The following is a 70,280-nucleotide window of genomic DNA, read 5'->3' on the forward strand; positions in this document are numbered from 1 at the left end:
GGGCATTTATCACGTGTGGATTGTTATGGCCCCCAAATTATATATTGCAGGTAATTGAAATGATTGGCTTTGACTACCTTAGAAGTCACTTTGTGGTCACGTGCCATAAAAGTTGTGATCTTTTTAGAGATACGGACTGGTGGAGGGGGCGTATCAACACCAGCTTGCGCCGGGTGTCACGGCGTGTTACGGGCGGGTAAAACCTACACAGGGTACGCTGGGACAGTTTCAGCCGATTCATTATTTTTTCCTGGTGTGAGGCGAGCTCGTCTCAAAAACGGAACAGGAATAATCATGAAGTTTCGTAACTCTATTTTGTCTACGTTCGTAGGATTGGTGCTGGTTCTTCACGGTGAGTAATTTTTGTTTCCCGCCTTTTTCACTTTTATTTGAAGGTGTATTGCTTTAAGTAAAACAAAACAAGAAGTAGTTGTGTGTGTACTTTTGAGCGAAACTTGTTTATGCTTCACCGTTTTTGCTTGGGTTCCGAGATAATCCCAATTGAAAAGGTAAAGGCATTGTATCCTTTGTTTTTTTTAAACCGTTCGATTGTTTTAATAATAATGTTCAAAGGTAGTTGCGTATTTGAGATATCACCGAAAAACTCCGAGCGATGTCCACGCAGACAAAATAATCCCTATAAAAGGAATCTTTGGTGATCAAATGCAATATCCATTTCCAAACCACAGTGCAGTGAATGTTTTTCAAAATGCATTCAAACATCCAAAGTTGCCGTATTTTATATTGCATAAATTTTCAGAGTCATTACCAAACGTACACAGACCTTTGACGACCTTGCAACGTCTAAGAAAAGATCGTTTATGGCTTTAGGAATTTACATTTCGCCATCCTTTTGAAATTCGAAAAGACTGTAAAAATATTATTATGCCCATTTAGGGGCCGAATAATAATTTTAAAAAACAACTTAATCTGCGCTCAAGGCGCTTAAACACCAAGAAGACATAAAACCAACCTACGGCTCCTAAAAACACACACAAAAGGTACAAGAAAATAAAATTGTAACTCTAGGGTCTGCTGTATTTTCTTCCTCCTTCGGTTATTGTGCCTTTTCGCCTCATATCAAGCAGTGGTCAGATAGAGGTGACCGTTGTTTATATTAGTAATTGTTTACAGCCCCAAGCCTCACAACGACTGAGTTATTACATTGGGGTATAAGATGCCACCTGTTTTAACATTCTTTCTTAGAAGGGGGTAAGATAAGTGTAAATAAAGCGACCATAAGTTAGGCTAAATTTGATTGATTTATCAGATGCGAAGTGCCTGCATAAATTATTATAAGTAAAACAATATCCAGCTGTTTTTTTTTTGGTTATCGTATACGTTGTGTCTTCATTATGCTACCTTGACTTTGACTTTCTTAGATGGACATATTTATTATTTTATTAATACATATAGTTGTGGCATGGGGCTATGGACAATTATCATACTGCCACGATCTTGTTCGTGTACCTCGTTTTAAGTAGCAGTAACATTTCTCCTTCCAGCCTCGGTTTGGTCACATTGATTTGAATGGGAAAAAAATCAAGATGGCTGCACCACGATAAAGGTCTATAAGTGAGCCTAATCACTGTAGCTCGAAAGCCTGAAGAAAATAAAAGGGTGCTTGCAAGTTGCAATGAACCAGAAACAACGGGGTCAGCCCCTATACTTCCATTCCACGGTGTGTGTGTTCTGCTTTTACACTAACAAGACACGGGTTACAGCTTTGGTATGTCCAATCAGAAGAACAAACAAACACAAAGACCTCCCTTCATGCTTTCACTTCCTTAGATGAACATTTGTTTGTGTCATTAAAGTTCTTGTAATGAAACAATGATGTCTCATAAGTGAGCTTAATCACTGTAACTTGGAAGCCTGAAGAAACCTGCCACGGTGTGTGTTCTGCTTTGCACTACCAATCCCAGTACAAAAAGTAGACAAAATAAATCCGCTTAAAACTTTTCACAAGACTATGTTTCAGCCCAAATACAATTTGCCGCATGTACAATGTGACTGCCATGGTGTCCTGCTCAATTTGATTCAGCAGCAATATAGCAATAATTTACTGCTTAAAGCAGTATGGTCAGCTGGACAAAAGCTGAGACCACATGAGGACCAGTGAAAACTCACTCTAAGTGGTCCAGCTGCATGGCTAGTTCAAAGTTGAAAAGCATTATAAAGTATGGACATGTGAAAAAGCTGCAGTAAGACCAGTGAAATGACGAGAAAACTGGTCCTGCTGGTCAGTCATAACGTAAAGGGTAAACCATGAAACAGCTCTATGAAATTTGCCCCCACTAGAGCTCCGCTCGGCCAAGACACATTGATCCGGTTCATGATTGCGTGATTGATTAAAGCATGGAGGTAGGATTAGTTAAAGCCAGTGGACACTATCTTCTCACTATATGCGTAAAATAACAACCCTGTGAAAATTTGAGCTCGATTGGTCGTCTGAGTTGCGAGACAAGAAAACAACACCCTTGTCACACGAATTTGTTTGCATTCAGATGTTTGATTTCGAGACCTCAAATTCTAAACTTGAGGTCTCGACATCAGATTCGTGGAAAATTACCAAGTAAGGATTTATGCCAATAATTATTTTGAGTAATTACCAATAATGTCCACTGCCTTTAATTGAAACTATATCCCCAACCCTGATTATATACTCATTATTTTTTTCTTCGAAATATTTTAGGAGTACAAGCCCAGATAATATACTGCGACTTTGAGGACGATGCTGATCCGATGTGTGGGTTTTACAATGTAGCTACCGATGATGCTGACTACAAGAGATCAACGGGCTTGGAGTCAGGGGTAAACGACGCCTCGCCCCTCTTTGACCACACCTATATGAACGAGACAGGTAAATGTATAGGCCTCTCTTATATAAATCCTTAGGGCGTCTGCCGTTCCGTGGTAGTCTGAGAAACGAACACCATCTAAGCCTCCCTGTCAAGTGCTGTTGTCGTTTAGCTCATTATGCATGCTACTTCTTTTAAGTGCACGAATGTTGTCAGGCCTCACATAAATTCAGAAGCAATGACTGTGCAGGCATGAAGTTTCATCTATGAGAGGGCAAGGCCATTTTCATTTTTAAAAGGGCACATCTATTGGAAAAAAACACCTTTAAGTCTATGGGAAACTTTTGAAGGACACCAAGAAAAAGCTTTCAGATAAAGACAGTTTTCCCGAATATGACTTCATTTTAGAGGGAAATATTTCACCGAATAAAGTTGTTCTAGATGAACTTTATAATTTTACAATGGCGCTTGGATTACTTTCTCTTTCTGGTATAAAACAATAAAAAAAAAAAACCAAATCATTAAAAAACAAAAACTCGAATGATTTCCAATTTAAAAAACAAACAAAACATTTTTTACGTAAAAATACGATCTGATAACGAGGAATTTATTACACGTCTTTTCTGGGTGTGCTTTTTAGTGTTATCAAAGTTTTCGACTCCAGCAATTTAAAGGGCTAATAAAATCTCAAGGTTGTTGTTCTCTTTTGAACTAAGTTTTATTCTGTTTGTGTTAAATCTTTTATTGGTTTGCAATTGGATGGTTTTATGCCCAGTTTCTGTTTAAATATTGACCACTTTATTGGAGCTTCATTGCCGATTGTCGAATACGTGCTTGATATGTTGTAAATTTATAGCTAACAATTTCGGAATCGAAGAGACTATAAATAAAGAACATTGATGCCCCCCCCCCCCCCACACACACACACTTGAGGAGCAAAACCCTTCAGCTGCTTGAACTTTGGACGACTTGTAATTTATTTGTTGTTTAACGCTGAACCTCCTTCTTGAATAAAGACCAGTTGGCACTGAGTGTTTGGATCTGGCTTGTTTTCAATATTTGCTCGTTTTATCAAACAATGCTCTGAACAATATTTTGCTCCGTCATTATTTGCTAGGTCAGATCCAGATACACTGTAAACCAAGTCGACAAGTGGGTTATTGGTGAGCCGAAATAACCCTTTTCTGGGTCAGGGCTACTGGGGAATCAGGAATAGGGTCAAGTGTGGGACCCTTTTAGAGTCAGTATATCCACGGGTGAAGCTTGTCACACAGTATCTCTTATCCTCGTGAAACACAGCCCTGTGAGGCCCCGGGAGTTTTTGGTACCCAAAGGTTACCCCGGCGAATTTGCACACTGTCCCACTGTCCATGGGTGGCACGTTTCAAAGAGTACCCGCGAGGTTTTTTCGCTTACCCCTATGCCCCAGGGCCTAATTTCGTAAAGCTGTTAAGCAGAAAATACTGTTCAGAAAATCCTATGCTGAGCCAAAAAGGGTGGGGCACAGTCCCAACAACTGTTTGGACTGACTTTCGGCTTGTAACCAGTTTCTGCTGAGAGGTATTTGTCTGTGCTTAGCAGGTTTCTGTGCAAGGCTTTATGAATTTGGGCCCAGAGTATTATTATAGAGGTATGTCCTCGGGGTCCGCACAATTGCCGGAGTAGATCAGGGGTAAAGTTATGAAAGGTTATTCCCAGGGGCGCCTCGGGGAATAGAGGTGTGTGAAAATGGTTTTCCACTGATGATTTTATTTTTGCAAACTGAATCACACACAGGTCATTTTCTGGACACTGATATGTCAACAATAGGACGAGCTACTAGTATAGCAACAGTCTTCTCACCAACAGTCGCCGTGACATCAAACAAGGTGTGCCTGCAGTTCTACTACCACATGTATGGTTCTGCTCTGGACTCATTACATGTGTACAAGAAACAGGGCAGTGTGACCACGTCAGTCTATAACGACACCGGGAATGTTGGAGACTTCTGGAAATTCGCGGAGGTCACAACTGATGCTCAAAGTGGTAGCATACAGGTATGTGGAGTACACACATTCTCAAAAATACATCCCTGTCCCTGTGAATCATTCTTTTATTCTTTCCCTTGTCTTTGCACCTATTAATAGATTACAAGATGTTTTTTACACAATTGCCTTGCGTCTTGAGACCTGGTTTCCCCCCTTTTTTATTTTCTCCTGTCACCAAAAGGTATACTGAGCCACACACAGCCCTGTGTATATGGCTCTTCAGTTAATTTAGTCCTAGATAGTACGAGGGTCATTTTCTGGGGCAGAACATTTTCAGAGTTTAGGCACCCTTATGTTTCGACATCCCTATGTTTTGACACCCCTTCATTCTGACACTCCTAGTGTATTTTTGTCTAATCTTAACCCTAACCCAAACCCTTACCCTAACCCTTACTCTAACCCTAACCCTAACCCAAACCCTAACCAAAGAGCAAGGAACAAGTTAATGTCCTAACCTATACCTTAACCTTGACCCTCATCTAAGCGTGTAAATCATGAGTATTTTATGGAACATAAAGCAATTACCACTCAATCTCAAGACAAGTTTGTATTTTTGTTGCATTGACACGGCCAAGAGGCTATAATGTGCATAGCCCACCGTAAAAGAGATTGCGTGTTTGTAAAGTTTGGTATAACTAATCTAACTAAATCGAAGGTCTTTGTATTTTTGCTGTTTATGTTTTTATTTGTAGTTTTTCTTCGAGGCAACCATTGATTGGGGAATACGAGGCGATATAGCATTGGATGATATTAAAGTGACTCTCACCGAGTGTAGTCTAGGTGAGTATTCGCTGCTGTTATATTGTGTTTGGCCAAAAATTATGACGTCACATTCCTTTGGTGATAAAAAGTTGTAATTCCCAAAGTATTGCGAATTGAGCATGTCCCCACAAAGAAAAGTTTCACAGGGGACGCTACTTGATCATTATGTACCGTCAAATCGCCCTTTAAATTTTGACCCAGAAATTCAAAATGGCGACATTTTACAGGCCTGTGAAATGTTGTTATTTTTGTACCCATCCTGAAGTGCCGATTTTCGGCGATCGCCTGTTGCGGGCACCTTTTCAATACATTTGATGTATTCTTGTACATTCTACATTTTTCCTGCAAGATTTTTTTTGTACTAAATATAAAGCACACGAGAGCCCAATTGTCAAGACTTTGCCACTTGTAAATTCATGATCATCAATCATGCTATAGAAATAATTAGTTCAATGGTTAAAAATTTGTGCTGTTACAAATGTTTCTTTACTAAGAAATAAAAAAAACGTTTTGTTTTTCTCGTCTATTCAGTGACCACACCTGGACCACCAACAACACCCCGCCCCGTCCCTCTAGCGACCTATGACTGCACCTTCGATGACCCAGGACAGGAGGCATGTCGTCCACAGCAGAGTCCTAGAAATGACTTCGACTGGATGTTTAGAGAGCCGGGTGTCCAACCGAACCCACAGTCGCCCGTGTACGACCACACCACAGCGGCTTCAGCTGGTGAGTATGGGACGTTTTAGACCCATTTTGAGGGACTCCGCGACACGTAACTGAAACGGGATTTTAACTCGAACTTTACGTCAGTTTGACACTGAAATGGGTCCGTGACCCAGAAATAGGTCAGTCCTCACGGAACCCGGGTCAATTATTCTGACCGGGAGTTTTAAGTGTACTATTTCAACGCATGATAACGCGTTTTATCTAATAGTCGCAGCCACAATTCAACACGGCACAAACTAGTTACATCTCTCCCCTGATGACAACCATGTTCAGGAGCATGATTTGGTTCTGAAAGTGATCCATTGCGTTTCTATGCAAGAATAATGTTTGACGAATCTTGTTTGTAATAATTAATATTGACAAATCTTGGGTTTTTTATATAATATTTGGCGAGTCTCGTTTTTATGGAAGTCTAACATGCTTTAAAATAATTGTAAACACTTCCCAAAAGCAAGACTCGTCAAAGAATACTTCTAAAATCACCTTCCCACACGTTACGCATTGGCAACACATTTACTTTACTTTGATTTAATGTTTTCTCCTTTTCGACGGAAGGTGTGTACTTGTACGTACCCCAAGGCGACACCCAGACGGAAGCCGAGGTGTTCGGTGTAGTCCAGACCCCGCTCCTACAAGCAATCTTCAAACCATGGTGTATGGAGTTCTATTATTACATGCAGGGGGTTAATGTTGGCACCCTGGATGTGTTCGCAATGAGGGACGGGTACCCGCCGCCCATCAGTATGCCGTGGAATAAGACTGGTGCCCAGGACGGATATTGGAACAGAGGATTGGTTGATATCTACCCAACGTTCGCCAACTATCGGGTAAATAGTTTACATTATAACACATCTCTTGCTTGTTCTGTATTCTGGTTGGCTGAAACACGGTCACGTGGGATGAACTAATATTATAGTCTAGTGATCGCGCGCGCGTACTTTGCGGGAACTAGTACCCGAGCGGGCACTAGTCTTTGAAAATAGTGCCTGGTTACAGCGCCCTCTCTTGACTTGAACCGTGAACAGCAACTACAAAACTTCCTTTCTATTCCAGATTTCTGTTCATATTTGACAATTAAGACCGAGCTGTGTTTATAAAACACATATTGACTGGCATAATCCGGTAACTATAGTGTAAGTCTGTTCCCCTTCGGCCTCGGGAAATAGGTCCCTCTTCTGGTCACTCAAAGTCCCTTGGGGAATAGACGTACACTAGTTACCTCGTTGCCAGTCAATATGTGTATACTCAAGTCCTTTTCACTATACAGTAATTTAGCAGGGGTCCCGTGCTTATTTTTTTAGCATAGTTGTGAAGTTTTACAAATTGCACTTGTTGTAAAAGGGCAACTTGGTAAATCACGTCACGGTCGCAAAACTCTACAACCTTGTTTAACACATTCAAGTCCATTTCATAGCAGGTGATTTTGACGATTGGTTGCCAAATATGAGGTGATTTTTGTTTTGCGTGACCTTTTACCCGGTCTACAACGTAAATCACCATAAGCTAACAACTTGAATCCTTTTGTTTGTTTACAATGTGTTAACGACGTACATAACCGTGATTTATTTTTTTTTTTCCCGTTCACATTCACCAATGACCAATAGCAATTTTTTGTCTGAAATTTCAGCTACATCGCACTAAAACCCGGCTATTTTTACAAACTATAATTAAACACACAAAAGCTTTTGTTTATCGTGTGGAATACTGGTAGAATAAAATGATGGAACATTATTGGTGTATGTTTTGACGTAAAGTTTATTTTAGGGCCACAAAAGTGAACCTAAGCTCGTAAATTCTGCTCATGCTTTCCTCAAATTTTCCAAGAATGCCAGAGTTTGTTTTACTTTGAGTTGTAAATTTTGGCTGGCATGTCTCTTTCACAGGTTGCCTTTGAGGCGAGTCGAAAGAGAGGTTACCGAGGAAGCATCGCAGTGGATGATCTGAAGCTGATGGAGGGCCGCTGCCCTACAGGTTGGTACCAAGGACTTATATTTATTAGGCTCACATTGTCAGTTTTATTGTTTTATGGTATTTTATGTTATTTGGTGTAACCATGTGTCTCTTTGTAAAGTGTCTTCAGTCTAAGTTAGAGGCAGTGTACACTGATTGGTAATTACTCAAAATAATTATTCGCATAAAAACTTACTTGGTTACAAGCAATGGAGAGCTGTTGATAGTATAAAAACATTGTGAGAAACGGCTCCCTCTGAAGTAACTTAGTTTTCGATAAAGAAGTGATTTTCCACGAATTTGATTTCGAGACCTTAGATTTATAATTATTTTGAGGTCTCGAAATCTGAATGCACACGACTTCGCGAACTAGGGTGTTTTTTCTTTCATTATTATCTCGCAACTTCAACGACCAATTGAGCACAAATTTTCATAGGCCTTTTTATATGTTATGCATGTTGAGATCCACCAAGTGAGAAGACTGGTCTTTGACAATTTCCAATAGTGTCCAGTGTCTTTAAGGTAAAAGATAACAAATAAACACGGCGCTATAATTTAGATGGAATAGCGCTTTATACATTTTAATTGTTTTGTTGTTTTATTTTATGTTAAGCTTCCGTTTTACTTTTCTTGAGTCTGCTTGGTTTCCCCTTTCCCCCTCATCGAAAGTGGAAAACAATTAACAAACAAACAATTTCAATGCCAATGATTGGTTAGTTGAAAACATACAACTAAGTTTGTGGGCTGGCAAAATATTATGATGGAAGTTCTCTGCACCTTAAAGGTAAAAATTAATTCACAAATGTTGACATAGATTCCGTGTCATACTGAGAAGATATGGGCCAGCGGCCGATTTCACGAAACGCTAATCCTATCTTGAGTTAGGACGAGTAACTCGTCCTAATATGCATCCTAACGTCTACGGTAACAGAACTTTAAACTTGTCCTAAGTAATAATCCTTAGTTAGGAAGAGTTTTGTGAAATCGACGGAGCCGGAGTCCGGGTCAATTCTGACTTCTAATGTTGATTGTTGACTGAGTAACCTTTTTTGAATATTTTGTTCCTATGACAGGGGAACTAAAATGTGACTTTGAGTACCTGGACATCTGTCACTTTACCCAGGACCGGACAGATGACATGGATTGGATCCTTGGCAATGGGGGTACAGGAAGTTTCGGAACAGGGCCATCTAACGATCACACTTATGGAAACAGCACGGGTAAGACCAACATGTATTTGTTTCGCAGTGGACACTATAGGTTATTACTCAAAATAATTATTATCATAAAACCTTACTTGGTAACAAGTAATGGGTAGAGGTTGATAGTATACAAATATTGACTGCTTCGAGTGCTATGGTTAAAACTATTACTCCCGAGGTGATCCACGGAAGCGTTCTATTTCCCCGAGGCGAAGCCGAGGGAAAATGGAACGATACGGGGATCACCGAGGGAGTCATAGTTTTTAACCATTGCACGAGTTAAAGCAGTCAAAATTTGTTTTATAACACCCCAAACATTTCTAAATACTGTATTATTATTATTAAGTTACAGACCTGAATGCTACAATCCACGGACGACGCGAATACAGATTGCAAACACTCTTACTGTTCTGCATGTAGTGTCGTGCAATCCGAAATGGTTACAGACTATTAATTTATCATCCTCGTACACGCAACGGACGTCTGGGTACTGCACGCCGTGTTCTAGTCTTCGGACTAGCGCATGGCAAACCGACGCACTATCACACGGCCGTCGTCTAGCAAAACTAAGACATGTCATGTGACGCGCTCTAAACCAATGAGCAGGCAGAATACTTGCAAGGGGTGTTATAATATAAAACATTGTAAGAAACGGCTCCCTCTGAAGTAACGTAATTTTCGAGAAAGAAGTAATTTTCCACGAATTTGATTTCGAGACCTCAGATATTGAATTTGAGGTATCGAAACCAAGCATCTGAAAGCACACAACTCCGTGTGACAAGGGTAGTTTAATTTCTTTCATTATTATCTCACAATTTCGACGACCAAATGAGCTCAAATTTTCACAGGTTTTTTATTCTATGCATATGTTGAGAATACACCAAGTAGAGAGACTGGTCTTTGACAATTACCTATAGTGTCCAGAGTCTTTAAACTTATTTTAAAGTCTTTGATCGCGGAGTGACGTGTATACCCATAACCATACGGGGACTTGGGTCAGACTCAAAGTGTCACAACACAAATCAGTCATTAGGCCTACATTTTGAGGTAAATGTAGAAAGAAAAAACTGCCACTTGGCGTTCCCAAAATAATGACTGCCTTCTTACAAATCATGTTTATCCTTTAGGTTTCTATATGTACATCGAGGCATCTTCCCCTACTGGTGTGGGTCACGTGGCGCGTCTTATCTCCCCTCCCTTCACAGAGACTCATGGCCACGCCCATTGCCTGATTTTCTGGTATCACATGTACGGTGATCATGTAGACGCCCTCAACGTCCTGATTGCAAACACGACAACTGTGACCCAGCGTCAACTCATCTGGAGCCTCGCCGGCAACCGCGGGGATAAGTGGAGGGCGGCTGAAGTGCATGTGTCTAGTGTTGTAGATTTTGTGGTAGGTGTTTTTTAGTGACCAAACGATGACAAACAACTACAATAACACGACAATGACAGCGACAGTGACAGTGACAACGACAGAAACGACGACAATGACAACAACGACAACGACAACGACGTTGACATCACCAACAATGAAAAAAGAAAAGAAACGGCATCAGCAGCAGCAGCAGCAGCAACAACAACAACAACAACAACAACAACAACAACAACAACAACAACAACAACAACAACAACAACAACAACAACAACAACAACAACAGCAACAGCAACAGCAACAGCAACAGCAACAGCAACAGCAACAGCAACAGCAACAGCAACAGCAACAGCAACAGCAACAGCAACAGCAACAGCAACAGCAACAGCAACAGCAACAGCAACAGCAACAGCAACAGCAACAGCAACAGCAACAGCAACAGCAACAGCAACAGCAACAGCAACAGCAACAGCAACAGCAACAGCAACAGCAACAGCAACAGCAACAGCAACAGCAACAGCAACAGCAACAGCAACAGCAACAGCAACAGCAACAGCAACAGCAACAACAACAACAACAGCAGCAGCAGCAACTGTAGCGAGAGCAACAAATCAACAACGAAAGCAACAGAAACAGCAACAACTGTCTACACTAAAAACAACCAACAAAGCAACAACAACAAACCACAGCAACTACAGCAAAAGATCCAATAACAACAACTGTTTACACATTTAAAAACAACAAAGCAACACCAACAAACCACAGCAACTACAGCAAAAGATCCAATAACAATAACAAATAGCAAACATCAGCAACCCCCCCCCCCCCAAAAAAAAAAAAAAAAAAAAAAACCCGGACCACTATATTCAACAACACCGCTGACATCACATGGTACCCCATTGAAGTTATAAATTGTTACTACTTATTAATTTTAGATTTATTTGACGTGATTTTCAGATTATATTTGAAGCCTTCCGAGGTACGAGTTATGAGGGTGATATTGCAATAGATGATCTGTTTTTAAGCTGTACAGAAGGGTGTCCAGGGGAAGGTAAGCTAAGAGATGGAGATACTGTCCCGAACATGAAACTTTGATCCTTGATGAGCAAGACACTAAAACTATATACATTTATTTCTTCTCTTCGCCCTTAAGTACAACTACATCAAGGGCAGAAGTGACTCTTGTGATTGGTTTTGTGAACTACATAGTACTTGGCAGCACAGACTGCATTTTCACAAGGGAGCTTATTGAAATGAAAAAACACGGCAATAGTGACAATGCGCTATGTCCGTTAGTACTTATCCTATTTCGCTATTTTCAAGAATAGTCTGATTATGGCGTGACCCAGGGCTGGACTTCAGAAAGACTTCAGACTAGCCTTATCTCGAGTTAGGACGAGTTACTCCTAACTTAGGACTAGCCTTAAGTTTTTTTAGTATCTCCTAGGACTCAGTCCTAAGTTCTTTGTGAAATCGACCCCTGGTGTTTCAAATCAACCCGGGTTTATCTTCCACAGCTGGATTAAAGAATTTCTCTAGCATCTCGTGCGACTTTGAAGAGATTGAAATCTGTTACTGGCAACAAGACAGCACCGACGATTTTGATTGGGTGTGGCAGAATGGCGCGAGCCAACAATTGGCCAACACCGGGCCGTCTGAGGACCACACAACAGGCAGCCAACTTGGTAAGGTATCTCGCAGAGTTTGCAGCAAGTAACTTTTGGCTAGGGTCAAACCAAGTCACAAATCAAATCTGAAAGTTACAAGTCAAGTCAAGTCACATAAGAAAAAAAAACAGTGACTCGAGTCTGACTTGGGTTCGTCACATGAATCGAGTCAGCAAATCTGCTCGCAGCTTGAAAGCAAACCTGTAGCTGTATGCTGTATGGTTTATTTGGCTTAAAAAGTGTAGATCCCCAAAAAATTACACAGCAGTTCTGTTTCTACAGCTGGTAAACTGAGAAGTTTCCTTGTTGAGAAAATAGAATAGCTGTTGCAAACTGCTTACCAAGAACCGATGCAATGGCCTGACGTTTCGACACTAGCAAAGTCTTTCTCGACGGCTAACATGACAACTCAACCAAGTTTCTCTGTTCACAAAGGCATGGTAGTTTTAGTCATAGACGGCGCCATTTTCTTTCAGGATTCTACATGTACATCATGGAGGACTACGTGTCGTCCCCTGGTGGCAAGGCCCGCTTATGGTCCCCTGAAGCTAAGGCCCAACCCAGAGCGTCGTGTCTAGAATTCTGGTACCACATGTACGGTCGTGACATCGAATCGCTGAGTGTATACATGCAGAAGACCAGCGATGCCGATTTGTCCAGCAATCCCGTGTGGACCAAGAGCGGAAACCAGCGAGATGTGTGGCACAGGGCAACCGTCGAGTTACCAGTAACGGATTATGCGTTTAAGGTACCAGACTATACTTATGGAGAAAAATTATATACTTTTACGCTTAATTATAATGGGTGACTTTTGAGACGCTTGGTGGCAGCATACTTACCATGTCAATTAAGTTTGCTGCTAGCGTTCAAAAGTCTCCATTACCATGAATATTACTTTTTACGCACTTAGTTTTTGTGAGATTTACTGTCATTCAAGAGTAAGTGTAATTCTTTAAAAAAAATCTTTTTATTTTGTCAGTTCATCTTCGAAGGGACAAGAGGCCAGGCCTACAGAGACAATGTAGCAATTGATGACGTCATGTTTTACGAAGGAAAGAGCTGCCCTCCATGTGAGTATAAAAATCAACACTTGTGATAAAGGTATGAAGTAAAAAATTACAACTGCTGCGTCCCGCATAGCCGATACATTATTGTGGTGATGTGTGTCTGAAATTCCAATAGCCAAACACACTTTCCCTCTCGATACAGACCCGCAATCCTCCAACGAATTCCTTAAATTTTCAAGAACAAATAGACCGTGCGGTGTAAATAAAAGCATGCCCGGAAAACGACTGTTTTTTCCGACCCCGTGGGTAACAGGGCGATTGTTGAAGATTACGATCAGAATGATCTCCACAAAACGCCATGTTGGACGCATGGCATTTTTAAAGTTCGCGCGGTGTGCCATTTCTTCACGTACCAACTTTGTTTTCCTTGCTTGATTTTAAAACTTGCGCAGGATAGCTCGGGCGCATACTGTACGATCTTCGTTGTGAAATATGCTGCATGAAACGAATTTACGTCTAGAGCTCGAAGTAGTGCTTTGCTAGATCTTAACCTCTGTCTGAAGTGATAGTTTTGTTCAAAAGCTTGTAAAGAATGTCAAAAAACAAGTTGTCTCAAGAACTGTAAGCTCAAAATTTCTTGTTATAAAGCGCTGGGACGTAACGTGACGAAGCTTTTGCCGTTGCCATTATGTATGTATTTCCTTCATTGACAGTTACAACGGACGCTCCAATTCCTACGACAACACCAACTCCAGTTTCCACGGCAGATTGTGATTTCGAAGACGCAAGTGATGGTCTCTGCGGGTACAGTCAGTCTATCTATGACGAGATGGATTGGTCATACGGTGTTGGGTCACCCATACCTACTGACCATACACTGGGTACAGCGGAAGGTAAAACTGCCTCATCATGAGGTTATAGTTCAAGTCATTTCAAGACATTTATTTCCGTTCCAACAGAGAATCAAAATAACAACAAAGAACAGTGTTAAGGAGAATTGGAAATGAGGGCAAAACCAGAAAAGACAAAGCGTGTGGTAGGCATGCCTAGGCAAACCAAAACACATGGATAAACATAAACATTACAAGATGAACATGTTGACCGGAATGATGCCACGCGTTGGCCATTTGAGTTTTGGACCGTTGGTATAAATGAGTTTTGATTGAAATACTCGATATTATAATTATGACATAACAACTGAATAGCGAAAATAAGAACCCAATTACGTCTGTGTTACGTCTAAGTTACATCTAACGTCCAAGTTACGTCTAAGTTACGTCTATGTTACTGCAGTAACGCTGCTCAGTATAGTGTATCCCAATTGCAGAGTATTCTTCTTGTGTGGACATAAGCCACTTTACATGATTGAAACACACATTGGGTTCCATTCACTAAACGTATACAATCCCGTCAAAGCAATGGTCCTTTTCCCCCCGTTACATTGTATTTCATTTCAGAGATTATCATTACATGATGTTACCACAAACCTTTCTATAAACGTATTTTCACCATGCAAAGTTTCAAATCCTAATTTATTTGTATTTCATCATTCATCCCTTTTTCCAGGCCATTACCTTTACGTGGATAGCCGCTCCTACTACCTACGAAATGATGACAGGGCCGACCTGTACTCACCCCTTCTCCAAAGCTCAACCCAACCCAGGTGTCTGGAGTTCTACTATTACATGACCGGGTACAATGCAGATTTTATGGTCATCTACTTCGCTCCATGGGGAGAGAGCTTGTCTATCGACCCGCAGTTTTCATTATACGGTGATCAGGGAGCTGAGTGGAAAATGGCACAGGTTACGATTCCACCAATGGACAGAAACTTCCAGGTATTATAGTTCAAGATTCAAATAATATTCAAATTATTTGTATTTTTCCTAAAACGGGAAATGCGGTTAATATTGTATGGCCTGATTTGGGTCAAAAGAATACATTTATTTATATCTTATTTTGAAAGGGTTTTCTCTGCGCGGATTGTTAAACATGGCGCTGCTTCAAAACGAAAAACAAACAAAAAGGTTGCCAAAGACAATGCACAAAGTACAAGCCGTGGTTTCGAAAAGGGCCGACTATTTGACCAACGTCTGTTTCATGTCTTAGACTAATAAAAAAAAAACGCTTTAAAAAAATGCAACGGGTGATATTATCAAAGGTTAAGTATGAAAATGTGGTTTAAAAATCAGCGTTATTGCATTAAAAAATGTTTTTTTTACTCATTGTCACAACTATTGTTGTTAATTTTGTTGTGTTTTGTTACAGGTGGTTTTCGAGGTAATGTTTGGATATTTCAGCGACATTGGTATTGATGACATTAAATACACAAGCGGCGCTTGTCAGAAGCGTAAGTTTCGGACTAAATTGGCAGGGGGAGATTTGTGCAAACCTTGCGTTCACTAAAACACTGGGCTCGCGAGTTTCTCTCCGCATTTATACTAGAAATTGCGATCTATCATTATTATTTTGGTCGATGACTGACAATCATTTACTTTGAATTTCGATAATAGGGCACAATTGACCCCCCCCCCCCACCCTCCATTAGAAAATAAACAAACAAATTATCTGTCACAAAACAAAAATATAATTTAATTTACATAGGCGTTGAAGAAGGAAACTAGTTATAAGTAATCCACTAATTATGAATTAGAAGAAATCTTCAAAATGTGCAATATGTTACTGAAATTTAAGAAAATATTTTTATGCAATTTAAAAACATTTCAGGCTTAGTATTGTTTTAATCTCATTGTGTTATGGTTTACTGCTGATAGCTAATGACAATAAAATAAAATAAATAAATAAATAAATAAATAAAAACATTGATTTATATAATATAACATGTAAATACTCCCCCCCCCCTCCTTTACAGCGACTGCTACTCCGAGTCCATTAGACGGCCGATGTGATTTTGAGAATGGTATGGTTGCTTGCGGATACGAGAATGTCAAGTTCTACGATTTCAACTGGCGGTCGAATAGCGGCCAAACAGCAACGCCAGGAACTGGGCCGAGTGTAGACCACACCACAGGAACCAAAGACGGTAAATGCCTATAGACCAGTACTTAATGTTCATGGATAATATTTTATCTCTGACTTACTGTGTGTACATTAAGAAAACCGGCAATACAGGCATAATGTAGTTATACTTCGATGAAAGAGGCGTAGCCGGGGGCGTGCCCCTCCCTCCCGACTTTACATTGCCTATACAGACGTGAGAACACTAAGATAAGACCCAAAAAAGGGTCCAAAATTATAATTAAACTACATTAATTAATATCAATTTATAATCACAAGTCAATGTGGTAGATCAAATTTTTGGATTCTTGAATTTTTTTTTAATACAAAATCTCAACTTGTTGAGCTTTCTCTCTTTTAGAAGTTACGTAATTTATATTTTTCCAATCAGTAAAAGCAAACATCATTCCAATTGCCGTTTATAGGTAGTTACATGTACATCGAGTCATCCCTGCCGCAGAGACCAGACGACGTAGCTCGCATCATCAGTCCGGAGTTATTCAACATACCAGGCAACCCAATGTGCATGGTGTTCTACTACCACATGTTCGGCAGGGATGTAGGCAAGATCAAAGTGTACTGGAAGAATAAGTTACGGATGGTAGAGCTCTCATCACTGAGTGGAGACTCCGGTGATAGGTGGCAACCGGCGGCTGTTGATCTGACCCCGTTGGGAGACCGATTCCAGGTGGGTAAAGAGTTTAGAAAAGGGGTCTCTCTCTAGTTGAGATGTAGAGATTTGCCCTTGGTCTCCTCCTCAAATTGCACCCCGCTTGAATCACTGGTACCGCTCCCACGGTGGGACCTACCACGGCCCGTCTTTCCAGTGCCGCTGCTTTGAGGAGAGGGGTGGGAAGGGGTTGCAATCCAAGACGAGGGATCAGTGATTATACAAAGGGATTACCAATTGAGCTCTTGCAGATCGGCGGCCAAGAAGTTTCAAGGGAGAGGAGTGTGGTTTTGGTTGAGGTTCACTGAGCAGACTTGGGTCAGAATTTGAAAACAATTATAGTAAGTTTTTAAAAGTGCACACATCATGTAGCTTGTAAAGGGGCAAGAAAGTGTTGAGTCTTGTCATTACAGCGAGGAGTCCAGGAGCCCACCCAAGGCCCTGGTGGGGTCCAGGGGAGAGATCTCGGGGCGGGGTTGAGGGGCGGATCCTCTGAAGCTTTTCGGTTTTAGGAATGAATATAATTCGCCGACGCCGACTGACAATATTTGTTGCAGCAAATTACCGGCCAATCTATGTGTTTCCCCCCGTGAACAGATCGTATTTGAAGGTGTGGTCGGTTACAGCGTAACTGGTGATATGGCCATAGACGACATCGGCGTCAGACGTGAACCCTGCCCGGGGTTCTCAAAAAGAGCCGAGGTTGACTTCGAGATGCCCGGGGAATTGAACGGGTTCCAGCAGTTTTCGCAGAACATGACACAATGGACGTGGTACGACTCCAGAATGCTCAACACATTCCCAGAAAAAGGTTGGTTTAAAACTATAATGCTCACCCAATGCTCACCCTTGCTAAAAAATTTGTTCAAGCTTTGGTGCGAAACAGCAAAACTTGAACATAATTTTTCAAACCAGGGCTAAAGAACAGCTATCGGATTACTTGCTTTCTTCGAAAACTTCCATGGCAGTTCTAACATAATACGCTCTTTTCCACCTGATTTCTTATGCCCTATGGCAGTGTATACCTTTGGTAGTTACTCCCAAAATCAAGGACCATAACAACTTCAGAAGCATCGCAGATGTTTTACTGTAGATAACACTTTTTGAGAAACTATTCATTTAAAAAGAAAGGAATTCACACACATATTTCACTCTGAGAAACAATGGATATCGTCCTGCGTGGCGGAGATTGTCGCTCGAAGTTTTCGGTGATATCTACAGTGTGTATAAAAAGCCTGTAGCGAGTGAATACAAAGGGTCTTGCGAACACTTTTCCCTGTTCGTCTTCATCATTATTTTTGTTTTGTACCGATCCTAAATTTTTACAAACTTGTACAAATTTGTATAAAACAGGCGACGGCTCTTTCATGTACATCGATGGACAATCATCAACACCGGGTTCAACTGCATCAATTCTCAGTCCCTTAATGGCGGGACACGCCACGGAACACTGTATTGACTTCGATTACGCATTGATCAATGATGATACGGGAAAGTTGATGGTCACTGTGGTCCAGAAGAACGGACTGCCCCACGATCTGATCATTAGGGACGGGAGAAAATCGTGGACTCACGAGAGGAAAACGGTCACAAGGGCTGAAGTTGGAGAGGAATTTATGGTAAGGTTATGACAAACACTTTTAACAATATCCATACAATAACCCTATGGCTGCCAGGTAAAGTGTCGTAAATTTCACGGTGGAAGTTTTTCAAACTACCCCTTCAAGGCACAATTTTACAAAAATGCCCACCGTGAAATTTACGATACTTTACCTGGCAGCTAGGGTGCCAGGTAAAGTACAGTAAATTTCACGGATTTAAAAAAATAAAATTGTGCAGCATTTTTTTTTTTTTTGAGCCGTTTGAATGTTTTAATCCTAAACAAATGCAGATGATTGTATACAATTTAAGTAAATGTGTAGACATTTATTTTCAATGGGAGACTTTGGAACGCTAGGTGGCAGCAGACTTAAAGATGCTATGTCAGATTTTTGGCCCCAAACATTAAAAAATAGATTTTTTTGAGTAAATGGTATTTCAAAGAGTATCACCCGCTCTAACGAAAAAAATTTTAACTTTTACTTTTAATGGTCAGGAACCATTACAAACATTTAAAACGTTTCTTATAAAACACATAAGAATTGGTCACGTGATATATTGTCGGGATCCCGACAAGAACTAATTTTGAGCACTTTATTTCACTGCTACTAATAATTGGCGGACTTTTCGAGCAATGGCTCAAATGAAAGCTTGTAACTTTCTCGACCCCCATCAAAATACCTATTGAATTTTAAACAAAAAATGTTGGGTCAAATTGGCCAAAAATCTGACATAGCATCTGTAACAGGTAAATCTCCATTGTTTACGTAGGTCTGAGCATGCGCACATTACCGAGAACAATGGATTTTACCTGGTAAGTCTGCTGCCACCAAGCGTCCCAAAAGTCTCCCATTGATCGCGTTTTTGAGATATCGCCAAAAATCTGGAGCGGTTACACAAGTAGAATAATCCCCGTTATGGATATTCAGATTTTGGGGCATGAAGACCTATCTTTTTAGATATCCACATTACATTCGAAATGAAAACAAGGCTTCTAGCCAAAAGTTGTGTTGTAATTATTTTTAAAGAGCGATTGCCAAACTTATACATCGTACCTTCCTGATAAACCGAACATCAAGTATTATAATGTAAGTAATGCAAAACGTTTACATTACCGATGATAAGTTAAGCCGAATATCGATGATAATTTAGTCAAGCAAAACGTTTAAATTTGAGGGGTTTGACAACAGAGGGTAAAACGTTTAATTTAGAACAGTTTATGGACAATAAAGTATTGCACTTTTTTTTTTCCTTGACAGATTTTCTTCACAGGAAAAGTTGGTTTAAAAAGCACCGGTTACATAGCCGTTGACAATCTTCTAATTAGAGAAAAAGCATGCGATGCCCGTAAGTAATATAGTCTAGATACATTTATAAGTCAGTGAGTGGCGAGTGGCTACTTAAAACAAAATCAAACGCTATGTCAACCTGATCAACGTTTTGGGGATTATTTTTTTTTTAAAGAAAGAAAGAAACAAACAACCCAGCAAACAACCATAGCAACAGAACAGGGTTCCATGGTTCTACAATGTGTACAAGAAAGATATTTGAGGAAGATTTATCAATAACATGTTTTCATTTGTGACCTTTGTTTCAATTAATTTGATGTCAAATTAAATGTCTTCACAATCATCTAATTAAGTTTGCTGATGTCAAATATAAATGTTCATTTTTCATGTTTGCATCATATTCTTGTTCTGCCAGTATTTTTTTTATATATATATTGTGTTTAAACAAAGGACAACTGACTAGAGCGGTGACCTCCGGATTAACGTGCCGGCGCTCTACCAACTGAACTGTCCAGCCGGCCCTATCCCTATAGTGCATATCTTTGCTCGGTTTTTGTTTATTTTTTTAAACAATGCTTCTTCAGTTTCCTAATGCCCGGAATTTGGTACGGCTTAGCGTTTTATATTTGCATCACACATTTATTTGTTCTAATGGTTGTTATTCTCTTTCCAATACCACTTTAGTTGCAACGCCTGGAACCCAGTCCGGATTTGCCTCCTCCGGAGGCTCCACCGCTACTGCCGTGATATTAGCCATTCTGCTGGTCCTTGTAGTAGCTATGGCTGCTGCGGGCGGAGTCTACTACTACCGCCGCCGGGTGATGACCAAGTCCATACCGTCCGTCCAATACCACAACAGGGAAACCGATGACAACAATGGTGTCGGCCAGAAGCCATCGCTCGGGAATGATCTCACTATAGACAACCCCAACTATGCTAATGCCGTTCTCCAAAGTAATGCTTAAAATACTACACCACTTAGCAGTGCTTCCAAAGTCAAAATAAAAATGCCATTATCCAGAGAGGCAAATTCTCTTATTAATTATTTGCATCAACTTGCTTATTATCTTGAGTCTCATATACAATCTAGGCTGGTGGATGGTAACACAGGCATGTGAGTAACTATCCATGAAAAAAAAGAGGAAACTCAAAATCCAAAAAGAGGAAATCAGCTGAAAAGAGGAAGTCCCACATGCCTGGTAACAGAAGTAAAAGTACTATCTTGTCTCTTTTGAAGAAGATACTGCATATCCTTAAAAATAAAATTAAACTTTTGCGCATGATGAGCAAGTTTCATCCCACTAGTCGTTTTTCAAGTCGTTCTAAATAGATAGGATATTCAATCTAACAGACTAATTAAGAAAATATTTGTTATAATGTTGATATTGATTTTTCTATAAGTCACTTTGCTTTATTGCATAGCAATTTAAATATGTTATTCATTGCATATTCCATTTCAATTTATGTAGTTTGTGAATATTTTTGGAATAAGCTGGCTTTTTTCTCACCATTTTAGCGATGGTTACACTATGGGTGCAATTTCAACCATAGCATCTCACAATCAACTGATATTGAGTTCTGTTTTTCATCACCATCACCAAAGAAAGTTTACTAGTAGCAAAAGCTCACAAAAACTAAACCAGTAATGCACTTAAAACAATATGATTATTTTTTTTGTGTCATCAGTTTAGTTTGAAAAACTGATACAAGTTTATATTACATTTAATGTTCTGCACTCAAATACTACAAGTACACTTTGCACAAAATAACAAATCTTGAAGAAATAGAGAATAAAGATGGTGACCATTTGTCCAGAACAACATACATTATGAAAGTGGTATAACCTTGTTTGGATATTGTTTTCCTTTTAGAAGAGTCTGGACAGTGCTTGAATATTCACAATCGAGTATAAAAGTCTTGTTGGTAAACTTATTAATATTGTGCTCAAAGCATTAACTCCTACACACAGGGAAAATAATACGTGCGTATAACCCATGAATGTGCACGTTTGGTATTACTCAAAACAAATATTAACTTAAAAACGGACTTGGTAACGAGCATTGGAGAGCCGTTGATAGTATAAAACATTGTGGGAAACGACTCCCTCTGAAGTAACGTAGTTTTTGAGAAAGAGGTAACTTCTCACTAAAAATAATAAAAGACTTCTAGCTAGAAGTCTTTTATTCCTATCGGAAAGCACACAAATTCGTCCAACAAGGGTGTTTTTTCTTTCATCATTTTCTCGCAACTTCGATGACCAATTGAGCCCAAATTTTCACAGGCTTGTTATTTTATGCTTATGATGGGATACACCAAGTGAGAAGACTGGTCTTTGACAATTACCAATAGGGTACCTTGCCTTTAACTCAACTGGTAATTTGGAGTTCACAAAGACATACACATGTCAATGTGGACACAAAGGTCTGGAACAAGGATCTCAATTTTAGGTGTCATTAAATCGATCGCAGTTCAGCCTTTTGGTAACCCCTGGAAAGACCAGGACTCCTAGGAACTTTTGGGAACATACTCAACTACTCTGCCGTGTAACCTGTTCTTGTAAGTGGCAATATAACGCCAATAAAGATGATGATGATAAATAACCTGTAAAACTCTGTTAATTACACCGTGTCAATTTAACAAATTTAATATCGAAGAAAACAAAAATCACAATCACTGTGGTTTGTGATTCCATGATGATTACATTATTTGATGCTTGAAGTATATTCCAACAATAAACAACGATAATAATAACTGTACAAAAAGAACATTGTCAAAAATACTGTGTGACAACAGTTCATCGAGATCCCTCAATCAATACCAAAATCAATGAAACTGGAAAGAGTGGATTCCTCAGAGGTAACTGTGAGGGGACATGCAACTTGGTAAATGTATTACATAAAATGGAGTCTGTAATACAAACAGAATTATGTACACCATTTCCTGCAGTGTTCTATGACACTCGAAGAGTGAAACCAGAGCCTAATTTCACGTCTCTGCTTACCGCTGAAACTCTGCACTTTCGATCACCATTCTCTACTTACTGTGCAAGCGCAAAACTTCTCCAAGAGCTGTGTAAGTGAAGAGTGCCTAATAAAGTTGAGTACGCACGCACACAAGCAAAACTCCCCTCTAACCCGTGAAATTCGCTTGATGTAAGCGCGTAATTTCCTTCTTCCAAAAGTGCCGACTATTTCAGTAAGCAGAGTCATGAAATTGGGCCCAGCTGAATAGCAGTGATGTTTCTAGGGCCCAATTTCATAAAGCTGCTTAGCACAACAATTTGCTTAGCATGAAATTTCTTCCTTGATAAAAACAGGATTACCAACCAAATTTCCATGTAGTTTTCAGGATAAGCAAACATTGGCTGAATATGTAAGTAAGCAGTATGCAAAAAATGGAAACTTACGCAATGTTTTCTGAAATTGGGCCCATCTAGAAGTTACAGGTCTGTAAGAAAGGTGGGCAAACGCACGAACAACTTATTGAAGGAACAACATGAGCAACTCTAAATAAGTATAACAAACACTTCACATTCTGAATACATAAATAATAATGTTGCAAGATCAGCCCCTCAATGGCTTCCTTTGACGCTGTAGTACATCTCAAGGGGTCGGGTCAACCGCCAGTATTTATCCTGAACTTGCTCCAAGGTCATTGATCCAGAAAGAATCTGGTGATGAGAAAATAAAAATATGAAGAAATTTTTGTTTAACAATTGTCAGGAAACCTTCATAATCATCACATGCCTTGAGTTTTGCTCTTGAACGGGCACAGCCATTTACCTCAGATAAGGGGCACTTCTATGAGGAAAATGTCAATATATACTGGACAGTTGCAATGGGCACCATGGCAAAAGCACAGGGCACCACGGCAATTGCTGTGTGTGCCGTGGGTTCATTCGAGGCCGGTTTAACTTACCGAATATTGGCCAGGAGTGGATGCAATGCTGATGTCAAACTCCATAGGGCCTTCTGGATCTCGCCGGCCGCTCTCTGGAAAAAATAACCAAACACATTTTTATTTCGTTCAAAATTAATTACGCTATTCAATTCAAAAGTAAGTGTTTCTGTTGTTGTGTGTATCACTAGTTAAAATTTGTTTACCTCACTACACCATGGAGGTACAACAGTGCTATTCATGCCAATAACAGCATGAACATGTGAGAGATGTGAGTGGAAAACCCCAAAGGAGTTACCCACACATTTAGGTATGGACTGAAAACCCCAATCCATGTGCAAGGCTCCGGTCTGTGGTGATTTTTCGGACCGAGATCCTCGGAGGTGGAAGGCAAGGAAAGAAACCACTGAGCCAACCTGATCCCCCAATGGGGGACTTTTGGGACGCTTGGTGGCAGCAGACTTACCAGGTAAATCCATTGTCCTCGGTGATGTGGGCAAGCTTTGAACGTGTAATCAATGGAATTATACACAGTAAAGGCCAGGTTATAGTCGGTTGCAGGATGGTCCCGCGATTGAAATCTTGATGCGTGATCATAAAACAACACAGTTTATAGGCCTAAGCGATGAGTATAAACTGTGTTTATTTAGGATCGCGCGTCAAGGTTTCCATCGCGAGATGGTCTCGCGACCGACTGTAAACCGGCCCTTAGTCTGCTGTCACCTAGCGTTCCAAAGTCTGCCACTGTGCTCTCATCTCATAATTCTAGTCTTATTTCATTTTGATTCTAGTCTCTTCTCATTTTGATTCTAGTCTCTTCTCATTTTGATTCTAGTCTCTTCTCATTTTGATTCTAGTCTCTTCTCATTTTGATTCTAGTCTCTTCTCATTTTGATTCTAGTCTCTTCTCATTTTGATTCTAGTCTCTTCTCATTTTGATTCTAGTCTCTTCTCATTTTGATTCTAGTCTCTTCTCATTTTGATTCTAGTCTCTTCTCATTTTGATTCTAGTCTCTTCTCATTTTGATTCTAGTCTCTTCTCATTTTGATTCTAGTCTCTTCTCATTTTGATTCAGGTCTTGTAAATCAAATCAAAAGTCTTGTGGATTTTCCTCCCAAAATCAAGCTCCGTGTTCATAATACACATAATATTGTGTAAATAATAATAATATAATATTGAAGTCTTATATAGCGCACGTATCTACCAAACAAGGTACTCAAGGCGCTGAGTATATACAAACTTTAAGAAAGATAGGTAATTGTAGTGATGAATTCTGAGACCCAATTATTTAGCACCTTATAAGGGTTACAAGATGCTAAGGCGCATTAAGCAGCCACAACCAGGAACACCGAGAAGAACCCTTTCTCTTTTCGATAAGTGCACTGGGTTCTTTTACATGCGTTACACAACACATGGGACCAACGGCTTTACGTCCCATCCGAAGGACGAAGCAATGGTTAAGTGTCTTGCTCAAGGACACAGTGTCACGGCTGGGGATTCGAACCCACACTCTGCTGATCAGAAACACCAGAGTTTGAATTCGGTGCTCTTAACTGCTCGGCCACGACACTTCCACAAAAAATATAAACTCTGACTGCGATTAAATGCATTGCACAGGGAAGTTTTTCAGAATGCTTACCTCTTGCATCCAGCGCGATACGCATAGAGAGATATTTGCCAAGGTGGTCAATGGTGGCAACGGCTGACGTCTTCAGGTACCTCATGGAATCTGATCTCAAGGCTTGGTGTTCGTGTAATGGGTGTGGCTTGAAGACAAGCTCTATCTCCTGGAAGAAGCACAGGATGATATGAAGAGTACGATATGCATTAACAAACATAATAAAATTATATCACATTATGAGGGTTTACAAGGGTGCTGTGGTTCAATCAGTAGCAACTGCCAGAAACACAGGGGCGAACCCCCTTCTCTTTTTAAGTGTTAAACTGGGTTCTACATGCATTACATAAGACTTGCACCTTAACGTCCCATCAGAAGGACAAAGCAATAATGGTTTAAGTGTCTTACTTAAGGAGACAAGTACCATGACCAGGAACCGAAACCCACACTCTGCCGATCAGAAACACCAGAGCTTGAGTCCAGTACGCTGGATCAATCGGCCATTACACACAAGTTTAACAAAAACAAGTACGCGCTGAGATACAATGTTTTTTCAAAGAGCATTTTTGTGAGGGATACATTTTTGCAAAATTGAGACACATCATTTTTTGCACTGATGCAACAACTTAAATGACTCATCATACATAACAGTAATACAGAGTATTATTTTTGCCCCGAATCCACCAAATTAGGGTGCTCAAGTCACATGAAAGAGAACCCTCACACAGTAAAGAACGAGGAAAATCAGCCAAAAAACAATTACAAAAAGGCCATATTGCACAAGTTAGTTTTCATACTAATCTTAAAAGTTTCAACACTAGAAATAATATTACATACGTTATTGTGAGAATCGGCCAGGTCGGCATTACTACTATCAGTCACTTGTTCCAGGGCTTCAGTACTCGACTCGTCTGACGTTCGTAATCTCTTACAGGTTTCAACGTCACCAATTTCACCAAGTTCTGGTTCCGGTTCAGGTTCTGGCTCAAGGTCGGCGACCCCGTCAACAACCCCATCAACGACCCCATCGATGACCCCGTCGACGATCCCACCACCACAGATGGCATCGGTGGCCTCCATGTCTTCATTTACTTGGTTGTGTTTCCTCTACGGTAAGATCAATAATCAATTGCAAAGCAATAATCAATGGAGCTCATATACATAAGAAGAAAAAACAAAACAGTTATTTTGGTAGGTTAGTTGAATTATAAACCTAAATATTTTAGGTGGTCCAATATTTATTATAGTTACATAGGCCTATACTTATAACTTTAAGCTACGTACTTACAATAAAAAAAAAAATTAAAAAAATTATTCTATGCAAGTGGAAGTGGAACTTGTTATCAATCAAAAAACAATCTGTCAACAATACTAATACAGATTATAACAGATATCGGTCTTTAAATTGTTTCAAGAAATAATAAATGCAATCAATCAATACATAAGTCAATAAGTATCATCCAAATCGTACTTATACCTTCAATTAAATATGAATCAACAATGGGTATATATGACAATATAAGTAAGCAGTGGAATTAACAGTGTTTCAACCAAAATCAATGTGCATGTATGTCTCTTGTTCTTGATTGTAACAGGTGGCAATCAATGGAATCAGTGAAATCAGTCAATATACAATCAATTCCAACAATCAATCAATCAAACAAATAAATAGTCATTGTACAATAAATTCACATCGTCAATCAATAAGTTAATATAAAACAAATGCACATTATCAATCAATCAATCAATAAAATCAGTAAATATCAAAAGTAGAGCACATCGACAATCAATCAATCAATAAATAGAATCTGTAAATGCACATGTACAATAAATGCACATCATCAATCAATCAATAAGTTACATCAGTAAATATACAATATTAATGCACATCACAATTAATAAAATCAGCCAATCATTATACATCAAACATACAATACAATCTGTCAATATAAATGAACAATAAAGTCATCACAAATCAAAGGAACGACTGATCACAAATGGGTAAATCAATGTTCAATCAATAGAAGTGATCATGTTCAATGCAATAAATCAATCTATCACATTCACAGATATTTGTGAAGATGTCATTTAAGTGCAATTTTTGTTGATGGTTTAAATCCCGCTCCAGTAAATTTGTCTCTGTTAAACCACAGATCAGGTGAGAGACTCGAGATTTTTGTCTACCTTCATGAGGACTCCATCTATGGGAAAAAGAGTGCATCACAAAACTGTATTTCTGAATTTGACCTCTTTGACTGAAAATTGTAAATTGCTTAGTTCTCTTACCACTCTCTGTGCTCTGTTCATGGCCTGTATTTTCAGTCCTTCCTCTATGCTATTACTCAATGCATTGGTATTGTGATGTCCCGTCAACTTCGCCAACACTCGCTCCTAAAAAGAAAACATTTGGCAAGAGTCAGTCATCTTTGCAGGCCTTGAACTTTGCTCTTGAAGGTGCAGAGCTGTTTTCATCTGGTAAGGGGCACCTCTGGCCCTTTTCAAAACCACGTCTTCGGCTTTGGATTCGGCTTGAGGCTCCATTCTCGTCTGAAGCCCCTTAGCGCATATAGTACCCAAAGCACGCACAATTGTCAAAACAACCGGCGAAGCAAAGCTAGCCTGAGCCGAACCAAAAGCTAAATCCAGTCGTTTCGAAAAGGGCCTCTATGAGGAAAATGTCTACTTGTACAGAAATCTTGCAAAAGGCATCACGGCGAAAGCACAGGGCATCACAACAATTGCTGTGGGTGCTGTGTGTTATTTTGAGGCCCGTCTTTGAATTCTTGCAAACTGTAAAAAAAGGGCATGAATTTTTTTGTCACCCACTATGGCAGGTTGTCTCGGTGGCTTCCTTCCGTACCTTTTGAATCCCGGACTGGAGCCTTGCAAACATTTTGGGTTTTCAATCCCATTGCGTGAGTTTCCCACCAGTTGGGTTTTTTACTCCAATATCGAAAACCGCCATTACTTTAACATCTCCTCTACAAGGGATATATCTTTAGACCTACAGGGCCCATTTTCATATAATAATAATAATAATAATAATAAATGAACATTTATAAAGCGCCTTATGCAACATCTCAAAGCGCTTTACACAAATATAAAAATCAGCAACATAAAAATACAAAGAGAAAACACTCAGAAAATCTTACAATAAGCAGATAAGCAAAAAACATACTAATAACAAATAAATATGAGTTTAAAAAGAGTTGATTAAAGCAGTGAATGATGTTTAACAATATTCTGATAAGTTAAAAAAATGCAGTTTGGGAAAGGTCTGTGCATGTTGGTGTATGTTTTTAAAACCACCAAAGTCATTAGGGGAATCAATGGGCGCGTTCAATTAGCTTCCTTGTGTTGACCCCGCAGTGCTCATTCAGGTGAGCCCCGTACAAGAGCTAATCGAACGATCACTCGCCCTCTTGTGGTGACGTCGTGCACCTCGGGCCAGCCCAAAGTGACCCGTTCCACAAGCAGGGCACTTGGGACTGACCCGGATGAGCCTCTGGAATGACGTCAAAGCTATTCGAATGTACTGGGGGCAGACTGGGGTCGACCTGGGGAAGCTAATCGAACGCACCTAATGATAGTAAAAAATGGGCCATATTCCTACCTGGTGTGCCTCATACTCGTCCCTGCTGGGGTAGATCTTTGAAATTAAAGCGTCAAAGTTAGGATCTGGACGAAGTGATCGTTTTGACACCAGCTTCTTCCGGCAAGTTGGGCATTCTTTGTTCCTGTAGGTCAAATTATTCAACAATGACAGCATTTAATAACGTATAATGAATAGGCACAATACTTAAACAGTCAGGTTGGTGTAGTGGTATATTTCCTAACTTTCCACGTGTAAGACCCTGAATCATGCAAGGGGCATTACACGAATTGGGTTTTCAGTCCCTACTGACTGCATGAGTTTTCCCTAGAATAATTCTCTTGAATTGTGTGGGGCATAACAACTGTTATCTTTTACTTTGAAGTGCTTTCTCAAACTATCAAACGCTGCTGAAATCACCTGCTGTAAGCAATTAGCTTCTATACAAAGGTTTTTACTGCCAATAATTTTAAGAGTGATTACCAAACGTATACCTTGCCTTTAAAGGATTTGGGTAGTTTTTGTAACACAAAACACAATGTCCACAGATTTACATTAAATTTACACCATTTGAAGATAATGATAGCAGAAAGCGTACCTTAAAATATTAGTTGCTGAGTTGCCGTCATTTTTGAGAAATGAGTAAAACAATGTCATGAAATAACGTTTTTACTGAGACAAATATTATTTTCATGCCATACCCATTTCTAAAAAAAATACAGCACCTCAGCAAGTAATATTTTCAGGGAAGCTTTCTACCATCATTATCTTAAACTGAGTAAGTTTAATGTAAATCTGTGGACGTTGTGTTTTTTGTCCTACAAAAAGTACATAAACCCTGTAAGTGGTTGATACAGATGAGCTTTTGTTATACTTACCCACTTCTAAGAGCAGTGATGATGCACTCTTGACAGAACCGATGCAGACATTCCTTGGTCGTGTACGTATTCTTTAACATGTCCAGACATATCGGGCACATGAGCTCACTGTGAAGACTACGGGGGGAGACTGCTATTTCTGTGTCATCTGTAATTGCCTCTTGAGGCGTACGATGAAGCTCATAAAGGCTGAGCTCTGAAAATGGATAAGAGAAATTATCGTCAAGTCAATGCATCTCCTACAATACAATAGCATTTACGATACACGCGAGTTTAAAAGTGTCAAGACAATGTATGGATTGCTTTAAAATTATTGCCATTTTGGCAACAGAGAGCGCAGGATAGAGCGAAGTGGAGAATTGGTGAAGAGGCTTTCCTCCTGCCGAGTGAAGGCTAGACGACTATACATTTTAGGGGTACGAGGCTTGTACTTACCCCATGTTTTGCTTGGCTGGGAGTTACTTGTCTGCAATGCAATAAAATCACACAATAAGAGATGGTTAATAACTACATGTATACAATTATTTTTTGCATCCGGGATAAAGAATATGATTCGGATTTTCCCCTTACACTGATGTGTAATATAAGCACTGTATTCTCACTAACTTTCTGAGTTCTGTGAAAAGATCCACAGGCTAATTACTCAGGTGTGATTCAAACAATCGCTGCGGTCTGTGCTGCAGTACACAGCGCACAGGCAAGATTCAACAGAACATGGTGTTCATCCTTATATCTCGAACAACCTCCACCATGCTCGAACGAACATTATCATGATTTTGAACTTCACCCGCACTTCTCATGCTGGGCATAGCGGGAGATAGTTGCGATAATGTAACCTTCCTTCCACCTCCTCTACAAGCTAGATAATTCCACAAACAGACTTGCTCTCATATCTATCAGCTAGATTTATATTGTATTTGTACCATAACAGTTGTTACAAATAAATATTGTTCTTCTTCAACTTATATTCACGTGTTGTACACCAGTTCATTGGTGTCATCAAAACCTATATAAATTAACCAGGGAAGTGGAGTGTTATACCACGTCCTTTTCCTGCGTCCTTTTCCAGCCTTCCGGAGGAGGGTTCTGTTATCGCAACTAAGCGTGAGCATGAAAGGTCTGTAAATATAAATATTAGTTTTTATGCCTAGTTAAATGTGTTATAATTGTTAATCCATGGCTTAATCCATCATGTCCAACCCAACCGGGCCATGCCATAGCCAAGGCCATGTAGAAAGAAATGCCTATCTAGGCGAAGTACCAACAGGATTTTTTAGGTTGCTTCATGATCATCCAAACGATCATCCAACTATACGATATAGTTGAAGCCTGGTTCATAATTCCTGCGAATGCGATGCAAATTTTGGAGTGAATTTGACGTCACAACTCTGTTTTCGCTGCGAATATTCGCAAGAGTTGAGCTGTCTGCGAACTATTCGCTGGGAATTTGTGATGTCAACCTTCGTATCGCATGTTCGCAGGAAGTATATAAACCGGGCTGGTTCATACTTCCTGTGAATGCGATACGAATGTTGACGTAACAAATTTGGATGAAATTCGTATTGAGTTGAGTCAAGGAGGGTTGTGATGTCAAATTTACGTCAAGTTCGCTTCGCATTCGAATTCGCAGGAAGTAGTAAGTACAAAAGTATGAACCGGGCTTTAGTCGGATAATTCGTTGGGATGTGCCAGCTTTCGAGTTCAGACGAAACAATGATATTCAGTGCCAGGAGGAGCTGGAGAACCTCAATTTTCTGAAGAGCGTCCACTTAATTTTCCCCGCACCACCACACCACAGTGTGTGCCCAGCTAGCTTACCCCACCACCGTCGTCGGGAGACGGGAAATATGCAATTTTCTGCTCTCCTCGGCATCACTCACCCAGTTAAAAATTTTAGTTTTACAAATTAACTGAACTCCAAATAAAAATACCACACCTAATTTTGATACTAACTTATTCTTAACGATCACTACTTGCTTATAAAGCTGTTAAAATGAACCATACCTGATTTGCGTGAGTAACAGCCATGTTGAAATTAACGGACACAGAGCTTCCTTCTTCTTTTCCAGTTTCTATTTTTTTCACGACGATAATTATTTTGCTAAAAAAAACATGGTTGGTCCTCGGAAACAGCGCCACCTCGTGGTGGTTGGTTGGACAATCAACCTTGGTCTTGTGTTAAACTTCATCCAGTCCTCCCTTATAATTAATTTTTTTTATCACTTTCATCTAACTAACTGCTACGGTCCTGCGCTTTCCGCAAGGTGGGTGAGTTTGTGTGCATAATATATGTTGCAAAAATGTGATGTGGCAATAGATGGATTAAATTGCTATTAAATATTTGTTTTCATTTAGCAGTATTGGAGCATCGATCACTACAAATGTAAGGGCAATGAACCATTTTATGACCAGAGCAGGTTATGTAAGCCTACCCTATGCAATTTTGTCCTCTTTGCAATACTATCAGGGAGGACATTATTGCATATGCAATAAGGTCCGCCTGACGGTTTTGCATAATTTATGCAATCGTGTCCGCCCGGACGCTGCAGCATAATGCAATTGTGTCCACCTGGACACATTTGCATATGCAGTTGTGTCCGCACCCGTGCAAAACAGTCCTTGCAGTAAATTGAAACGCCCTTGGTCGACGGAACACGTTCGCCATTTTTTTAACAAGCTAAGTGCACGTCATGAATGACAAGGGAAATGTTTGGCCGTTGGGTATTCGCTGCAATCATAAAAGACGTGAATATTAATGATGCATAATATGCATAGTATTATATGCAGCGCATGCACGCTCGCTTACGAACGCACACACATGTAAAGTCATGTACATGTCCGCCGGACGGTTTTTGCATAGGCCCGGACACGATTGCATATGCCAAAATGTCCGGAGCGGACAGTATTGCATGGCGGACACACTTGCATCTGACACCGGTATAGGCCAAATATTGTTGTGTTGGATGGTTAAAAAAAAGTTAATCCAAGCACTGTATTACTGCATAATATTATAGGAACGATCGAGTCATCCAAAATAAAGTAGCCTATTGGCCCTATAATAATAATAAACCGTATTTATATAGCGCATATCACTAAAACAAAGTCCCTATGCGCTTTAGGAAAACAAAATAAAGGAAGAATGAACCATCAAAGAAAGTTACTGAAAAGCGTTGAAAAGATGAGTTTTAAGGCGTTTTTGAATGTGTCAATTGTGGAAGCATCCTTGACAGACTCGGGTAAGCCATTCCACAGTTCAGCAGCAGCTACTTGGAAAGAGCGAGCACCATAAGATTTTGTAACAGGGGTGGAAATGACAAGAAGAGACTTTGACATAGAGCGTAAATTTCTCGAAGGAATGTATTTGTGAACTAGGTCCTGGAGATAAATCGGGGCTGTGCCTTGCAAACATTGAAAAGTTAAAAGGAGAATTTTGAATTTAATTCTAGCTTGAACAGGAAGCCAATGAAGATTTTGTAGGATGGGAGTTATGTGATCACGTGGACGAGTGCATGTGACTAATCTAGCAGCTGAATTTTGAACTCGTTGCAGTTTTTTAATAATAGAATACGGTAAACCAAAGAGAAGACTGTTGCAGGTGTCAATTCTGGACATGACGAGGGAATGAACAAGTGTTTCAGTAGTTTTGGTGTCGAGATATTTTCTTATGGAGCCGATTTTGTGAAGTGCGAAGGAAGCAGTCTTACAGATAAGGTTAACATGATTGCACATTGTGAGGTTTTTGTCAAAGATGACACCAAGATTTCTAGCAAATGAAACAGGATTGATGTTATCGTCGTCAAGCTGGAGTGACACAAGAGGACTACAGGCACGGTAACGGCTAGTGAAATGGAGAATTTCTGTTTTATCCTCGTTTAATTTCAATCCATTATTGGTAGACCAGTTCTTAATATCTTTAATGCACGATTGAAGTTTGAGAACGCTGTTGGACATCTGATTTTGTTTAAGGGTCAGGTACATTTGCGTATCATCCGCGTACAGCGTGCAAGAAATGTCGTGATTTTTGATGATATCTTCAAGGGGAGAGGCGAACAAGGTAAACGCAAGAGGTCCTAAGACGGACCCTTGTGGAACACCCTGGAATGGGAAATGAGTGGCGGATTCATACTGGTCAATGACTACGGATTGCGATCTGTTTGTGATGTATGATCTGAACCAATTCAGAGGAAGATTCTGGATGCCAAATCTTTCCCGGAGTCGCTGTATCAGGACATCATGATGGATAGTGTCAAATGCTGACGAGTAATCAAGAAGAAGTAAGATTGCCTCTTCTCCCTTGTCAAGTGCCAAAAGTATGTCATTGTACACCCGGACAAGTGCCGTTTCACAGCTATGGTGTGGTCGATATGCTGACTGAGAAGAAGGATACAAGTTATTGCATGATAGATGTTCTATGATCTGAGAGATAGCAGCTCTTTCAACGATCTTTCCCAAAAAAGCTAAATTTGCTATAGGTCGGTAATTTTTCAGGTCCTCGCTATCAAGTTGAACCTTTTTCAAGAGCGGAGAGATATTCGCATGTTTAAGACGATTAGGAAAGTATCCTTCCTGGAAAGACATGTTGATAATACGAGTGATGATTGGAGACAATTCGAGAACACACTTTTTGACAAGACAAGTTGGAAGAGGGTCTAGTCCACAGGTTGCAGATCTCGAATTAGTGATAATACGGACGACTTGACTCTCAGGAACTGGAACGAATTCATCGAAAACCAGATCTGTTCTGACAATTTCACTATCATAAGGCACATACGAAGGTGATTCTTCCAAGGCTTTAGCGATTCGATCGATTCGATTGATCTTTTCTGCAAAAAAATTACAAAAGCGATCTGTGAGTGGAGTATCGTTATCATTATGCCTTGGAAGAGTTCTGGTCTTACGAGGTGTACATAGCCTATCCATCCTCTGATATAACTGGCGCATGTAAGTGTTGAAATTACTTCTTTAAGCTGCCAAACCACCCAGAAGCCAAAATCCTGCAAAAATGCAGAAATAAAGTGCTCGAGCATTTTTAGCAGCAAGCTGCCCAGTGTTCCTACCTAGTCCTATAGCCAGCAACATCCATCTACCAATCGGAAGGTCTGTGAGAAACTGAACATTTTCATTAGGTCTATAAACCTGTGAAAGTTTGAGTTCAATCAGTGAGTTCAATTTTTCGAAAGAAAAAAACACCCTTGTCGCACGAAGTTGTGTGCTTGCAGATGCTTGATTTCGAGACCTCAAAATTCTAAATCTGAGGTCTTGAAATCAAATTCGTGGAAAATTACTTCTAAACTGTGTATTTCTGTTGGCTCAGTGCAAAGAGAGTTTGTGTGGCATTCAATGGCTTTTCATGGCAGGCGAGATACTGTCAGGGAAGTTTTACGATGTTGTAATTTCGTCATTAACTTAGTAGCGCAATGCAGTTAAAGCTTTTACTAATGTTTTGAGATGTGCCCATTTTCTTCAAAACAAAACCTTATTACAAACGTACATTACGTTCTCCTTTGAAAACAGAACTTGCTTTCCATTGACCAGTATGGTGCGCGTGCAAATCACGCATGGATCTCTGTAAACGGGCTGTTGTTTGATCAAAGTGACACCCATGACCTTGTTTTTCCATTGGAAAAAAAAAATCCATTGTGCCCTGACCGATATACTATGCATTTTCATTGATCATGCGGATAATGCTATATTATTCTATGTGTACGAGATTCATAATAATGAGTAGTTGTTTTCGTTCGAACACGCATGAATCTCTGTAAACGGGCTGTTGTTTGATCAACAAAGTGACACACACATGACCTTGTTTTGTCCATTTGGAAAAAAATCTATTGTGCCCTACCCGATATACTTAGCATTTTCATTGATCATGCGGATAATGCTATATATATTATTCTATGTGTACGAGATTCATATGAATAGTTGTTTTCGTTCATAGAGCACTCAGCTACCGAAATAAATGTCGACCACTCTGCTCATGTCAACCATTGTGCCCTGACCGATATACTATGCATTTTCATTGATCATGCGGATAATGCTATATTATTCTATGTGTACGAGATGCATAATAATGAGTAGTTGTTTTCGTTCAAACACGCATGAATCTCTGTAAACGGGCTGTTGTTTTGATCAAAGTGACACACCTATGACCTTGTTTTTTTGGAAAAAAAATCCATTGTGCCCTATCCGATATAAAATTACTATGCATTTTCATTGATCATGCGGATAATGCTATATTGTTCTATGTGTACGAGATTCATAATAATGAGTAGTTGTTTTCGTTCAAACACGCATGAATCTCTGTAAACGGGCTGTTGTTTGATCAACAAAGTGACACACACATGACCTTGTTTTGTCCATTTGAAAAAAAATCTATCGTGCCCTACCCGATATACTTAGCATTTTCATTGATCATGCGGATAATGCTATTTATATAACACCCGAGCAGATCCTTGCCATTTGATTGGAGGATTGTCCGTCACGTGATAGCAAATAAAAGTGCCATTGCACGCTGAGTGACTCACCGTGCTTTTTCGTTCCATCCGAAAAGTACTATTGCACGCTGCCAGCGTGCAATAGTACTTTTCGGATGGAACGAAAAAGCTGAGTAAACACATATCACTGCGTGCGCGTGTCTTTGGTAACGCAGCAGTGTTACTGCAAGGTAGTAAAATTACTTAACATTCGGCTTCTACAATTAAAAATTGTAGACCTACGTTTTGTTTGTTTTGAAAGTTGTATCTTTTAACATTCCATCTTTCAACTCATGAACATATTCGCACCATTGCACTCATAAACATTCATTATGTGTATAATATATTATTCTATGTGTACGAGATTCATATGAATAGTTGTTTTCGTTCATAGAGCACTCAGCTACCGAAATAAATGTCGACCACTCTGCTCATGTCAACCCTTAAACGAAAGAAGCGGAAGAGTAGCACATGCATTGGGAGTTCTTACATCGCCATATTCACACTTCTCAATGACACTCCAATTTTTTCCAGGAAACTAGCATTATCATCCATGTCGATGTCCAAGTCAAGTGCAGAGCTGAACCCACTGCATCCGTTGAAGGTCATGACCACGATCTCTTTAGGGAATATGCCTATTGTATAGCAGGTGTTTGGATAAAAGCTGCCGTGGTTGAGTTGTTGGTCAACCTGTAGCCTCGCCCGTCACTAGAGTGAGTGAAACTTTCCCTGAGCGAAAAGACTACAAACGGCGTTGAATCCCAGAAGACCAAAGGACAGAAACATGAGCAGACTAAAGGCACTGGCGATTGCGTTCGATAGTAATACGAATGTGTTTTCTCCTGGTGACGTCATCAGTGGTCAGGTTATCGTACAGGTCCGCGACCAGGATCAGGAGGGTTTGAAGAATGTACAAGGTATGAGGATTGTAAATTTCTCCCTTCTACGTAGGCCTAAATGCATACAAAAGTTTACACAATTTTATAAGGCGGGCTCAGTGTTTTTTTTTTTTTTTTTTTTTTTTTAATTCGTTTCAGTCTCTGGACTCCGGAACTAAACCCTACCTACATACCGGGTTCTAATTGCATGGTTTTGCCCCATTTGGCCCCCCTTTCATCTAATTTCCTCTCATGCGCTTTACTGTTCGGTTTTGAGCACTAACTTGCCCAAAATATGCAAATAAGTAGAAATTAATACATAATATAATTATAGAGTAAGGGTGGGGGCGGGGTGAGTGGGGTTTGAGGTTTGAAAAAAAAAAAGTTTTATTTCTTTTTCGAAAGAGCCATCCGTCACATTTAAAAAAAAAAACGACTGGGCTATTTCCCCCCCCCCAAAAAAAAAAAAAAATACTTATTTTTATCGTTGAGAGAGATCGTAAAAAAAAAGAGGGAAAAATGAGTGGCCTGTAAAAAGGAGGAGGGCGGTAAACTGAACATGTTTTCGTTTTGCCTGATAATCAGCTTTTTCTTTGTTTCAACGGTTTCTGATGGTCAGGTATATGGGTGAAGGTTAAAGGAAAAGCGAAAACAAAGTGGACCACCACTAACAATTACGGCGATGCGGGTACGAGTACAGTGACCCACACCAACAAGGAGAGATACTTTGACACCATCTTCGTGATCTTTGGAAAAGGAATGATAAATCCTATTGAATTAGTTTTTTAATTTCATTTTTTCCATTAAACAATCATAATAGCCGAGCGGATAAGAACACCGATATCAAGCTCTGGTGATTCTGTTCAGCAGAGAGAGTGTGGGTTCGAATCACGGTCGTGACTTAGCAACTCCACCAAGGGGGGTAAATGGGTACCTGTGAGGGCAGAGATTGATCTTTTGATTGGTTTAGCCGAGTAAGTAGCACATTTTTTTTTAGCCAAAGGCTGTATCTGGGAGCTGAGATGGTTTACGGAATGATTTAGGCCCAATGGCCAGGGGTAATAATTTGAAGCGCTTTGGGACACCCTTCGGGTGTTCGGAAAAGGCGCTATGTAAAAGCTCATAATATTATTATTATTATCAATTATTAATAAATACCTTGGACGGTTTCAAGTCTCTGATTGGTCAAAACCCGGTCACGTGTGGGAGTGTTAACGGTGGCATAAAGACCGGCTTTGGAAAATCGCGAGTAAGTGGCCACTAAATCAGCATACATTGTGTAAACCTTGCGCATTGCACTGTATCGCACGCTTATTTATGATCCCTGTAAGTTTCATTGCAACTTCGCGCACTTACGCGTACGCACGCTGAAAATGTATCAATTTTGAGTGCGCGCGTGTAACATGTGCGCGCGTATAAACTGACGCCGAGCTCATGCGCGCGTTTTAATGCACAAGGAACAGCTATCGTCCAATCATTTGCCTCCTTTGACCCCAGTGAAGGCGCTGAACAGATCATTATTTAAAAGATTCACTGGTCTCAAAGATCAGTAATGTGATTAACGCACGAAAGAGATGGGAACCATCAAAAGCTCAAATATGGCCCCTGAACATGGTTGGTGGCTGGCGCTGTTAACGGACCTCGCCTCCGGCTCTCGGTCCGTTAACAGCGCCAGCCACCAACCCGGTCATTACCACGCAGTGAAGACCGGGTACTCGCACTGTTATTCCCTTATTATGATCGAGTGATTTAGAGCATCAAGTTCAAGTTCTTGTGGTTAAGTCGTTGCAGTGTGGGCTCGGGTTCCGGTCGTACACGGATTATTATGTCCTTGAGCAAGATGCATTATTTCTATTATTTATAATGGAAAATCACTTGTAAAACGTTACAGGGAAACATCAGCGTTCTGCTAATAAGCTGAACATCCTACCAGGAACCCATGCCTACCCCTTTTCATTTCAACTCCCTATTGAAATGCTGCCGTCTCCATTCGAACACAAATATGGGTACGTGAGGTACAAAGTGAAGACGACGCTATCGCTCATCAGGACCTTTTCCAATAAAACCTTCAAAAGAGAGAAGCTGTTTAGTGTGACCGGACCCATGGTGGACTTGAATCTCATACCGCAAGCGCAGGTTTGTGCCTTCACTAGACATATCCCAGATTTGTGTGTTCAATGTTCTTTTCCTCGTTTAATGCAAGTGCGTGTTGTGGTGTTCTTTACAACTGAACATGTTGACCATATTATAGTGCAAACCACTAAAACGATAATGGATGGCTTTTGGAACACTAGCTGGCAGCAAACTTGCCAGATAATAGGTGGCAGCAAACTTGCCATATAAATCCATTGTTCTTGGTAATGTGAACATGCTCAAAACTTTGGGTGCGTTCGATTGCGAATTCCCTGTGTGACGACCCCGCGGTGCTCATTTAGGGGGAGCCCCTGACAAGAGCTAATCGAACGATCTTTCGCCCTCTCTGTGACGTCGTGCACCTCGGGCCAGCCCTAAGTGACCCGTTCCACAAGCAGGGCACTCGGGGCTGACCCGGGTGAGCCCCTAGCTGGAATGACGTCAAAGCTATTCGAACGTAAACCCTCGGCATCGCGGGGTCAACCCGGGGAAGCTAATCGAACGCACACAGTGGAAATTTACATGGCAGGTCTGCTGAAACCTAGCGTTCAAAAGTCTTTTATTGTGTGCAAACCCCCAAATAGCAGCAGGATAAACCATTTATAATTATTGTTGCCTATTTTGGTGTGTTTTCTGTACAGTCAGGAGTCGAGAGGACGAAGAAGCTCGTCAACTGTTGTGGATGTGGATCCACTGTGGAAAAATCAATTACCGTCGGTTTACCAAAACAAGGCTACGTCCCAGGAGAGAGCATATACCTCACTGGCCAAGTTAACAACCGTGACAGGGAAGAATGGTGTGATTTTCACGTCAAGTTTATGCAGGTACGAGCATCAATTACTTTTAAAAGATTGCAGAATTCGTTTTTGCTAACAAAACAGTTGCTGGCAGTTTACGCATGGGTCATTCCATGTCAGACCAACACACCTTTTTACCTCATGTCTTCCGATTTTGATAAAAATTGCTGTGCTTGTAGGTCCTAATGAGCAATGAATGCACAGCAATTTTTAGCCCGATCGGACTTACCATGTGGTCAGGGCAGAAACCACTAAAATCTGACATTTTTATGGTAAAATACCACATTTTTGGTAAAAATATGTCATAACCTTGTCAATTTTTATCACATATATGCAAATTTGGTATCAAAATGATGAGAATTGCATGCTCAAATCGATTCTTTTGTCAAAAATAAAATTTCTGAAATGTAGGACAGTGTAATCTTTAATATGTTATCGTGACCTTTGACCCCGTTTTTGAAATAATGTATCATTCCAAAAATCAACGAAATAAAAATCACTTGATAGAGCATGTCTTCCTCTGTCAGAATCCACTAAGAAACAGTTGGGCTCTTCAAAATTTACAACTTAATGACTATTTTTGTACAAGTCACTGTGATCTTAAATATGTTATCGTGACCTTTGACCCAATTTTTGAAATAACGTAATTGGCAAAAAATGAATAAAACGCTTACTGAGCGAGTTTTATGTAAATCTGTGATCTTAGGCGAGTTGTTGTCCTTACTTCGTTTTCTGTAATGTTTAATATTTATTTCATAAATTTCACTTCCTCAGAAGTTTTCATTTGTTGTTTGCATGAACACCCCTATTTCAGAGAATAACGTTCTATTCGAAATCAAGCGAAAAGAAACATGTGAAAAACATCCTTGGGTCTGTGAGGGTCAGGGTACCGACTCCTCGAGGCAGGGTGACAGACTTTATCTTGGGTCCGATGCCCATTCCTCCCCAGCGTGTACTGACGGAGATTAGTCTTAAAGAGGATTCTATTTCAGGCCAATAATGTATTGGCTATCGGGTAGACTAAAAGCTACGATCGCAGACTTGGAACCAAGTCTAAACACAATGTAGAATTACACATGTCCACTCAGTTTTATTTGTACAGGGATTTTTTTCTAGTGTATAAGTCTAGTAGTTTCCACAGAGCTATGAGGGATGGGTTGGTTACCAGACTCGGTCGTGTCTTGCACGTTGTTTATAATATGACTTGACAGGTCATCATCCAAAGGTCCTTTTCGAAACCACGGTATCGGTGCCAATTTCGGCTCATTCTAAAATGCCCTCGCGGTTGTTTTGACAATATTGTAGGGGCTGAGGGCTTCAGACGAGACAACGGAGCCTGAAGCCGAATCCATAGAGTGACGAATCAAAAAGGGCCATAGAGTGACATCAACCACTTTGTCTAGATTATTTTGTGAAATCGCTTTAACTGTTTCTTTGGTCCCAACAAACGTTAATACTCTTAACAATTATTTACATTTGTTGAATGTGTTGATCAGTGTAAGGGCGATAACGGAAAGTTGAAGTTTCCGATAGTAATTGGTACGGTGCCTCTCCGTGCACGGACCCCTGCTTCTTTACCAACTGCGCCACCAGCAAGTATGCCGTACCCTTCGGCTATTGCGACGGCACCAGCATCGGGTAAGATTTGTTCCTTTCCTAAACCTATTTTGCATATAAAGACGAATTCCTTAAAAAAGTAAAGTGCTGTGGTATCGCCGTAAAGGGCACCGGGATACTGCTTGACTTAAAAACTGCAGGCCCTTTCTTTGTTTTCCTTCATATATTTTGGACGCTCACATTTTTGTTCCCACAATAAAGCGGTTTTATTTCAATAAACAATTTCCCCTGAATCCCTTTGATTATTTTTGTTTACGTCTAGCACCTCCATTTGGTGATGAAGCTCCGCCCCCAAGTTACGAGGAGGCTGTCGGCAAAACAGAGAAACTGGCCAACGCAAGGAACGATGAGGATTACGTCATTGACGATCAGTTCGTGCCTAGTTATCCTTTCTTCAACCTTTCGGTTGATGTGCCACCGGGTTCCCGCCATTAATCCCATGAAGTTTAGCTCATACCCAGATGTACTCATTGTTCTCCTACACTCTAAAAACTAAAGAGTTGAATCCAACACTTGCATGGTAACCATACATACATACACTGTACAAAATATCCGTACAATTTACGGCACTTGGTGCCAGGTAAAAGTGCCGTAAATTTCACGGTGTAAGTTTTGCACATGTAATGCCTCCTGCTGGCATTTAGAGAGAGAGAGGGACTCAGCTTGTATCATGAACTTTGGTAGTTTTAATCACGTTAACACTTGGCTGCCATCTTGATGGAAAGGTACATGAGTAGGGGTTAGACTCTAGAGGGCGCTAGTCCTGTCTGTATGCATGTGTGAATGTGACAGCACACTATACCCCTTTGGACACAATTTACAAAACTTCCACCGTGAAACTTACGGCACTTTACCTTGGCACCCTAGCTGCCAGATAAAGTGCCGTAAATTGTACGGATATTTTTTACAGTGCAGAGAAATTATGCGCAAGCTGCATGTAAGACCGGACCGCAAATGAAAGCTGACCAACTATAATGACATCATCACCCCGGACCAATCATAACACGTCTCAAGCTAACGTCATTGCAGTCTTATCCAATGAAAATTATTGTAGCAAATATAAATCATTTGGGCATGTCAGACCAGTGCCTGTCTTTATCCATCTTTTGCGCCTATAAATCCAGGGGACTGGGACCAGTTCACGATAATGATTTGCGTTTTGACATTTTTGATGCAGACAAAAACCTCGATCTCAAACTTGAAACCAATGGTTATAGTCTAACTACCCCCATCTTCCTCAATTACACCGGGTGACTCCCATGATCAAAAAAGCCCAAAATCACTTGACCTGATGAAAATGTGCCGTTTCTCTTGCCAGAGACGTTGCTGGTACAGGACTTGGACCACTGCGACTATAGGCGGCTTCGCTGCTAAAAATGCTCGAACACTTTATTTCTTCATTTTTGTGCAGGATATTTGCACAGAATTCTGGGTGGTTTGGCAGCTAAAAGAATACAGTGCTTTATTTTTGATGAATATTTCTATTATGCAGTGATACAGTACATATATTTATTTTCTGTAGCAATGCCAGTTAATTAGTGTTTATCCTCACTGTTTTTTAATTATTGATTGTTGTGTACTGGTAGTGCATATAATTAAATTTTCTGTATTTTCTCTACGATGTTATTTTATAACTGGGGTTTTCTTTTTAAAGTGTTCAGCGCCCAAGAGCATGTTTCATGGCTATAGGCGCTATATATTCATTATTATCATCATTTTTTATGAACTTTTTTGTTGACATCCAAAACAACAATTATTATGCCAACCGGTAGTAAGGCCTAAAGCTATTAGTTATATGCCCCGCGGTTCTGGTCATAACTTATTAAAAATGGTCCATTGTCATTACATTTTTAGTGATCGATGCCGATACTGCTTAATACCTGTGTGAAGTCTAGTGTTGGCACCATTGCGATTTGAAGCTCGCTTTCCTTCTGTTTTGTGTAGTTTTGGCAAGAGATCATTTTGGTACTGCAGAGTAGTACGCAGCTACTTCTGATTTTGTCCTCGTTTATCAAAATTAGGCCAAACCTCAAGGTTTTGAAAAACTGGAAACACTTCTGCCGTTGAGAGTGGCGTCGAAAGTACAATATTTTGACGTCATGTGTGGGCGTATGCTTGGTATATACCTCTGGTTTTTTAATCAGATGCTTAATTTCGAGACCTCAGAATCTAATTCTGAGGTCTCGAAGTCAAATTCAAGTTTAGTGGAAAATTACTTCTTTCTCGAAAACTTCTTCAGAGGGAGCCGTTTTTCACAAGGTTTTATACTATCTTGAACAGCTCTCTAATACTTTGTTACCAAGTAAGTTTTTATGCTAACAATTATTTTGAGTAATTATGTTTATTTTGAGTGCATACAAATTATAGCGACAACACCCATTGTAAAGCACACGCGTCTTTCTGAACGGCGAGATACTGTCTTGACGTGTTTGTTATGTCATAGTTTCGCCATTAAACTCTGTTGCGATTATGTTTATATGTGTCCCCGTCTTCTTGTTACCAAACAGACAGCGCAATCTCCAATGAAAACATATAGTGATATTTCCCATTTGTTTGCATGCGTGCAATTTGTGCCGCTCCATCTGTGGCTGTGGCGCTGCTATGTGAACTCAGCAGCACTGGAATTGAACTCAGTGACCTTGTTTGGGGGAAAACGACTCATTGTGCATTACTACTGGTAATAAATGTTTTTTTCGTTAGTCATGCGGATATGCTATACATCTCTGTGTACGGGATTCATATGAATAGTTGTTTTCACTTCATACTCAAAGCACTAAGCTAGCACAACAGTGTACATAACAGTAGGCATATGCCTACACAGTCAAGACTACAAGAGGCGTTTTAAGACGACCTAAGGACAGAAACATGAGCAGACTTAGGACACTGGCGATTGCGTTCGATAGTAACACGAACGTATTTTCTTCTGGTGACGTCATCAGTGGCCAGGTTATCGTACAAGTAGACTCAAACCGCGACCAGGAGGGTTTGAAGAACGTACAAGGTATGTGACGATAGGCGTAGAAAAACCACAGTTTTATCAGGGTGTGGCTCAGTGGTTTTTATACATTTCCAACTCTGTCTTGCGAAATAGAACTGAGCCTTTTGGATAGGATTGGGTTTGATCCAGTGGCTATTCTCTGATGCGTCGTTTTGCCCCATTTTGGGGGCTTCCCCACTTATCATCGAAAACTGAGATTAACTCTCGTATTCTTTCTGCCCTGTTTTGAACACTTGCGGAAAATTAACAAATAAATAAAATAAATACATGAAGTGAAAACGACCGGGGGGGGGGGGTGGAGGTAACTTTTCTTCCAAATTTCGGAGAATTAGACAGGAAAAGCAAAACAAAATAAACACAAGCAAGAGAGAGAGACTTATCATCTAAGTTAATAAAGAATTCACATGCATCCTTATATAAATAAACTCAAGGGAACAGTATCATTTATGTGTCTCATGCCAAGTGTAGAAACCGTGGTTGGAAAGTTGTGAAATTCTCTGGCTGTGGATGTTTTAAATAGCGACACTTATTTAAAGCCATTGGACCCTTTCGGTACAGAAAAAAAAAAGTTCACAGATTTACAAATAATTTACAGGGTTTACAGAAGGTAATGGTGAAAGACTTCTCTTGAAATATTAGTCCATAAAATGCTTTACTTTTTGAGAAAACGGTAAAACAATATAAATTCTCGTTAGCGCGAGAATTACGGATTTGTTATAAACACATGTCATGACACGGCGAAACGCGCGAAAACAGGAGTGGGTTTTCCCGTTTTTTTCTCCCGACTCCGATGTCCGATTGAGCATAAATTTCCACAGGATTGTTATTTTATATATAAGTTGTGATACACGAAGTGTGGGACTTGGACAATTCTGTTTACCGAAAGTGTATAATGGCTTTAATTTGCTCTGCCCCCCAAAAACAAAACAAAAAAACAAACAAACAAAACAACTTTTTGGGCAAACAAAAGTTCATAAAAATTGCTTTTCCAAAATGGCCGCGGGACACATTTTTAAAGAACACCGCCTGGGCTTTTTTTTATTTTTTAAATCGTCTGGGGATGGGAGATTAATTAATTGTATCTGTTTTTGTACTAAAAAAAGAGAGAGAGAGAGAGAAAAAAAAAGGAGGCCGTCTCAAGGGTGCGGCCGGGACGCCAAAAATATGTTTTCTTTTTGCCGGATACTCTGCTTTTTATTTGTTTCAACGGTTTTTTGATGGTCAGGAATATGGGTGAAGTTTAAAGGGAAAGCTAAAACAAAGTGGACAACCACTAAACACAGCACTGACTCAGACGGGAATAGTCATTCGCATACAAGGACCCACACCAAGAAGGAGAGATACTTTGACACCATCTTCGTGATCTTTGGCAAAGGTATATCTTATTACTCCTACTTTGTTATTCTGAGAGGATTCTGAAGTCTAATCCTCAAAGGCAGTGGACACTATTGGTAATTTCTCAAAATAATTATTGGCATAAAACCTTACTTGGTGACGAGTAATGGGGAGAGGTTGGTGGTATAAAACATTGTGAGAAACGGCTCCCTCTGAAGTGCCATAGTTTTCGAGAAAGAAGTAATTTTCCACGAATTTGATTTCGAGACCTCAAATTTAGAACTTGAGGTCTCGAAATCAACCATCTAAACGCACACAACTTTGTGTGACAAGGGTTATTTTTCTTTCATTATTATCTCGCAACTTCGATGACCGATTGAGCTCAAATTTTCACAGGTTTGTTATTTTATGCATATGTTGAGATACACAAACTGTGAAGGCTAGTCTTTGACAAATACCAATAGTGTCCACTGCCTTCAAATATTATCTTGAAATTTATACTGAAACGATTTACGGGGAGGCCCCAAGGCTTGGACATCGTTTGGTAATGGTAGACTTTGGAACGCTAGGTGGCAGCAGACCTACAAGGTAAACTTCCATTGTTTACGTAGCTCTGAGCATGCGCACATTACCGAGAACACTGGAATTTACTTGGTAAGTCTGCTGCCACCAAGCGTCCCAAAAGTCTCCTGCCAAAGACCAATCTTATCATGGTGTATCCAAACATAATGCAAAAAATAACAAACCAGCGAACCTTATTTTGGGCTGAATTAGTTACCACTGCAAGCACAGAATAATGAAATGAAAAAATACCCGTGTTGAACAACTTTGTGTGCTTCCAGGACCATACGCCTTTCTTAATATTATTTACGAGGTACGTCACAATGCTAATCCAAAACGAGGCGATGGGCGCAGCCACTGCAAGTGAGGGGAACATGCGCCCATAGCCTCATTTTGGGTAAGAATTATGACGTCATGCATACATATTAAGAGATGCGTATTGTGGTTCAAACCATAAACCACGTGTGTGCTAGTGCAACCTAGAATGGCATTGAATATTTAACTGTTTGATAAACGCGACTTCCAATGGAAAAGTTGGGTCGTTACAACGGTTCTTTTTAGAGCCAACGCAAAATATCATTGCTATTATACCGCAAACCTCTCCTGTTATATCTTACACAAAATTTCAAATCCCACTAACATTATTTATAAACTATAACGGAATATTACTTATAAAACGTTACAGGGAAACATCAGCGTTCTGCTAATAAGCTGAACATTCCACCAGGAACCCATGCCTACCCCTTTTCATTTCAACTCCCTATTGGAATGTTGCCGTCTCCATTCGAACACAAATATGGGTACGTGAGGTACAAAGTGAAGACGACGCTGTCGCTCATCAGGACCTTTTCCAATAAAACCTTCAAAAGAGAGAAGCTGTTTAGTGTGACCGGACCCATGGTGGACTTGAATCTCATACCACAAGCGCAGGTTTGTGCCTTCACTAGACATATCCCAGATTTGTGTCTTCAATATTCTTTTCCTTAAACTTGTTCTCGTTTTAGTTAAACAAAAGTATGGAAGTGCGGATTGTAGTGTTCTTTACAATTAAACAGGTTGACCACAGTGCAAACCCCTAAAACTTTAATGTTGGACTTTTGGGACATTTACATGGTAGGTCTGCTGCCACCTAGTGTTCAAAAGTCTCCTATTGTGTGCAAACCCTCAAATAGCGGGATAAAAACCAATCACAATTGTTGTCCATTCATCATTCTGTGTGTGTCTTTTGTTCAGTCAGGAGTCGAGAGGACGATGAAGCTCGTCAACTGTTGTGGATGTGGATCCACTGTGGAAGAATCAATTACCGTCGGTTTACCAAAACAAGGCTACGTCCCCGGAGAGAGCATATACCTCACTGGCCAAGTTGACAACCGTGACAGGGAAGAATCGTGTGATTTTCACGCCAAGTTTATGCAGGTATGGGCATCAATTACTTTTAAAGGATTGCAGAATTCGTTTTTGCTAACAAAACAGTTGCTGGCAGTGTACGCACAATGGCCAAACATGAATAAAACGCTATACTGAGCGAGATTTATGTAAATCTGTGATCTTAGGCGATTTTTTGTCCTTACTTCTTTTTCTGTAATGTTTGATATTTATTTCATCAGTTTCACTTCCTCAGAAGTTTTCATTTGTTGTTTGTATGAACGCCCCTATTTCAGAGAATAACGTTTTATTCGAAATCAATCAAAACGAAACATGTGGATAACATCCTTGGTGCTGTGAATGTCAGGGTAGCGACTCCTCGAGGCAGGGTGACAGACTTTAGCCTGGGTCCGATGCCCATTCCTCCGGTACCACCTACGGGATTACCTGGGTGCAACATCATTGATATAGAGTATTCCATTCAGGTAAGTTTAGAACGTTTGTGTATCAACGATTTATAATTATTATAGGGAAAATTCCACGAATCAGCAAATCCATTCGACAACAAAGAATGCGGTTTGTGGCGTAACAAAGAGGAACTCGCTGGGGATATTCTACTATGGAAACCCACCCATGGCAAACAAACACCAGGACGCCCAAAGAAGACCTATCTTGATATTATTGATGGAGGATACCGGATGCAGGTTCGAAGATCTCCCAAATGCAATGGACAACGAACAAGCTCAACCTGATAATGATGTTGATGAAAATGTGTTATGAAAAATAGGAAGAGCGTATGGATCTGATGAGAACACAAGAGGTCCATCAAAGTATAGGGATTTGAAACAAAATGTAAACCACTTTGTCTAAATTTATAAATTATTTTGTAAGAATTGCTGTAGCTATATTTTTTTGGTCCCAACAAACATTAAAATTCATAACGATTTCTTACATTTGTTGAATGTGTTGATCAGTGTAAGGGCGCTAACGGAAAGTTGAAGTTTCCGATAGTAATTGGTACGGTGCCTCTCCGTGCACGGACCCCTGCTTCTTTACCAACTGCGCCACCAGCAAGTATGCCGTACCCTTCGGCTATTGCGACGGCACCAGACTACCCCAAAGCAATGGCAGCATCGGGTAAGATTTGTTCCTTTCCTAAACCTATTTTGCACATAAAGACGAATTCCTTAAAAGAATAATGTGCTGTGGTATCGCCGTAAACGGCACCGGGATACTGCTTGACTTCAAAACTGCAGGCCCATTCTTTGTTTTCCTTCATATATTTTGGACGCTCACATTAATTTTTTGTTCCCACAATAAAGCGGTTTTATTTCAATAAACAATGTTCCCTAAATCCCTTTGATTATTTTTGTTTACGTCTAGCCCCTCCATTTGGTGGTGAAGCTCCGCCCCCAAGTTACGAGGAGGCTGTTGGCAAAACAGAGAGACTGGCCAACGCAAGGAACGATGAGGATTACGTCATTGACGATCAGTTCGTGCCTAGTTATCCGTACTTCAACCTTTCGGTTGATGTACCACCGGGTTCCCGCCATTAATCCCATGGAGTTTAAAGAGAGTGGACACTATTGGTAATTGTCACTGATCAGTCTTCTCACTTGGTGTATCTCAACATATGCATAAATATTAAACCTGTGAAAATTTTGATCTCAATCGGTCGTCGAAGTTGCGAGTTAAAAATGAAAAAAAAAACACCCTTGTCGCACAAAGTGGTGTGCTTTCACATGTTTGATTTCGAGACCTATAATTCTAAATCTGAGGTATCGAAATCAAATTCGTGGAAAATTACTTCTTTTCTTTCTCGAAAAGTACGCTACTTGAGAGGGAGTCGTTTGTTACAATGTTTTGTACTATCAACAGCTATGCTAATAACTATTTTGAGTAATTACCAATAGTTATGTCCACTGTCTTTAACTGATGCAGGCCTATACTCATTGTTCTCCTATGGATGGACATCGAGATGCCGATGAGGTTGTGCGGAGGGGGGGGGGGGGGGTGAACAGTGTATTTCCATTTAAGGTCATCAGCGATTACCTCCTCAACGATCACATTGACCCTCCTTGTCAAGAAGTTCCCCAGCGGAAGTTTCAGGAGGACAACTGCCAAGCAACCAAGTAACGTGTCACTGGTCATTATGTTATGTAAACCCGATTTTTCAGGATGACGTCTCTAATCGGTTACCACTGCGGGCCCAGTACAGACCCCTGTGGCACAGAATAATTCAGGACAACAGGGTCTGATATCGCAGTGCCCATACACACATGCTGAGTACTATTGAAGAGATACTAACCGGCCATTCCTCGTTGCCCCCATTCATTTCCGGAATTGTATACAGCCCCTTTTCAATTCGTAGTATTATGCCCTCTTCATATACCTATGGTTTTGCCATATAACCACTTATATAGTTACCCGTTTTCTTTCTTCTTCTACTTGCCCTTCTGGGGGGGGGGGGGGGGGTAGGATTATTATTTGTACGTCTAGTTTGACAAATATGATGATTGTACTTGATTTACGCACTTACCTAAAATTGTGCACCCTTTTAGCATTTTATAATAATTAACTCGCTCCTTGGCAGTGCAGCTAATAAAGATCAAGCTAAAGTAGTAGTCAATTTGCTTTACCTTCCGCCCGGGTGGTTGTAAAAAAGCAGGACAGTTATTTTCATAACTGCGAAGTCTCCCGAACAATCCGATAAGTCTACTCCGCGGTAGTAGAATATAATAGCAATTAGCAAGACAGTTCTAAGAACAAAATCTCTGGCAATTGTAGATAATATGGTGTTATTTTTTACCGCAAACCAAATTTAAGTTGTTATATAATAATGGTGTATATGGTAATTGTGATGTCATAATTAGTCATGACCGAACTTTCACCCAGAGCCTGGTGGTGAGAAGGTCATTGTGGTAGTAATGGGTATTCCTAGAATACTGAGGTGGGTGTGGAGGTCAGTGGTCAGTGACCTACCTGGACTCAAGGATGTGGTTCTTGCCTCATTCCAGGAATGACCACTCCTCAAGGAATTCAAGGGAAATAAAAGAGGGATGGGAAAAGTAAATGAGTTATTCTTATCTAGGGCACCTTAGGGCGCACTTCTATGTTAAAAGACATATGTAGAAATAAAAAGACTGTGTGCAGAAGAAGTTAACAACAAATCGTCTTCCGTGAGTCTTTGTATTGAGTAATTCGTACAAATGATATTGTTCTGAGGAGCAGTATCACAACAGTAATATTGGATGTCTTTTATATATTATCTGTTAACACTTGTACAAATAAAGATTCTTATATCACGGAGAGCCATCAGTTCATTTTTACTTTAAAGTTCAGAAACCATTTCAATGCAATTTTTATGCAAAATTGTTCAGATGAAACTGAATTATTAATCAACGGGTTGCTCCTTTCGAAGTTGCTAATAATAAAATTAAATTTATTGCACCTATATAGACGGGTGATAAAGTGTACGGATACCTTTGTTTTTGTTTCAATCCTTCTATCAAAATGAGTGTAGATGCATACTATAGGAGACTTTGGAACGCTAGGTGGCAGCAGACGTACCAGGTCAATTCCCTTGTTTACGTAGTTCTGAGCGCACTTGCCGAGAACAATGGATTTTACCTGGTAAGTCTGCTGCCACCAAGCGTCCCAATAGTCCCCTTTGTGTTTCTACCATGGTGGTTTAATGAGTAACTACAAATATAAAGATTAATAGTAAGCTTGCGGGTACAGCCATGGGTAAAATCTCTTTTGAAGGATTGGTGGCTCTGAAAAGGGCCGGTTTGGTCTCGACGTTTCGAACAGTATACTCTGCTCCTCTTCGGGAGAAAACCATGGTGGTTTAGTTTCTTATGTCGGTTTGGTTTTGATTGAAAACTTTATTTAAAACTTAAAATGTTCTTAATATTTTGATAACCAATTAAGTGTCACGCCAAATTGCGTTTTCATCCTCAAATAAAATACAAGAGCGCCACCTTGTGCCGAAAGTTTGCCAACAGTTTTTTTGTTTTACTTTATAAATAATAAATAAATTTCTAAACACATTTATAAATTTCAATTTGCCCCCAAAAAAGGAAAACCGACTAAGTTGTTTTCCTCCTCCAATGCAAAAAAATAAAACAAAATAAACTGGAAAATATATCCCGCCAATGCTTACCCGTTGTGCCTACTAAGTTGACACTGTCTACATTGCGATATGGTGAGATTAAAGGCTGGGAGAGACTGCCCCTTTAAGGCCTTTAAAAATCTCACCCTGTCTGGTACATGTACTCCGTACGCTTACACTATCACATTATAAAAGTGACGCACCATACGACTTCAACAGGTTCATTCCCTTTTCGAAAATACGGTTTCAGCTTTGGATTCGGTTCAGGCTAGCTAGGCCCCACCACCCACGGTTGTGCTTTGCGTAATGCGTACGCCCTCATGGCTTCAGACGAGAGGACGAAGCCTGAATCCGAATCCAAAGCCGTAGCCGTGGTTTCGAGAAGGGCCTATGTTAGCACACTGCAGTGAATGCTTTGTTGTTTTGCGTGCAATAATAACATAACAACATTGCAGTGCAGTAGAGACATGTCAGAACGGGGAGAACCAGCTGACGACTGTGGTCTGTGTCGTGTCGTCTAGTCAATCTGAGTCAGTCACATAAAGTGAAATACATGATGACATAATCATACATCACGAACAGTCTGTCATCAAAACAAAAGATAAAGAAACAGTTCTATCTACATCAGTGCCGTCAACGGTTGACTGTTAACTTTCAACCAGAGTGAGAAAGAGGTGTATTTTTTTCAATTTGCCCTCAAAAAGGAGGTGTATTTTTTCACCAAAACAACGCCAGCTAGACTGCTGTGCCCGTTTTGACATCTTCATGTGTTTGTGTGCCATTTATTTTGACCTTTGTAAACACCACTCAGTCGGTGTATGAAGGTTTTCGGAACTCGACAGGGAGATTTATCTTCACAGTGACAGTTTGTTTGCGTGTTCATTCCAATACTTCGCATGTAGAAGACAACGATGGCAGGCTGTTGTAGAGCTCAGGTAGGTTCTGGTCTTTTAAATTAATTTGATGGTGATTTTTAATCAACATTCTTTTCCACGATCATGACGATTTTGTTTGCTGTACTGCAATTTCAGACATCACTGTGTGGTAGTTGATTCCCCGGATCCGATTCCCCTTACTTTAAAAGCAAAAATAAACACTGGGAGCCACGTCATCGAAAAATTCCCTTGTTTTTAAGATAATAAAAAAATTGTACTAGTCTACTCATTACTGCTACTATATTAGTAAATTACTATTTAGCTGAACATGTCTGGCTAAAAAACAAGTGTGTAGTTCTATCTGTAGTGTACCTACCAGAATGTGAATAAAAACATTGTGATTTAGAACGATCTACCGTCAAATAGTGTTTCGGTTTATTTTACTGTTGCCGGTTAAAAACAGTGTTACAATTTTGTTGATTTTTCTTTTCAAAATCAAGCCCATTTTACTGTCGCCGGTTAAAAACATTGTTACAATTTTGTTGATTTTTCTTTTCAAACTCAAGCCCTGTTGGGGAATGTTGGCCTTCTGCAGCCAATTTCACAAAACTTTATGCAACTGCTTTCAAGTCCTCTTTAGCAACGTTTAAGCATGTTTTGGATAACTTTCCGTATGGTGCAACCACTTTTTCACTCAATTTTACAAAAAGGGATATATCTCATTGAGGTTAATTAGATACTCTATTATTTCATATCGAATGAAAAAGTGGTGGCGCTATACGGAAACTTTTCCCATGTTTTGTTTTAATACCTTGAAAATGTTTTGCTACTTGCCATTTAGTTAACCGTTTACATTTTTTTAAATTTTTTATTGAACCAAATGATTGTTTTAATTTCCAGGTAAACTGTTGCTTCAGAGGATCACCATGTCCCTGTATTTGCTGTCCAGTCCGGGAATCAACCAGCACCAGAATCTTGTATGCCTTCTTCTTTGTGTTCGGATTTGTCCTATCATGTGTTTTTGTGTCAAATACTGTGGCACAAGAACTTCCAAAAGTAAGTTGGTATTTTGGACACTTCCACACAATAAGAGATGTTAAATTTGCATCATTCGGGGATAAATAATATTAATTTTGGTTTTACCCATACATCTAAGTGTGTTAGCACTGTATACTCAGTACTGTATACACAGGCATTTTCCACGGGTAGGATTCGTACACTAGTTTGTCGCAGTCTTTTCATGGTCATGATTGTTCAAAAAAAAATTAAAATTAAAAATACACGCGGCTTGGAAATTGAGAAAGAATTTATAGTTTTTGACACAACAAAGCCAATCGCCTCCTGCCCCAGGTCATTGCCTTGGCCTTGGTGCCCTTGAAATGTTCCAGTAGATTTTTACAATTTCCTCGTTGGGTGCCCTTTACCATGGAGAAATGCCTTGGTGCCCTTGCCCTTCCCAAAACAAACAGGCCTGGGGTTCACAAAGAGTTAGGACTAGTCATATGTCGAGTTAGGACCGGACGAGCCTCAAGTTTTTTGTATCTCTTAGGACTAGTCGTAAATTAGGATGAGTCCAAAGTTAGGACCAGTCCTTAGTTCTTTGTGATATTGACTCCTGACGAAGACATACATTTATGACAATGACATAATGTACATTTGTAATAGGCTAGTTAATGCATTTTAAAATGATGTGCTTTTCCTTTAATTACAGTACCCTAAGCTGCTGGACTTCTGCCGTACCATCGGAGTAGGTGAAAACTGCAGCAGACTTATCGGATTTGCATCTGTATACAGGATATGCTTCTCTATGGCGATATTCTTTTTTATTCTACTCATTATAACGGTTGGCATAAGGAACAGCAAGTCATGTCGAGCAGCAGTTCACAATGGGTAGGTGTATACTTTAGGAGCATTTAAAAAATGGGAGACTTTCGGGCGGTCCTTTTTCACATGTTTCGCCAGTAGTGCGCGAGCTCAGACCTACGCCCCCATTATTGAGCACGTAGGGGCACGCTCAGAGTCGAAAAAAGGAATGTTGCAGCTGCTGCCACCAGCATCTCAGTTAAGTCCCCCACTGGGCATGCTGTATGTATGTGCATAAGAACTGAAGGCAGAACATTCTGCTGGACTGCAACATTGTGCCGAACTACTGCTCCCGAAGTATGGTTTGCTTGATTCTGTTTACTTGTACACAACATGTAATGTATTTTTGTGATCTTTAGGCCTATTCTTTGAATTTCGGCCGGATGGTGTGGTCAAGCTCTGGTGTTGTCAGACAGAGAAGGTTCAAATCCATGTCAAGTGCCCCCGCCGAGCAAGGCACTTTAAAACCATTATTGCTTTGATAACAAATTGGGAAGGAAATGCATAGTGCTCTACAAACCAGGCTCCTAGTGGACAATGGTGGATGATACCGTTGCCTACATCCTTACGTAATGTACATGTACACCCTAAAGCACACAGTATGAGAAATCACAAAATCCCTTCCCAAAAACAAAGTTATTTCGGGTTTTTTCCCCCGCAAACATTGCCACCTAGTTTGCTGAATTTGTGTGTTAATTTTACAAATGGTTCTGATGCCCCTAAAACCACCGATTAGTCCATTTTTCTTAGACAAAACAGGAACAGAAATAAAGGGAAACCAATCCATTATAAACAATAGAAACAATAACATTTTCTAGTTGTTATCCCAGAAAGGAAGTGGAATCCAATCAATTAGTTCCTGCTGTAACCCCAAGTTCCTGTCAATTTATCCGACAGTGGTCATAGAAACTAAACAACGACCAATCTTTTGTACCTGTCTGTGACAGGTCTGGAATTTCAACTTTGAGAGGGCATGGCCATTTTCATTTTGCAAAGGGCGCTTCTCGTCTATTGGAAAACGACTGTTTTAAAGTGTATGGGAAGCTTTGAAGGGGCACCAAGGCCAAGATCAGGGGCAACAGAGTCTCGTGTAATTCTAGGCCAGCTGTATGGTCACTGTTTTCCAAGTCCTGTAGAAAAATAAACCAACAGGCAACTTGGATTATAGGAATGGAACCCACAACCCCCAAATTCTAGAGCTCGTGCAGGCCTTGAGTTCCAACTTTGAGAGGACAAGGCCATTTTTATTTTGCCAAGGTCACTTCCATCGAAAATTTACAGGGTTCAGGCCAGTGATTTATTTGCATCAGGCCAGTGGTATTGTTTTTATAGACTGACTGTGTAATTATACGTTTAATTTGATACCCTGCTGAGTTTTGACGTATGTTCTCTTCTACAGCGGAGCTAATGGTGTTTCAAAGTGTTTCTATGGGTTTCTCTTCCACAGATTGTGGTGTTTTAAAGTGTTGATTATACTAGTTTTCTTTGTGGGATCTTTCTTCCTACCTATATCGGACATCATGCTGACCGTTGGGTTATACATCGGCTTCACTGGGGCTGGCCTATTTATACTCATGCAGCTCTGGATGCTGCTGGACTTTGCCGCAACGTGGAATTCAAAATGGTAAGTTGTGTCATGAAAACAACATTAGTATGGATAATGGCGTTAAGGAGAAGTGGGGGTATCTACCTGATAGCCAAACACCAGGGTCCAATTTCATGAAGCCTGTAAGCACACAAATTTGCTTAGCATGAAATATCTTCCTTGATAAAAACATGATTACCAACCAAATTTGAATTTGTTGCATATTGCTTGTTGCTGGCATTCAGCTGTTATTTGCTTATCCTGAAAATCACGTTGAATTTTGGTTGGTAATCCTGTAATTTTCATGCTAAGCAAATTTGTGTGCTTACAGGCTTAATGAAATTGGGCCCAGACTGCGACTGCGTAGGTACTGTAACCACAAACAATGATTCACAAGACCTGTTCACAGCAACAGAGTTAGTTAACTTTACTGAGATTTCCTCGTTGACAGCGACCTATTGGTCCAAACTGTTATCCAATTAAATGGTGGTGTCCTGAGAGTGTATGCCTTGGAATAGAGAGACATTGTATATAATTGTTTTTTTTTTTCATTTTATATATTTTCCAGGTCAGCAAATATTGATAATAACGGTTCCAAGCTCTGGTATGTAGGTAAGCTGAAACTTGAATTTTAATTTTTTTTTTTTTTTGGGGGGGGGGGGTGTTCAAAAACTGTCTTCAAAGTTTCATTTTGTTTTAAAATTCTCCATCTTGTGTAACCATTGCAAACGGACCTTCAGTTCAAATGTACACATACCTAACGTGATGTGATCCAAATACATGTAGTGACCCATTTCACCTGACGTCATGATCAGAAAAATCTTGAATGCGCCATACTGGTGGGCAATTTCACTGTGCGTTTATTTAGTTAACTCTATGCTGCGCGTTATGCAGTGAAAGTGTGCATTTTAGGCGACGCAGCGTTAATACACGTAAACCTAACTGCCCACCAACATGGTGAGCGTGGCATCAGTCGCCACTTGTGACGCGCGTGCCAGGGGTCAATTGGCTTGTTTGTCAGAAATATCAGTATAGAAAAACAAGCCAAAGCAGGCCAACAGGGGTGACACTTTCAAAAGATTTTTTTGTGTAAATTTAAATCACAAACTTTTGTAGTTTTGTGTTGGCAGCTTCCTCCTTGAAAAAATAACATAAACAAGAGGTGAAATTAGAATCGAAATAATTGTGCTATTTCAATGACTAGGCCGATTCATAAAGCCTGCCAGCCAAAAAAAAACTTGCTAAGCACAGACAAATCTTGCTTAAAATAAACTAGTTACCAGCCAAAATTCAATAAAAAAAATTATCGTTGCAATTGGTGCGCTACTCATTGTTTGCTTAGCAAAGAAATTTGCCAAGCAGTATTTTTTGATTAACAACTTTATGAAATTGGGCCCTGGTAATCTTCAGGAGAAAGCTGGCTTTGTTTCTTGTTATTTTAAAATATTTGACTTTCTCTTGCAGCCTTAATCTTCTTCATGCTTTTCTTCTACGCCCTTGCCATCGGCATTATGATCTTTCTGATCGAGGTCTTTGGAGAAGGTGCTGAGTGCATCCGGAACATCTTCTTTGTCAGTCTAAGCGGCATCCTCTGTGTGTTTATCAGCATCATCTCCATTATGCCCTGCTTACCAAGTGGTAGGTAAAACTCTGTCATGTCGGACAAACAAGTAGAGTTTTTAGAGAAATGTCCAAACTAGGAACTAGGCTCTATTTCTGCCATGACGCATTCTCCGTTAACCATTAAAACATTGGTCTACTGACTTGTCAAAACATCTGAGGACTAGTCAAAAATGACTCTGAGTGGAATCCTAATTAGTGTTTATCTGCATGGTCTCCAATATGCCCTGCTTACCATGGAGGTAGTCCTACCTCCATGTGCTTACCCAGTGGTAGGTAAAACTCTGTCGCGTCGGACAAATTAGTAGAGTGTTTAGAGAAACATCCAAACCAGAACTAAGCTAAATTGCTGTCATGCAGCATTGTCCACTAACCATGTTAACAGTGGTCTGATAACTTGTTAAAACATCCGAGGACTAGTCAAAATTAACTCTGAGTGGCATCCTCTGTGTGTTTATCAGCATAGTCTCCATTATGCCCTGCTTACCAAGTGGTAGGTAACCAAGAAGAATTTTTAGAGAAGCATTCAAACCAGGAACTACAGTCCCGCCCAAAATTCTTGGCCCATGTGTAACTAAACATACGGTACTCTTCCCCTGTTGCCCTGTTGCCCTCATTCCCCCATTCACCTCGCTCTCCCATTCCCCTCGCTCCCCCGTTCCCCCCGCTCATTGTTGTTAACCCCAAAAGCTAAGACCGCGCAATGAGAGACAACATTGCATGGGGGTGGGGGCTGGGGCCCCGGCCCCCAAAAATACAGCCTAAAAACAAAGGCTTGAAAAAATATTGAGAATGTGCACAATGAACATTCATTGCTTAAAGGTGGGCCAAAAAAGGGGAAAACAAGAACAGAAAAGAAAGTCTTTTTGTTGCGGGGGCTACAAAAACATAATGGCCGGTAATCAAATTCTGTTACCAGCCAGTGACATTTGGCCCTGGTGAAGCTGCGGATAATCTAGATGGGGGAAAGTTTAGAAAAAGATTTTTCAGGTCTCGAAAAACCAGAAATTAACTTGAACAAGTACTATATTTTTCTATAAAATCAAATCTGTTTTAAAATTCTATAAAAAATAGCACTCCAATCTTGCAACTTGTTTTTTTATTTTTATTTTGTTATTTTGGTTATGAAATTGATACATAGCTTTCATTTGTAATTCAATGTTTTCAGATTACCCAAGGGGTGGTTTACTGCAGGCATCTATCGTGTCGGCTTACATCATGTATCTAACATGGTCAGCACTTCTAGTGGAACCACCAATGGAAGGTTGGTCACAGTGTTTTAATAACAGCAGAATTGTTTTATACCCTTACAGTGATGTATATTAAGCACTGTATACTTAATAGTTTCATGAGTTCTGTGGAAGAAGAGAAATTCCAAAGGCAAATCCCTTGGGAGGAATTCGCACCCCACCACGAACCCATGACCTTTGTATTACAGATGTCAACCACTAGACCACTGAGCTAGGCTGTTGGCTTGAGGCAGTTCGAATTTAAAACTTTGTGTTAGCAGCAGATACTGCAACAATTTAATAGATGTTAGCAATGCAAAGGTCATGAGTTCAAATCCCACCCAAGTTATTTTCCTGTGAAATTTTTTTCACAGAAATATATATTATATGGGTTTTCTATCTCTAAGCAATCTCAACTAGGAATTGCGAACAAGATACAACAACTGATGCAGGTATAAACTGATGGACAAAATGAAGGTAAATATTTCATGAGACAGTGTGAGTTCTGGCTCAGAGATTAAACCAATTCTGCCTGTGATTTTAGGTCCACAGAATTTACTGTTTTTATTTCCTGTTTTGAATCACAGTGAAGACCCTTACAGTTGACAATGGAACCCAGAGCCAGTACAATGTGACGTACGTGACATGCGGTCTGGGTAGCTTTACCTCGTCTCTATTCATCATGGACAGCACCCACTCTGAGCTGATCAACGCTATCATTGCAGCTGTTCTGCTTCTAGGTCTGGTGCTTTATGCTTGGTGAGTAGATTCCACTCTGGCTCATTGTAGTTTGGAACCAAGGTTTTAGCCTGGATTTGGTAAAAGGGGATTCCAAATTTGCTGAAATTTTAAAACTGGGTGTCTAAATTGTACGCTTACAATACATTTACAGATAAAACATGGTGTCCACTTGGAACAAAACATCAGTTCTTCAGGGGTGTAGTTTTTCAGGATTTTCTTAACTATTCATTTGAGCTTTTCTGAGCTTTTGAGAAACAAAACAACATTACTTATCCTTTGAGCGTTGAAAATTTCTTGAAAGAAGTAAGACGGAAGTAAAATTTTCCATGGAATAATTTTACAGAGTTTTTCTCCGACATCTAAAACCAAAACTTCCTTCATTGTCTTCCTCCATTCGGGTTCTTGGCGAATACAGTGATTATGGCGATAGTTACTTTTAAAACTTGTATGCTCTCCTGGGCACCCCACTGTTGGTTGCTTTTCCGAGAGTTCTTGGCTTCACGTTCAAAATAAATGAAATGAAATTTTTTTTGTCGGCAGTAGCTCATTTTTTTGGGTCTCATTTGAATTACATTTACACAAACTCATGTCATGGTATTTTGCTCTACTCCCAAGGATATCTTTTTACCTCATATAATTGCAAACCTATTGTTTTTTAAACGTCTTCTTGAACACATCCCCGTTGCCAATTCCTTAGCCTCTGGACAGGAATGACGTACAGGAAAAGAAGAAATCAGAGACATGCAGCACGCAACGTAAGGCAGCCCTTGTGTATCCCTGGTTTGTTGGTCATTTTTTGCATGGTTGTTGGTTATTTTCGTTTGTGGTTGCTGCCTCCTGCAAGGTAGATTATACACAAGTGGTTGGTGTTAACTTGTAGTGCTTACTTGCCGTTAATTGGTTTTGTTTATAAGTGTTGCAGATGCATGAAACAGGTTTTAATCCCAAATAGAGCAGGTTTAATCACATTTAATGACATCCCTCCATACTTTCTAATACGAAAATTGTGTTTACTTGGGCAAAAACATTTACAGGTGTGAGAAACTTCAGACTTTTATCCTAACTCAGACCTTTTGGGGCAATGTTGGGCAACATTTTTACAAGGGACCTTGGACACTCCAAAACATGTTGTCCTTTCATTCGAGGTAGGCCTACATCTTTTAAAGTTTTACAACGATTCTACAATGTAGCAAGGGACCCTTGCTAAATTGCTCTTGTGTGAAAGGGGCTTAGCTGTAAAAGAAGTTTACTCCTTGTTGTTCTTTTGAATGGTTCAGTTCAGACAAACGTTGAATTTCATCTGACAGAATCAATTCAACTTTTTTGGGCGGCTTGAGAGATGTATAGAGACTGTCAACCATTGATTCATGAGTACCAGCTACTTTAGTAGCTTGCTTAATTACCCAGCTTGGTGGCAAAATTTGACACCAACCGTGGATTAGCTCAGATTTTCGTTTTAGTAAGCGGTAAGCGCTAAGCAGCACGGTAAAATAATGTTATTTTTCTTAGCAAGACTTTCAAAATGCCTTTAGATGCTAACACATTGTAGCATGAGATATAGACGGCTTGCCAGGCGTTAGTTGTGTTTAACAATAACATTTTATGTTTTGTCTCCAAACTTTGGAAAATGTTATCTTCCATTTAAATTGATTAAGTTCATGATTTATCATGGTGGCAATCTTTGGGCTGTCTCAGTGGAAAAATTACCTTGGAGGCAATTATCTTACCAGCAGTTTGTCAAGTTTGACTGGCGGTACCTGGATTATTTTTGAGCTATGCTAACCAGCTTACTTATTTTTGATAACTTTGCTTTTTGCGTATTACGTACCGTGACCGTTCCCAGCTAAGTTTAGCTTATTGACTAATATTGCACTATAGGATGGAATGATTCTAAAGCCCGGTTCATACTTCTTGCGGATGCGAATGGGATGCGTATTTGACGTCATAACCTCCCCTTCGCAGCGACATTCGCAAGTGAGTTGAGCAGAGTTGAACTGCTGCAAAATATTCGTTGTGAATTTGTGACGTCAACATTCGCTTTGCCTTCGCATTCGCAGGAAGTATGAACCGGGCTTAATACAGCCATTGCTTAACCATCTTGTACAGTGATTTTGATGAATTGGTGTTTTGTTATTTTTTGAATTATTGGTCAGGTCCAAATCAACAGCTTCAGTAGTGGCTATGGCTCTGGCTAGAGTACTGAAAAGGCCTATTCCACAATATTGTTGCTGCAGCCAACATTCATAGCCGATGCTGAAGTCGCTTGATTTGGATGCAGCCTTAGGCCTATGTCACACGAGGCAATTTACAGACAACCAGTTCCAAGCAATCTCAAAGAAGAAAAGGCATTCCTATTTGACTGTTCAACATATTTTTGCAAGGGATCCTAAGACATTGCTCTAAAAGTTGCTCATATTGCTACCTAAGTGTTTCTATTGCATGCACTGCAGTTGTTTGCCTCCAAGATGCCTGTAAAAGTTGCCTCGTGTGACAAGGCCCTTACAATGCAGTGGAGTCCTGTGCATGCTGTGTTTTTATAACTTGGGGTTTAACAAAGAAAATTGTCTAGAGCGGGTTTCGAACCAACGACCTTTGGATTAATGTACCGACACTCTACCAACTGAGCTGGCTAGCCCGATGCCAGCGGCTGACACCCCCAAATAAAGACATTGACAAATGATGGAGACCATCAACCTAGGGCTTGTAAGCTCAGTTAAGCCGCCGGATGTTATTCCAAAGGTCTTTGGTTCAAGTCCTGCCTTAGTAAACTTTTCTTTGTTCCACCCCAAAATCATTTAAAATCGTTTTTGTTATTTTTTGTTACTTCTTGCCTGCCTTGCAGTGTGCGTTCATCTGGTACATCACTCCGCTTCTCAAGCCCTAACTCCCATCCTGTGAATGCATGCTTAACTAACAGGCAACAGACACTGCAGCATGAGGTACTGCCTGTGTACCAGGGGCAGGGTGCAATATTAACCTTTCAAAATATACACCTTGTTTATTGATCACAATGAATGATAGACTTGTGGAAATGCATATATAATGATAGACTTGTGGACAAGTCCTTAATGGTCTGCCGCGATGAGATAGCCGAGTTGTGGCGGTGCTCTCGCGAGCTCACTGCTCTCGCTCCAATTGCTGGTTGCGGACTTCTACTTCCCAATAATGGGAATGTCGACGTGAGAGCAGTAGTCTCGCGAGAATATCGCGGGAATCGCGAGAAGATATTCGGAACGCTATCACTGTGACAGACATTTAACGACTTGTCCACAAGTGTAGTATAATGAAGAATAAAGTTTTCAAGATACAATTTAATGTGTTTGAAAAATGCCTGGAAGGAAAGAGTAATATCGCACCTTTCCTTTTGTTACACGTCTTAACTGTAGCAGAGTAGATAATGTTGAACAGTTTAGACAAGATCCACTTCACCTATGATATGATTAAGTAATAATCCGTCATTGATGTATTTCAGATTGTTGCAGCTCCCCAGTCCACTTCGACATTCTGTTGTTGCTGCACTACATCAACGCCAACCCGAAATGGTAGGTCATGCTATACTAATACTTTAGAGAGAACATTAAAGTCCTGACAGTGACTAGAGCAAGCTAGTCAAAACAACCAATTAAGAACTCGCTCCGCTGAAGTGAAGTTATTCGCCTTTTGAGATTGTTTTCTTACTTTCTTAAGATGGCCTTGACAATTCAATGGACTGTGCCTGCAATATTTTTATCCAGGTTACTGTTTCGCATTTGTTCAAACAATTTTGTTTTATATGTGTTGTAAATATTTTCTCTCCTTAACCATATAAACTATGTCTTTAATTTGTAGTAGTGTAATTTTTTCTAATTTAAAATCTTTGTACATTTTTCTGTACTTCAACATCTGGTCGCCATGGGAATTTTGTTTTTAAAGAATAAACCAATAATGAATAAATGAATGTATTACGCTATCAATGCATTGTAACGACTTGTCCACAAGTCTACTCTGCACTCAATGCACACTGCCTTATATTATTTTTTTAGTTATTATTTTTAACATTCAGATAATAATGCAGAGAGAGGAGATGATAAAAGAGTGAGTTTGGGACTGATTCACAACGAGAGAGACGGAGTCATCTACAGCTACTCTTTCTTTCATCTCACACTGGTCCTGGCATCTCTCTATGTCATGATGACTCTCACTAACTGGTATAGGTAAGTTACCGCTGTCTGCTGCACGCATTCAAACCAGTTAACCGCTGACCGTAGTGTATTTGCTGAATTATTAACCAGTTTACCACTAACCATAATTGCAGAATTGTTAATCTATTTGCCACTAACCATAATACTCTTGCAGAATTATAAACCAGTTCACCACTGACAATTTTATTACTCCTTTGTGGTTTTTCTCTTTGTTGATATTTGTGTATTTTTTTCTGTTTTGGTTATTATCCTTTCTTAAATTTTTATTTTTTTATTTGTTTGAGTACTAGGATCCAGTGTTTGTACATGAGTTTGCAATAATTTCTCCTGTCGCCTTTTATTCTTGTATGTTCAGTAAATTTGTTTAGGTTTTAGGTAAGCTGGATTCATAGAAGATCAGTGATTTTTTTCTCACTAAAATACAAAAAAAAATTATTATACGAATTATTGGCCAGTTGACCTGACAGAGTAATATGTAATTCTACTGTCTTTAGTAATTTAATGTGTTATAAACTGGTTATCAGCTCTCTAAACTTTCACACAGGGTAACATTTTGCGTGTTAAATGATTTCAATTATGAAAAAGATATTTAGTTTTTGTTTCCCCTCTCCTGTAAGCGTAGTAGTGTAAGAAAACATTTTCTGATTGATATTATTTATTTTTTATTTATTAGTTGTTGTGATTAAATGACTTGATCAGTTGACGTGATTAAAGACACTGGACACTATTGGTAATTGTCAAAGACCAGTCTTCTCACTTGGTGTATCTCAATATATGCACAAAGTAACAAACCTGTAAAAATTTGAGCTCAATCAGTCAACGAAGTTGCGAGATAATAATACAAGAAAAAACACCCTTGTAACACGAAGTTGTGTGCGTTCAGATGCTTGATTTTGGGACCTCAAATTCGTGGAAAATTACTTCTTTCTCGAAAACTACATTACTTCAGAGGGAGCTGTTTCTCACAATGATTTATACTATCAACAGCTCTCCATTACTTGTTACCAAGTAAGGTGTTATGCTAATAATTATTTTGAGTAATTACCAATAGTGTCCACTGCCTTTAAATTGTTTGATATATTTTCCAGACCTGAGGAAGCAACTCTGGAGAACCTTCACCGTACATGGCCCCCGTTCTGGATCAAGTTGGGCTCTAGTTGGCTGTGTGGCGCCCTCTTTGTTATCAAACTAATCACAATCATGCGGTGCTCTACAGACCAACCTACAGATAGACAGAGACGAATATCACGGAACTCGTACCAGCCTGCAGGAGCGCATCCGTAAGTTGAGTTCTATTGAATTTGAATTATTTTCGAAATGGCTGATTATTGAGGAAGGAATCTTTCATTATATTAAAAAAAATAATTAAAGACGCTGGATTGTCAAAGACCATACTTCTCACTTGGTGTATCTCAACATTATGCACAAAATAACAAACCTGTGAAAATTTGAACTCAATTGGTCGTCGAAGTTGCAAGATACGAATGGAGAAAAAACCATCTTTGTCACACAAAGTTGTGTGCTTTCAGCTGCTAATTCTGAGGTCTTGAAATCAAATTCAAATATTTTAGGGGAAAAATTACTTCTTTCTCGAAAACTATGTTACTTCAGAGGGAGCCGTTTGCTCTCCATTGCTTGTTACCAAGTAAGTTTTATGCTAACAATTATTTTGAGTAACTACCAATAGTGTTCAGTGCCTTTAAGTTGCCATGGAAAGATCTAATGTGTCAGTGATTTACCAGGTCTTCAGTGAAGATAAAGTCCTGAATTTGCCTTTTGCCCTTTCAGGAACAGACTTAGTACTACCTCCATTTAGGCACTCAAGTCCTAAGTCACCAAGTTGTCTTGATACATATCCGGTAAGTTCTACCATAGAGTAAGGACCATGGTCTAAGTTACCATGGTCTTACCAACAAACGGGTGCAATTCTCTACAACCTTCTTGATACATATTTTGTACTTTTTTAATTAAAGGCAATGCCATTATTTCTGATTGATATTCAACTCATCAATATTTAGCATAGTGTTTAAAATAATATGTGTCTTTGTTGTCAAACAATGAGGAACCCCCACCCCGTTTTTAAAATTATGTCAATTAAATTCTGAATATTTTAGGACACTTCACAAAAGGTCCTTATAAGTAGACTTGCAACAGTCTACCAATGAGTTCAGCACTACAGTGCAATTGCTCTAACCCTCACAGGGTCTTGATCAGAACTCCTGGACTATCCCAATATGGAGGAAACTCTACCCTGATAAGGGCCCTGTTTGAACCCCGATTATCAATCCCCTTAAATGATATTGATCGAATGATAATAATAAGGCCAGTGAAAAATGAAGCTCAGTTTTTGTCGGAGCTTTCTTTTAAAATTTTAAAACTTGTTTTAAAAAAAAAAGTCCTTAAAAGTCCTTATATGTTTATTTATATTTTGGGTTCATATAAAATTTGATTTGCCATTAAAGGAACACGTTGCCTTGGATCGGTCGAGTTGGTCTTTGAAAAGCGTTCTGTTACCGTTTGTTATAAAATCGATATGGTTAGAAAGATGTTGTAAAAGTAGAATACAATAATCTATACAAATATGCCTCGAAATGGCGTGGTTTTCTTTTTACCTCATCGACATTTTGACTCCCATAAATGGCCGACCGTGTTAGTTCGCGACATAATATGAAAACCGTGCAATTTCAAGTGATTCTTGTGTGGATCCTTATATTCTACTTTTAAAACATCTTTCTAACCATATATGCATTTCATAACAAAAAGGTTTCAAATGCTTTTTATTGACCAACTCGTCCGATTCCAAGGTAACGTGTGGTTTTTTAATATGTACACACAAATCATAGACTTTGCAACTCTAGGGTGTACATGTATGACAATGATAAATACAACAAAACTCCTCCTCACTTTTCAAAGATTAATTTGACAAGAAACTGCTAATCAATTTCCACTGGCCTGAAGATGATATAAGACTTGGTTATGCTTTAGTTACATGTTAACCTTGCTCAAGGCAGTCGCATTATTCGCTCCGAAAAGACGCCGCTGTAAACCCACCCGTATACCCTGTGCGTGGTGCTTGCGACCACACCGCATGGCCCACCCGTACACACACTGTCACATCGTACGACTACTGTGCACACAAGTCATCCGCACTCGTACCACTAACCGCATGCGGAGGCCGACAGCCTTGTCGGGTCTGTAACTTCCGGGTTTAATGTGTTGTATTGAAAAATTTTCACAAGTGGAAAAAATTGGGGGGGCTCTCGGATATGCAGCTCATGAGTATGTATATCTTTCGTCAGACCTATCAGACAACACAGGATGTGAGGCAAATGAATTATTCATTTTGACGTTCAATCACGCACGCCTATCATGCTCGCTGAGCGTTCGTGGTGGTGGTGTGTGATGTAGACATGACTGTCTCGTCTTTCGCGGGCATTATGGTAATGAGCTGACCATGGGTAATGAGGTCAGTGGCTTCAACACAGACCCTACAAGGCTGTCGGCCTGACGGCCTCCACATGCGGATAGTGTACGAGGGCATCATGTCGTGCGATTTTACGCACAGTGAATACGGGTTTTTTTTATACAGAGAGCGGCGGTCTTTTTTTCGGAGTGAATAGTTCGACTGCCTTGAGCAAGGCTAGTTACATGTATGACTGGTTATCTGAACAAGCTCGTTGCTGTTCAATTCAAATTGTAACAACAACAAATAAAGGTGTGGACCTTTACTTTTATCTTTGTGACACACAGTTTTATATAGTATTATATTGACAAGCCTAATCCTGCCTGCTTGTAAGGGAAACGCAATTTGTCCTTAGTTATAAAAGGGCACCTCAACGTGGAAACGAAAGTTTCTTTAGGAAACTTTTTAAAGGGCACTAAGGCAATTACCAGGAGCATTGGGGCAATTGCCTCCATGAAAGTCTGCATTTACAACCCAAGGTAGTTTTCTAATTGAACAGTATTTTCAAATTGTTTCTTTTCAAAAAGATAGTGGAAAGAAAGATGGCTGTTCACAACAGGAGGAAAACAGTCCTTTGATTTATTAGAAATCATTTTTTTTTTTGAGCCAACAAATGTATTCCATTGAAGAAAATTGTATTCATAATCATGAGTATGTATAAGGGCAGTTTCATAATGGTAACTCACGCTGATTTACTTTTGAGTTTTCCTTGGGCTGTAACTACCTTACTGAAAAGGTTTGATAACTGTATATCAAACATTATCTATACCCAACTCAATGTGCTGCGTTCTTGACGTAGGGTGGCGCTTTACAAATGCCCTATTTTATGCGTATATGTGTGTATGTTATCCCCATAGAAGTTAGGGGACCTATTTAAGCATCGAAGATGACATCCTGAAAAAATGTGTCATGGGTGATACATGAGATACGGAAATTTGATTGATCACGGTTTGAAAATGTTCTAAAACGTATTGTTAGTAATCAATTTTGTGTGTCTTACAAGGACTAACATGACACATGTTTCAGGATCTCATTTGTTGGTTCTGAAGTAGGTCTAGGTCACTGTAAAAGTATCTATAGTCTAGACTTGTCAACAGTAACTGTACCAGGGATCAGTTACACTCCAACTGTTCCATTGATTCAAACAGCCTGTTCATAGTTTAGAGGAGTACATGTTCCCTTTAGGGACTGCCAGTGTTCCCAATGGAACTACTGTCAGAGTTTCCCCTCGTTATCGAACACCCCCTAATCTAGTTGGAGGGGTTTTCCTAAACATGCACAGACCATCACAGACTAAACTTGAATTTTGTTTCCTCCAGTTTCTTTCAAACTCTATTTTGTAATTTTACAGTACTCAAACATGCTGTACTCTAATACTTAACCTGTACTCCTGGAAAGGTACTAATGGGTTCTGCTTTTTCTCAAACCATCGATACTCGTCCTCACAGTAAACTCGAGTCGTACTTCTTACTCACATGAAAGTACTTGTACGAGTTACTCACACCTACCGTAAAGTACTTACTCAAACTCACTGTATAGTACTTGTATGAGTTTCTCACACTAACATTTAAGTACTCGTAGCAGTTTCTAACACTCACTGTAAGGTACTTGTACGACTTACTCACACTCATATGAAAGTGATTGTATTTGTTACTCACACTTACAGTAAAGTATGAGTTGCCCACACTCACATGAAAGTACTTTAGGAGTTACTGATACTCGCAGTGAAGTGTTTTGTAGGAGTTACTCACACGCTCTGTAAAACTAATTTGTACAAGTTACTCACAGTCATGCTCACATGAAAGCACTTTGAGGAGTTACTGACACTCACAGCGGGGTACTTCCATTGCTGTTCTATTATTCCCTTTTCTCAACTCACTAGTCTAGTACACACTCCCATACTCCATGGAACATTCCAGTTGCCTTGGACGGTTTTGAAGATTGGTTTAAATGACCAAGTACTTGTACATGTATTTATTGACAATTTGGTACTGTGGATCAGGTTCTGTCAATGCCAGGAACATTGAACCTGCCTACACTACCTGCAATGCTTTTCATTTTTATTTCTATATATATTTAAACTTCATTACAAATTTCAAATCTTATTCTTTCATAACTGCTCTTAAAGCCATTGGACCCTTTCGGTACAGAAAAAAAAAAAGTTCACAGATTTACAAATAACTTACAGGGTTTACAGAAGGCAGTGGTGAAAGACTTCTATTGAAATATTATTCCATGAAATGCTTTGCTTTTTGAGCAAACAGTAAATAATATCAATTTTCCCCAACGAGAATTACAGATTTATTTTAAACACATGACACGGCGAAACGCGCGGATACAATGGTGGGTTTTCCCGTTATTTTCTCCCCA

General features: G+C 39.9%; 6 protein-coding genes across 8 annotated transcripts; 5 read left to right on the forward strand and 1 right to left on the reverse strand.

Annotated features, from left to right (window-relative positions):
• The first annotated feature begins 294 nt into the window (after window positions 1-294).
• LOC117296100 (MAM and LDL-receptor class A domain-containing protein 2-like) lies at window positions 295-21,920 on the forward strand. Its single transcript, XM_033778972.1, has 22 exons — window positions 295-352; window positions 2,696-2,863; window positions 4,578-4,837; window positions 5,521-5,632; window positions 6,122-6,319; window positions 6,875-7,146; window positions 8,203-8,290; window positions 9,343-9,489; window positions 10,599-10,867; window positions 11,804-11,897; window positions 12,364-12,531; window positions 12,990-13,261; window positions 13,493-13,583; window positions 14,234-14,413; window positions 15,087-15,358; window positions 15,789-15,870; window positions 16,393-16,563; window positions 16,964-17,226; window positions 17,806-18,019; window positions 18,562-18,827; window positions 20,067-20,154; window positions 20,781-21,920. The coding sequence occupies exons 1-22, from the start codon at window positions 295-297 to the stop codon at window positions 21,059-21,061; spliced, it is 4,014 nt and encodes a 1,337-aa protein (XP_033634863.1). The 3' UTR covers window positions 21,062-21,920.
• Window positions 21,921-23,379: 1,459 nt separating this feature from the next.
• On the reverse strand, window positions 23,380-32,232 carry LOC117296074 (E3 ubiquitin-protein ligase RING2-like). Its single transcript, XM_033778945.1, has 9 exons — window positions 32,087-32,232; window positions 30,518-30,548; window positions 30,083-30,278; window positions 29,226-29,349; window positions 27,899-28,003; window positions 26,450-26,719; window positions 25,634-25,781; window positions 24,015-24,088; window positions 23,380-23,766 (listed from the first exon to the last, which is right to left on the reverse strand). Exons 1-9 carry the CDS (start codon window positions 32,108-32,110, stop codon window positions 23,668-23,670), a joined length of 1,071 nt encoding a protein of 356 aa, XP_033634836.1. The 5' UTR covers window positions 32,111-32,232; the 3' UTR covers window positions 23,380-23,667.
• Window positions 32,233-37,298: 5,066 nt separating this feature from the next.
• On the forward strand, window positions 37,299-38,222 carry LOC117296101. Its single transcript, XM_033778973.1, has 2 exons — window positions 37,299-37,472; window positions 38,053-38,222. Exons 1-2 carry the CDS (start codon window positions 37,340-37,342, stop codon window positions 38,220-38,222), a joined length of 303 nt encoding a protein of 100 aa, XP_033634864.1. The 5' UTR covers window positions 37,299-37,339.
• Window positions 38,223-39,330: 1,108 nt separating this feature from the next.
• On the forward strand, window positions 39,331-41,363 carry LOC117296102 (arrestin domain-containing protein 17-like). The gene is made up of 3 exons (XM_033778974.1): window positions 39,331-39,569; window positions 40,208-40,390; window positions 41,178-41,363. The coding sequence occupies exons 1-3, from the start codon at window positions 39,408-39,410 to the stop codon at window positions 41,361-41,363; spliced, it is 531 nt and encodes a 176-aa protein (XP_033634865.1). The 5' UTR covers window positions 39,331-39,407.
• Window positions 41,364-44,616: 3,253 nt separating this feature from the next.
• Window positions 44,617-49,885, forward strand: LOC117296126 (arrestin domain-containing protein 3-like). The gene is made up of 7 exons (XM_033778999.1): window positions 44,617-44,981; window positions 46,204-46,353; window positions 47,560-47,804; window positions 48,108-48,290; window positions 48,536-48,724; window positions 49,214-49,376; window positions 49,623-49,885. The coding sequence occupies exons 1-7, from the start codon at window positions 44,846-44,848 to the stop codon at window positions 49,793-49,795; spliced, it is 1,239 nt and encodes a 412-aa protein (XP_033634890.1). The 5' UTR covers window positions 44,617-44,845; the 3' UTR covers window positions 49,796-49,885.
• Window positions 49,886-52,837: 2,952 nt separating this feature from the next.
• Window positions 52,838-66,816, forward strand: LOC117295634 (serine incorporator 5-like). 3 transcript variants are annotated; one of them, XM_033778339.1, is made up of 14 exons: window positions 52,838-53,288; window positions 54,129-54,284; window positions 54,940-55,118; window positions 56,539-56,715; window positions 57,245-57,288; window positions 58,141-58,314; window positions 59,465-59,560; window positions 60,113-60,284; window positions 61,301-61,411; window positions 63,109-63,205; window positions 63,739-63,808; window positions 64,309-64,459; window positions 65,536-65,727; window positions 66,236-66,816. In XM_033778339.1, the coding sequence occupies exons 1-14, from the start codon at window positions 53,265-53,267 to the stop codon at window positions 66,261-66,263; spliced, it is 1,671 nt and encodes a 556-aa protein (XP_033634230.1). In that variant the 5' UTR covers window positions 52,838-53,264; the 3' UTR covers window positions 66,264-66,816. The 3 variants fall into 3 exon arrangements, with proteins under 3 accessions (XP_033634230.1, XP_033634232.1, XP_033634231.1); XM_033778341.1 differs by lacking the exons at window positions 61,301-61,411; window positions 63,109-63,205 and adding an exon at window positions 60,964-61,021; XM_033778340.1 differs by lacking the exon at window positions 61,301-61,411.
• Window positions 66,817-70,280: the final 3,464 nt, after the last annotated feature.

This window comes from Asterias rubens, chromosome 10 (assembly GCF_902459465.1).
Source record: "Asterias rubens chromosome 10, eAstRub1.3, whole genome shotgun sequence".
Classification (NCBI taxonomy): Eukaryota; Metazoa; Echinodermata; class Asteroidea; order Forcipulatida; family Asteriidae; genus Asterias; species Asterias rubens.

What these genes read in the sequence shown, in the direction of transcription:
- LOC117296100 (XM_033778972.1), top strand. Translation starts at nt 295, where the DNA reads ATGAAGTTTCGTAACTCTATTTTGTCTACGTTCGTAGGATTGGTGCTG. An exon ending in CGTTGGGAGACCGATTCCAG is followed by an intron (nt 17,227 to 17,805) that starts GTGGGTAAAGAG and finishes CCCCGTGAACAG; the next exon opens with ATCGTATTTGAAGGTGTGGT. An exon ending in CAACACATTCCCAGAAAAAG is followed by an intron (nt 18,020 to 18,561) that starts GTTGGTTTAAAA and finishes TGTATAAAACAG; the next exon opens with GCGACGGCTCTTTCATGTAC.
- LOC117296102 (XM_033778974.1), top strand. Translation starts at nt 39,408, where the DNA reads ATGCTGCCGTCTCCATTCGAACACAAATATGGGTACGTGAGGTACAAA. An exon ending in ATCTCATACCGCAAGCGCAG is followed by an intron (nt 39,570 to 40,207) that starts GTTTGTGCCTTC and finishes TTTTCTGTACAG; the next exon opens with TCAGGAGTCGAGAGGACGAA. An exon ending in TTCACGTCAAGTTTATGCAG is followed by an intron (nt 40,391 to 41,177) that starts GTACGAGCATCA and finishes CCCCTATTTCAG; the next exon opens with AGAATAACGTTCTATTCGAA.
- LOC117296126 (XM_033778999.1), top strand. Translation starts at nt 44,846, where the DNA reads ATGAGCAGACTTAGGACACTGGCGATTGCGTTCGATAGTAACACGAAC. An exon ending in CTTCGTGATCTTTGGCAAAG is followed by an intron (nt 46,354 to 47,559) that starts GTATATCTTATT and finishes AAAACGTTACAG; the next exon opens with GGAAACATCAGCGTTCTGCT. An exon ending in CAAAGCAATGGCAGCATCGG is followed by an intron (nt 49,377 to 49,622) that starts GTAAGATTTGTT and finishes GTTTACGTCTAG; the next exon opens with CCCCTCCATTTGGTGGTGAA.
- LOC117296074 (XM_033778945.1), bottom strand. Translation starts at nt 32,110, where the DNA reads ATGGCTGTTACTCACGCAAATCAG. An exon ending in CTGTTACTCACGCAAATCAG is followed by an intron (nt 30,549 to 32,086) that starts GTATGGTTCATT and finishes ATTGCATTGCAG; the next exon opens with ACAAGTAACTCCCAGCCAAG. An exon ending in CCACTCCTGGCCAATATTCG is followed by an intron (nt 23,767 to 24,014) that starts GTAAGTTAAACC and finishes TCTCATCACCAG; the next exon opens with ATTCTTTCTGGATCAATGAC.
- LOC117296101 (XM_033778973.1), top strand. Translation starts at nt 37,340, where the DNA reads ATGAGCAGACTAAAGGCACTGGCGATTGCGTTCGATAGTAATACGAAT. An exon ending in GGGTTTGAAGAATGTACAAG is followed by an intron (nt 37,473 to 38,052) that starts GTATGAGGATTG and finishes TCTGATGGTCAG; the next exon opens with GTATATGGGTGAAGGTTAAA.
- LOC117295634 (XM_033778339.1), top strand. Translation starts at nt 53,265, where the DNA reads ATGGCAGGCTGTTGTAGAGCTCAG. An exon ending in GCAACGTGGAATTCAAAATG is followed by an intron (nt 56,716 to 57,244) that starts GTAAGTTGTGTC and finishes TATATTTTCCAG; the next exon opens with GTCAGCAAATATTGATAATA. An exon ending in AGTGGAACCACCAATGGAAG is followed by an intron (nt 59,561 to 60,112) that starts GTTGGTCACAGT and finishes TTTGAATCACAG; the next exon opens with TGAAGACCCTTACAGTTGAC.